The 66069-nt window shown below is 54.7% G+C and overlaps 5 protein-coding genes and 1 long non-coding RNA gene across 26 annotated transcripts in view; 3 read left to right on the top strand and 3 right to left on the bottom strand.

Annotated features, from left to right (window-relative positions):
- The window catches only part of ATXN2L (ataxin 2 like), a 12256-nt gene extending 5052 nt beyond the window's left edge, over window positions 1-7204 (top strand). Inside the window, exons 8-24 of one of the 14 annotated variants that reach the window (XM_055561416.1) lie at window positions 273-473; window positions 1295-1470; window positions 1637-1747; window positions 2286-2480; window positions 2569-2640; window positions 2878-2948; window positions 3136-3431; window positions 3513-3582; window positions 4074-4220; window positions 4346-4418; window positions 4512-4702; window positions 5046-5175; window positions 5265-5386; window positions 5538-5750; window positions 5896-6085; window positions 6289-6448; window positions 6715-7204. In XM_055561416.1, the coding sequence (XP_055417391.1) occupies window positions 273-473; window positions 1295-1470; window positions 1637-1747; window positions 2286-2480; window positions 2569-2640; window positions 2878-2948; window positions 3136-3431; window positions 3513-3582; window positions 4074-4220; window positions 4346-4418; window positions 4512-4702; window positions 5046-5175; window positions 5265-5386; window positions 5538-5750; window positions 5896-6085; window positions 6289-6443 (2413 nt within the window). In that variant the 3' untranslated portion in view covers window positions 6444-6448; window positions 6715-7204. Of the gene's footprint in view, window positions 1-272; window positions 474-1294; window positions 1471-1636; window positions 1748-2285; window positions 2481-2568; window positions 2641-2877; window positions 2949-3135; window positions 3432-3512; window positions 3583-4073; window positions 4221-4345; window positions 4419-4511; window positions 4703-5045; window positions 5176-5264; window positions 5387-5537; window positions 5751-5895 lie in introns of all 14 variants that reach the window. The other 13 variants (XM_055561417.1, XM_055561415.1, XM_055561425.1 and 10 more) reach the window with 13 other exon arrangements.
- Window positions 7205-9520: 2316 nt separating this feature from the next.
- Window positions 9521-13706, bottom strand: TUFM (Tu translation elongation factor, mitochondrial). The gene is made up of 11 exons (XM_055561872.1): window positions 13653-13706; window positions 13369-13552; window positions 13071-13265; window positions 12168-12334; window positions 11838-11942; window positions 11589-11753; window positions 11328-11460; window positions 11140-11244; window positions 10874-11025; window positions 10667-10786; window positions 9521-9891 (listed from the first exon to the last, which is right to left on the bottom strand). Exons 1-11 carry the CDS (start codon window positions 13704-13706, stop codon window positions 9718-9720), a joined length of 1554 nt encoding a protein of 517 aa, XP_055417847.1. The 3' UTR covers window positions 9521-9717.
- Window positions 13707-14626: 920 nt separating this feature from the next.
- On the bottom strand, window positions 14627-22265 carry LOC129637341 (uncharacterized). The gene is made up of 4 exons (XR_008707437.1): window positions 22168-22265; window positions 16895-17041; window positions 16498-16581; window positions 14627-14757 (listed from the first exon to the last, which is right to left on the bottom strand). It is a non-coding gene; the product is annotated as an uncharacterized LOC129637341 (long non-coding RNA).
- Window positions 22023-30076, top strand: SH2B1 (SH2B adaptor protein 1). Of its 5 annotated transcripts, none has more exons than XM_055561432.1 (10): window positions 22023-22208; window positions 24333-25357; window positions 25966-26067; window positions 26313-26404; window positions 26516-26691; window positions 28268-28471; window positions 28657-28868; window positions 28998-29225; window positions 29624-29723; window positions 29907-30046. In XM_055561432.1, coding segments are annotated over exons 2-10 (2052 nt in total). In that variant the 5' UTR covers window positions 22023-22208; window positions 24333-24421; the 3' UTR covers window positions 29909-30046. The 5 variants fall into 5 exon arrangements, with proteins under 5 accessions (XP_055417407.1, XP_055417406.1, XP_055417405.1 ...); XM_055561431.1 differs by lacking the exon at window positions 22023-22208 and adding an exon at window positions 22300-22390; XM_055561430.1 differs by lacking the exon at window positions 22023-22208 and adding an exon at window positions 22519-23975.
- Window positions 30077-34722: 4646 nt separating this feature from the next.
- ATP2A1 (ATPase sarcoplasmic/endoplasmic reticulum Ca2+ transporting 1) lies at window positions 34723-52229 on the top strand. Its single transcript, XM_055562739.1, has 23 exons — window positions 34723-35044; window positions 35451-35468; window positions 35855-35937; window positions 37366-37470; window positions 38365-38503; window positions 40878-40958; window positions 41828-41913; window positions 42071-42368; window positions 42800-42966; window positions 45523-45611; window positions 45896-45998; window positions 46231-46362; window positions 47864-47986; window positions 48111-48329; window positions 49140-49475; window positions 49674-49894; window positions 50003-50205; window positions 50380-50465; window positions 50556-50689; window positions 50814-50931; window positions 51072-51189; window positions 51500-51544; window positions 51928-52229. Exons 1-22 carry the CDS (start codon window positions 34927-34929, stop codon window positions 51502-51504), a joined length of 2982 nt encoding a protein of 993 aa, XP_055418714.1. The 5' UTR covers window positions 34723-34926; the 3' UTR covers window positions 51505-51544; window positions 51928-52229.
- On the bottom strand, window positions 52184-65840 carry RABEP2 (rabaptin, RAB GTPase binding effector protein 2). 4 transcript variants are annotated; one of them, XM_055562742.1, is made up of 14 exons: window positions 64362-65840; window positions 63653-63862; window positions 61298-61455; window positions 58560-58670; window positions 58125-58472; window positions 56899-56994; window positions 56711-56809; window positions 55434-55589; window positions 53894-54071; window positions 53733-53744; window positions 53586-53641; window positions 53436-53489; window positions 53236-53352; window positions 52184-52835 (listed from the first exon to the last, which is right to left on the bottom strand). In XM_055562742.1, the coding sequence occupies exons 1-14, from the start codon at window positions 64420-64422 to the stop codon at window positions 52734-52736; spliced, it is 1758 nt and encodes a 585-aa protein (XP_055418717.1). In that variant the 5' UTR covers window positions 64423-65840; the 3' UTR covers window positions 52184-52733. The 4 variants fall into 4 exon arrangements, with proteins under 4 accessions (XP_055418717.1, XP_055418715.1, XP_055418716.1 ...); XM_055562740.1 differs by lacking the exon at window positions 52184-52835 and having other exon boundaries at window positions 52952-53352; XM_055562741.1 differs by lacking the exons at window positions 52184-52835; window positions 53733-53744 and having other exon boundaries at window positions 52953-53352.
- Window positions 65841-66069: the final 229 nt, after the last annotated feature.

Here is a 66069-nt window from a genome sequence, read left to right as displayed (position 1 = left end):
TAATCTTGATTCCGTGGGTAGAATTAACTGCTTTTTTAGTCCATACTTTTCCTGTAAAATCTTAACAAATTTATATGTGTGTCTCTGTGTCCCTCAGATTCAGAGATGCCTTTGTGCTCTGCCTAGGACCCTGCTACATGCCAGATCAGTGTATGCTGAGTTGTTGAGGATTTAAACACCCACATGTCTAAGCTGGTGATAGGACTGATAGAAATGTCTTCCTTTTTCTTCCCTCTTGTCCCATGGCTCTGGGGTGGTGACGGTCCTCACAGGGTGCCCTTAGAGAAGGACAATTCAGAAGAATTCCGTCAGCGGGAGCTGCGTGCTGCCCAGTTGGCCCGAGAGATTGAATCGAGCCCCCAGTACCGCCTGCGGATCGCCATGGAGAATGATGATGGGCGCACGGAGGAGGAGAAGCACAGTGCAGTTCAGCGACAGGGCTCAGGGCGTGAGAGCCCCAGCTTGGCAGCCAGGTGATTGCTGGGGGCGGCTGGTCCTGGTGGGGCCCAGTGTTTGCGCCAGGAGTTTGGTGTATACTTTTGTTGAAGCCTCACAATGGCATAGGTTAATATGTAGTTACTCCGAATTTTTCGGTTTAGGTTAGGGCCAAGGGCTTGTTAAATACTCTTGTTGAAGCCTCACAATCATATAGATTAAAACATAGTTATTCCGAATTTGGGGATTTAGGACACTGAAGCCTAGAACTATTAATTTGTCTGAAGTAACAAGGCTAAAGATTAGGGATTAAGACAGGTTCCCCACCCCCCCCCACCCCCCACCCCCTCCCCTGGCCCAGATTTTTCATACTTTTTTTTTTTTCCTTTTCGTTTTTTTGCTTTCTGCTGCACTCTGCAACTTGTAGGATTTTAGTTCCCCAACCAGGAACCTAGGCCCTCAGCATTGAAAGCCCAGAGTCCTACCCCTAGGGAATTCCCCATATTTTTTTTTTTTCTGCGTTTCATGCTTATGTATGTCTTAACTTCTCCTTTTATGAAAGTGAAACCGAAGTGTATTGTACCTTAATCCACAGTGTGATACTACCTGTCTTGTAGGTCAGGAGGAAGGTAGGAGTATGGAGCACTGGCTGCTTTGGTCTGGTCAGGGGTAGTTGCAATGTAGGGTCATAATCCTGGAACCACAGGACAGTTTCTCAAGGGAAATAGTGCAGAAAGCTGAAGTCAGGCATATTTGTGTGTGTGCATTGAGGCAGGAGGTGGACTTTATAAGGAAGGCTTCATTCTTGGGAAATGTGTGTTTTGTGGCTACTTAATGTTATTTGAACTCTCTCCCCCAGGGAGGGAAAGTATATCCCTCTGCCCCAGCGAGTTCGGGAAGGTCCCCGGGGAGGCGTTCGCTGCAGTAGTTCTCGGGGTGGCCGGCCTGGCCTTAGCTCTTTGCCGCCTCGTGGCCCTCACCATCTTGACAATAGCAGCCCTGGCCCAGGTTCTGAGGCACGTGGTATCAATGGAGGTGAGTTAGGAAGCCGACTTGGTGGTGGTGGGGAAGGGGATGGTGGTAGGTGGCAAGGAAAAGGATTTAGGTGGGTTGGATGGAGGTTGCATTGATGGTCATGTAATAGCAGGAACTCTGCCTCTTTTTTCCCCATCTTTAAAAAAAAAAAAAAAAAAAAAAATAGGCCCTTCCCGCATGTCCCCTAAGGCCCAGCGACCTCTGAGAGGTGCCAAGACTCTGTCTTCCCCCAGCAGCAGGCCTTCTGGAGAAGCCTCTGTTCCACCTCCTCCTGCAGGTAAGATTCCAGCAGTGTTACATGAAGAAATGGTTAGGGGTGTGAATAGTCAGTTGTTAGAATGCTGGGCTGGGAGAGTTCCAAGATAAAGGTGTTTTGGAGGCTAGGATTTATGCTTTTTAGGAAAGAATTTTTCAGTTTCCCTCAGGGAGAAATTCTAGCATGGCAATCGATGCATTGTGTCTGGCTGGCAGGTGCCTTTTGTTTAAATTAGTTAGCAACTAATTTTAAGGGAGGAGAAATCATAGAAAATGTTTTAATATCTTTTGAAATACAGAAAGTTCTGCCAACACAGAACCTGTCTTGCTGTATAGCTCTGGTTGGCTGGAACTGAGTCATGACTGCCCTTTGGAGCGTTCCAGTCTTTCATGGTACCCATGAGGCCATTTTATCTGCTTACCTTACCTGCCTTGCCCTTCTAAACATTTAGTTTGTGATCTTGTAGATAAACTTTCCTTGGTGTTTCTAATGAGTCCCTAGTACTCACTGCTCAATGTCCAGCAGTGACCAACACAAATCACTCTCCCTTTTGTTCCAGTGGGCCGGATGTACCCGCCGCGCTCTCCCAAATCAGCTGCCCCCGCCCCAATCTCAGCTTCCTGTCCTGAGCCTCCCATGGGCTCAGCAGTACCAACCTCTTCAGCTTCCATCCCAGTGACATCAGCAGTTGGGGATCCTGGAGTAGGCTCCGTTTCCCCAGCTTCTCCAAAGATCTCACTGGCCCCCACAGATGGTAAGAGCCACCTGGTGGGGGAATGCGGACAGTGGAAAGTGTGCTTCTGGACAGAAGGGCCTTCATGTGTCTGTTCTTTCTTGCTCAGTAAAAGAACTCCCGGCCAAGGAACCTGGAAGGACGCTGGAGTCCCAGGAGTTGTCCCGGATTGCAGGGAAAGGTGAGGATTGTTGTTTTTCCTGCCAGAGTCTTGTGCCCTTTTGATTAGGGGAGCATTTCAGTTAGGGAAGTGTTGCAATTCAGAAACAGATGACGTTGGATCAGCCCTTTGATCCTAACTTAAAGGGTTCTAATAAGCTCAGCTTTTTTCCCTTAGTTTCTTTGTTCTTTGGGTTGCTGTGTAGCCACCTTCAAGAAAAGAAACGTGTGTTTTCTCCTTTTTTTCTCTTTCTCATAGTCCCTGGCCTTCAGAATGAACAGAAGCGTTTTCAGCTGGAAGAACTGAGAAAGTTTGGGGCCCAGTTTAAGGTGAGTGAAGTGTGGGAATGACTAGGATGTTGACAGGAAGGAGATGCAGGTTGGGGGGTCGGGGGAGAGGTTCATGGAATAGGCACTGGGTGGCATTGAGAGATTAGACGCAAAATGAAGGAAGGAAGGTGAGTCTGGGGTTGAGATAAGAGAGTACTCTCTATGTTGTGTGTTTCTGTCCTTCTAGCTTCAGCCCAGTAGCTCCCCCGAGACCAGCTTGGATCCTTTTCCTCCACGGATCCTGAAAGAGGAGGCCAAAGGGAAGGAGAAGGAGGTGGATGGTCTTTTGGCTTCAGAGCCCCTGGGGTCTCCTGTTTCCTCGAAGGCCGAATCAGTATCGGACAAGGAGGACAAACCGCCCCTGCCAGCAGCAGGGGGTGCCGAGGGGCCGGAACAGCCTCCGGCACCTTGCCCAAGCCAAACTGGCAGCCCCCCAGTGGGCCTCATCAAGGGAGATGACAAGGATGAGGGCCCAGTTGCCGAGTGAGTGGGGTGGGGAGCTGGGGCAGGTGTCTGGTGACGAGAGGCAGGCCGTGAGAATTTACTCCCATTTTTCTCTCATAGACAAGTGAAGAAGTCAACATTGAACCCCAATGCCAAGGAGTTCAATCCCACTAAGCCTCTGCTCTCTGTGGTGAGAGATGGGACAGGGGAATGTGGGCTGGGGTTTCCATGAGGAGTGGGAGCTGGGTGTGAGGGGAATGAGGAGCAGTTATACAAGTTTATCAGGACCGCAGCAGTTGTGGAAGCAGGTCTTAGCAGTGGCTGGCCGGGGATCGTGAAGTATCTGACAGATATTTATGGGTTCCTCACTGGGACTTGGCATTTGGTTCGGGGGGAGTCAGAGTGTGGCAGTTAGGAGCATGGGCTTCATTTGGGCCCACTGACTGCGCTTGAACCTCTTGCAAGCTCTGTGATCTTGGATGAACCGCTGAACCTCTCTGCCTTAGTTGCCTTGCCTGTAATTTAAGATTGCTCATCTCCTGGGGGTTGATGTGAGGTTTAACCAAGATAAAGTGTAGGAAATGTTTGGTGCACAGCACTCTGGATGCCCTTGACTGGGAGAGGAGGGTGGTATAGAAGTCATTAAGATATCTTGTGCATGTCCTCCTTTGCCTCTTACAGAATAAATCCACCAGTACTCCGACTTCTCCTGGGCCCCGGACTCATTCAACTCCCTCCATCCCGGTGCTGACAGCAGGCCAGAGTGGGCTCTATAGCCCCCAGTACATTTCCTACATACCTCAGATCCACATGGGACCAGCTGTTCAGGTGAGAGGGGAGACGGGGTGGGCCCAGGGTAAGAGGTATGACTGGGCTGACTGAGGGACCGAGGCCCACCTGTCGTGGGCGTGTACAAGCGGGTCGTTCAGCCTCACCTGTGTTCTGGTTCCCAGGCACCACAGATGTATCCGTATCCTGTGTCCAACTCAGTGCCTGGACAGCAGGGCAAGTACCGGGGCGCCAAAGGTGAGCAGGGTCAGGAGGGGCCCCACGCGGCGCCGCCCGCTGCCTGCTGGCAGATGGAGCTTGAGCTCTGCACTGTCTTCCCCCCACCCGCAGGCTCCCTGCCCCCCCAGCGCTCGGACCAACACCAGCCAGCCTCCGCCCCTCCCATGATGCAGGCTGCCGCCGCCGCTGCCGGTCCACCTCTGGTGGCCGCCACCCCTTACTCTTCCTACATCCCCTACAACCCACAGCAGTTCCCAGGCCAGCCTGCCATGATGCAGCCCATGGCCCACTACCCCTCGCAGGTGACTGAGGCAGGGAGGAAGGTGGGGTACAGAGTCCTGGCATCTTAGCAAGCCTCCTTCACCTCCCACACTTAGGAGCTGACAGGAGAAGCCAGCAAGAGTTCTGGGTGGTGGGGTCCAACTTGGGCTTCAGTCTTGGCTGTAGTAGGACCCCGGGGAGGCAGTGGATTCTGGGGCCTTTGTTTTTTCCTTCTGTTAAGTGTAGCATCTACTCGATAAGGTTATTGTGAATGTGAAGTAAGGTGGTCATGATGAGAGCAGAGTAGTACTATGTCCGGGTTGTCTGGCAGCAGGGTACTCGCCCAGGCCCTCTGCCGGGCCAACCGCTTCTCTCCTCCTCCAGCCGGTGTTTGCCCCCATGCTTCAAAGCAACCCACGCATGCTGACATCGGGGAGCCATCCCCAGGCCATCGTGTCATCCTCCACCCCTCAGTACCCTTCTGCAGAGCAGCCCACCCCCCAGGCCCTTTATGGTGAGTTCTGTCCTGTCCCCCCACCCGGGCCATGCTGCTCAGCCCCTCTGGGGTGCCTGTCACTGATTGTCTTCCCTTTCCTGCTGTAGCCACCGTTCACCAGTCCTATCCACACCATGCCACGCAGCTCCATGCCCACCAGCCGCAGCCGGCCACCACGCCTACTGGGAGCCAGCCGCCGTCCCAGCATGCGGCCCCCAGTCCTGTCCAGGTGCCTGCTGTGGGGCATCCATGTGGGTGGGGCAGGGATGGGTGGCTGAAAGAGAGGACTAGGACTTGGGGTCATTCACTAGTGGGGAGAACCTGGGGGTCAGAGGTGGTACCGGAAGTGGCACTCACTGGTCACCTTGCCCTGATGACAGCACCAGGCGGGGCAGGCCCCACACCTGGGCAGTGGACAGCCGCAGCAGAACCTGTACCACCCAGGGGCCCTGACAGGCACGCCGCCTTCTCTGCCACCGGGACCTTCTGCCCAGTCCCCTCAGAGCAGCTTCCCCCAACCAGCCGCTGTATATGCCATCCATGCCCACCAGCAGCTGCCCCACGGCTTCACCAACATGGCCCATGTTACCCAGGTAAGAGCCCACGCCACCTGCCCTGAGCCGTGGGGCGCCCCTCCCGGAGTCAGCAGTGCGCCTGTTCCCTCTGTGCCGCTGCCTGGGGTTCTCCGACCCTGTGGAGCTGCCGTGGTGCTCACAGCCCCTTTCCTGTTCTCCACAGGCCCATGTCCAAACTGGAATCACAGCAGCCCCGCCCCCTCACCCTGGGGCTCCCCACCCGCCCCAGGTGATGCTGCTGCACCCACCCCAGAGCCATGGGGGCCCCCCCCAAGGCGCGGTGCCCCAGAGTGGGGTGCCTGCACTCTCAGCTTCCACACCCTCACCCTACCCCTACATCGGACACCCCCAAGGTGAGCAGCCTGGCCAGGCGCCTGGATTTCCAGGAGGAGCCGATGACAGGATTCGTGAGTTCTCGTTAGCTGGGGGTATTTGGCATGGAAGAGCTGATGGGCTGCAGGTGGGGCAGGATGCACGGGTTCTGGGCGGGGAGTGAGGGGTCTTGGAGGCAGGGCTGTCCCACAGGGCGCCTGCCGACCTGCACCTGTCTGTGAAGTATGTAGGGTGGGCAGAAGCCACAGTCGCCGCCGCCAGGGGCTTGCTCCTGGCTCTGTCCTTTGCTTCCCTCCGTCCTCGCTCAGTTGTGATCCAGCAGCCCCCCTCCCCACTGCCTCCCCAGCTCTCAGTGACCCCGACTGTCTCCTGACTTAGCCGAGGTAAGGTCAGCGCAGTAGACAGGGCCAGGCTGGGGTGTGGGGGGCTGAGCTGGGCACGTGAGGAAGGGCTCTGGCTCACGGGGAAACGGCGATTGATCTGTGCTTCTGACAGCCCCATGAGACACCTCGAGGCGGCCGCTCCTACCAACACTCCCCCCACACCCCACACTGGACGGCATTGGATGAAGGGACAGCTGCTTGGGTTCTAATGCTCCTGCTCTCTTCTCTTTCCCCTCCAACCAGTTCAATCTCATCCCTCCCAGCAGCTCCCCTTCCACCCCCCGGGGAACTGAAGATTGTCCTGGCCGCGACCTGAGACCTCCATGAGTGGAGGGAAGAGTGATCTATGTCTCTTCCCCCAGCAGCTCGGACCAGTCCCAGCCCCCCACCCCCTTTCCCTGCCCCGGGGGAGCTGGGGAATTTCTGCCAAGCACCTTGAATGGGAAGGGCCTCAAAGTGGGCAGGGCCAGGGTCCAGCGGGGGTGGGGGAGGGGGTTCCTGCTCTGCCCCTGCCCATCCCCACCCCATCTTGCCCTCCCGTCCTCATCTATCCCCCCCCTCCCCGCTGGAGACGGAAGATCTTTTATTTTCTATTATTTATAACCTTGGGCCCCCTGTTCTTTCTTCCCCATTAACTTGAGTCACCTGCGTAAGAGAAACAGACACGCCCCACAAGGATGGTTGGACAAGGACTTTTACTTTTTATTACATAAAAATATTTAAAAAAATTAAAAAAAAATAAAATTTTAAACTAACTTAACCAGCCTGTGGGTTTCTGTTTGAATAGTAAGACGGTAGCGGTTGGTTTTATGAGGTTTCTAAGGTGGGGCACTGTAGGTGCCCGCCCAGAGTATCCAGAGATGCCCTTTCTGGCTCTGCCGTGCAGGCCCACTATTGTCTCAAAAGCTGTTTTATCACCCCAAAACTGGCCTCATTGTGAGGTGTGACTTGAGGTTTTCATTTCTAAGGAAAGTATTTTGTGAATGATGTCTCTCTGCACTAAAAAGTACAGTTGTGTTTTGGGCCACCTGAAATAAGGGTGGAGTGCACAGCTGAGAGGTCCTGGTTGTGGGTGAGCTATAGGATGAAGCTGCTGGTGAAAGTGGCGGAGGGCTGGGTTGAGCCAGGCTGAGGGAAGCAGGGGCTGGATTAGATAGATGGGGGCCAGGTATGGGATGGAGAAACAATAGGCTCCAGGAGGAGTTGGGAATTCTTTACTAATAGGACCTGGTATTTGTTTCTTACCTGTAAAGTGCAGATTTTACCAGTAGAGGATAGAGAATGGGACTGATCTGTAGCCTCTAATTGGTTGTTAAAAAGGGGCGGGTGTGGGACTTCCCTGGTGGTCCAGTGGCTAAGACTGTGTTCCCAATGCGGAAGGCCCCGGGTTTGATCCCTGGTCAGGGAACTAGATCCCACATGCTGCAACTAAGACTCGGTGCAGCCAGATGTCTTTTAAAGACGCAGATGTGCGGTCCCAAGTGACAGAGCTCTCCAACTGGGGTTGGGAGGCCTCGATGGAAGTAGCAGCAGGAAAGCCTTCAGGTGGGCTCCGGATGTCTGCAGTGCAGATGGAGACCTGGTTTCTGTAGTGCTGGAGACGTACGTGATTGCAGGTGTTCCTGGGTAGCCCTCTTAATAATTTATTCCTAAGAGCAGAAATCTGATGAGCTATAAGGAACTTCGCCTCCACCCTGACTGAATCTGCCTGAAAACTCTCAGCTTCTCATTGCACACTGAAGTAAAACAAGTAATTGTGCTTTCCTGGTGGACAGTACTTTTCATGAAATTGCTTTATCTGAAGTTTGCTTCTGTTTGCCTCGTTCTGGGCCTAAGAGCGTCCATTCTCTTGAGCTATTTGTGAGTAGGTTGCCTGTCCTGAGTATATTCATTTGTCAGAATACAAGTTTGAAAGGGTGCCATTAATCCCTGCTGAATGCCACCTGTGTTACTGGGGGTCATCCCCAAATCTCAGCATTTTATCCCATGTGATTTGATAAACAGACCTTGTTAATTTTAAATCTCAGTAATTAACTTTAAAAATGAAACTTTCATTCTACAATGTCTCACTCCTGTTTGGACTTAAGTGATATGGTGGGGATAACCCATCAAACCTACAAATTATTTACCAAGTATAATATTCTATGTGCTGGGTCTAGAGGCAGGATAGAACACCCAGTATCAAGTTTAAATAAGGATAGGTAGACATGAACAGGCTGGTGACTACTCAGAGACCAGGCACCTGACCTGGGCCCAAGCTATAACCGTTTGACCAGTGTCTCTAGGAATATCCAACATTTAGCCTGTTTTATGTAGCTCCTTAGAAGAAAGGAGCATCTAGGACAAACCTAGACAGCATAATAAAAAGCAGACTTCACAGGTCTGTCTAGTCAAAGCTGTGGTTTTTCCAGTGATCATGTATGGATGTGAGAGTTGGACCACAAAGAAAGCTGAGCACCAAAGAATTGATGCTTTTGAACTGTGGTGTTGGAGAAGACTCTTGAGTCCCTTGGACAGCAAGATCAAACCAGTCAATCCTCAAGGACATCAGTCCTGAATATTCATTAGAAGGACTGATGGTGAAGCTGAAGCTCCAATATTTTGGCTACCTGATGGGAAGGGCTGACAAACTGGAAAAGACCCTGATGCTGTGAAAGACTGAAGGCAGGAGGAGAAGGGGACGACAGGATGAGAAGGTTGGATGGCATCACCAACTCGATGCACATGAGTTTGAGCAAACTCTGGGAGTTGGTGATGGACAGGGAAGCCTGGTGTACTGCAGTCCACGGGGTCGCAGTCAGATACCATTGAGCAACTGAACTGAACTGAAGCAATCATACAAGGCTCACTAGGATAGCTTTCAGTCCTTTAGTTTCTCTACCTTCCTCATGTTGCCACAGCAGTGCTTTAAGAGCTCTTCCACCATGCACCAGAGATGAACTCTTGAGGCCAGAGTAGTACTCTCAGTTCCAATGACTCAGGGATCACTCCCAAGCTCATGTATCCTGGGCTTCAGCTCCATTTCTATATCCCCCACCCTCCCAGAGTACAGATGACACAAGACACACAGGCTGTCTTTCTATTCACAGAATGGTTTATTGACCTACCTCACCTGGCCGGCCTCACGGCCCCTGGGCCAGGGGAAGTATCAGTCTAGCTGCAATCCGGCTGGGCCACAGCCTCTGCCCTGCAAAGAGGGCCACAGAGGCAGGAGAGAACGCTGGCCAGTGCAGCCCTGAGCACAAGAGAGCCCCAGCAGAGGTCCAGACTCAACTCCACTTAATGTTCTTGTCCTCCTCGGTCATGGCCGGCGTGTCAATGACGAGGCCGGTGCCGATGGTCCGGTTGCCATCCCGCAGGGTGAAACGCTGGCCTTTCTCTAAGATCATGGGCTGCCGCAAGATGAGAGTGAGCTTCAGGTCCTCCCCGGGCATGGCCAGCTCCTGAAAGGCAGAGACAGACCATGCGTGTTTCAGGGCACCTTCACTTCCTGTTGGTTACCAAGGTTAAAGGTTATGGGAAAATGCAGCAGGGTGATTCTTTCTGGGGAAACTTCTGTCCCAGCTGCTAGGCATATGCAAAGGCAGAAAAGGACTGATGGGACTTCCTTGGTGGTCCAGTGGTTAGGATGGTTAGGAATCTGCCTGTCAATGTAGGGGACATGGATTCGATCCCTGATGTGGGAAACAAGATCCCACATGCCGCGGGGCAACTAAGCCCCTGTGCCACAACTACTGAAGCCCACGTGCCCTAGAGCCTGTGCTCTGCAACAGGAGAAGCCACCGAAATGAGAAGCCCATGCCCTGCAACTAGAGGAGAGCCCCTGCTCTCCCAACAGGGAAGCCTGTGCAGCGCAACGAAGACCAGGGCAGCCAACAAACAAACTATAAAGATAAAAATTTAAAAGGACTAGCGATTAGCGTCTCTGAAGTTTTTCTTGGGAAAAAAAAAAAAGTTTATAAAGTTTTGGGTTATGCAGGTCTTGGGCTCAAGACTTCTTTTGAGCCTTTATGTAAAATACAGTGGGACTCTCTTCTATAGGAAATCTGCTGGGGAATCTTTGTGGGTCAGGGCTAACACAGCTAAGAAACCCTGGATGAGGATTCGTTCTGCCTGAATCCACTGATCTGACCCTTCCATCACCAGTTCTCCCCTTGCATCATCAGTCAGGCTTTCTTTACCAGGGAAAAGTCACCCCCGCTGCCATATACATCATACCTTCCCTGGAGGCAAGATGATCCGACAGGCCATGTCCCAAGTCAGGGAGAACATGACAGGCATGAAGTGGGATACAAAAGGCTTGTGGCGGCCACCCTCTTCCTTGCTGAGGATGTACACCTGTGAGAGGGAGCATGGGTGGAGCCGGGCCTGGCTGGAAGCACCGGCCCTCCACAGCGCCTGCCCACCATCACCCGGAGCCCTCACCTGTGCCTCCACCTTCTGGTGGGGCTGGATGGAACCTGGCTTGGCCATGACCAGGCCACGTCTCAGGTCCTCCCGCTTCAAGCCTCGGACCAGGGCCCCAAGGTTGTCGCCCGCCTCTGCCCTATCCAGGCTCTTGTGGAACATCTCAATGCCTAAGAGAGCGGAAACATGCGGGAGAAGGGTGTGGGGGCAGAGGGAAGGCACGGGGGGGTCTGCGGGGTAGATGTCATCCTGGAGGCTCTGGGTCCCAAGGCCGCCTCCTGTACCTGTCACCACAGTGCGAATATTCTTGCTGTGTCCCAGGAATTCACACTCGTCTCCTTTCTTCAAAATGCCACGTTCGAGCGTGCCTGTCACCACTGTGCCCCGGCCTGGGAGGGAACAGGACAGGGCATCAGGGACACCGGATGAAGCAGCAGAGAGGGGAAGGGAATGCGGTGAGCCAGGTCCTCACCGGGGATCGAGTACACTGACTCCACGGGCAGCAGAAAAGGCTTCTCCAGGTCCCGGGTGGGCACTGGGATGTATGTGTCCACAGCATCCAGTAGCTTCTGCACGGACTTCAGGCCTAGCTCAGGGTCACGTTGCTATGAGCGGGAGGTGACAGGACTCTGAAACTTTCATTCTGCTCCTTTTACTTGCCCAGAGCCAGGCCCCACAGAGCAGAGCTCTGGGTGCCCATCCAGCCCCATCCCCAGCCTGACCCCGCCTTCACCTCAAGGGCACAGAGGGCAGAACCGACAATGATGGGAGTCTCCTCCCCTTTGTAGCCAAACTCAGTCAGCAGTTCCCTGATCTCCAGCTCCACCAGCTCTACCATCTCAGAGTCCTGCACAGCGTCCGCCTTATTCACATACACCACCACATGCTCGACGCCAATCTGCAGGTAAGACAGACACACAGATGGTGTCCTGATGGCCCACCACCCCACCCTCCTTCCACCCTTTCCCAGGCTCTTGAGTACCTGTCTGGCTAGCAGTAAGTGTTCTCGGGTCTGGGGCATGGGGCCATCATTGGCTGCCACCACCAGGATGCAGCCGTCGAGGGGGGCAGTGCCTGTGATCATATTCTGGGGAGAGAGAGGAGAGAAAGTAGTGCGATTCCACGACCTCTCCCGCTCCCCAGCCACCTAGCTAAGCACAGACACTTCTTTACCACCTGGTGTGACTGGCCAGGCCCACAGATCCAGGATCTCCAACCCATACATCTCAAATATCTTAACCTCCTCCCCACAATCCTAACGTTTTTCCTGAGGGGGGCAGTTCCCAAGCCCTGTCCCCAGTGGCTCTCTCACCTTAACGTAATCTGCATGACCGGGGCAGTCAGTGTGGGCATAGTGGCGGGCGGCTGTGCTATACTCCACATGAGCCGCATTGATTGTGATACCTCGGGCTCGCTCCTCTGGGGCGTTGTCAATCTCTTCGTACTTCTTAAACTTGGCCCCACCTCCCTCCGCTAAAACTAAGGAAAGGAAGGGAACACACTTTTCAGCAAGGCCCTTTCCACTTTAGAAAAGGACTGTCTAGGAGAAGCAACCTTCCAAGATACCCTCCCTCAACTCCTGGGGCCAGTAACTTCAGGTCAGAAAGAAAGGTTATAGAGCCTCAAGGGCTAGTCCTGTGACTTCTCTAGGCTAACAGTTCTGCTTACAGGGCACCTTCCCAGGGCTGGAGGGAGGCCACTGGGGGGTCCCCCAACTTATGCATCAAAAACTTCGTGTTCACGGGAGATGTCTTCTGCATCCTGCAGTGTACTGTCCGCCCAATTTCTGGCGCCTTGTGCCCTGCTAAGTCACTTCAGTCGTGTCCGACTCTGTGCGACCCTACGGACTGTAGCCTGCTAAAACTAAGGGAAGGAAGAGAACACACTTTTCAGCAAGGCCCTTTCCACTTTAGAAAAGGACAGTCTATGGACAGGCTCCTCTGTCCATAGGATTCTCCAGGCAAGAATACTGGAGTAAATTGCCATGCCTTTCTCCAGGGGATCTCCCCGACCCCAGGGATCGAACCGGCGTCTCTTACGCCTAACCTGTATTGGTGAGCGGGTTCTTTACCACTAGCGCCACCTGGGAAGCCACCTGGCGCCTTGGGGCCGCACTAAACATCTAGGCAGTTGCTCCGCGGGCCCCGCCCCCCGGCTCCAAGTCCCACCTGCAGAGCAGGCGCTGCTGGAAGCCCCCCACCCCAACCCCACTTACTTTTCGTGATGGCCGCGGTCAGGGTGGTCTTGCCATGGTCTACATGGCCGATGGTACCCACGTTCACATGGGGTTTGTCACGCACATAGGTCTTCTTGGCCTCCACAGCCAGGCCACGGCACAAGATGGGCAGTGCCTGAGCCTTCAGCGGCCGCAAAAGACCCTGCAATAGTGGTGCTGGGCCGGCGCCGAGACCTGCCGGGGCAGATGCCTGGAGTCACTGCGCAGGTCTGAGCCCGGCCGCTCCCGACGACCCCCACGTGAACCCGGGCTGCCATGGCCCTCCCCGCCCCCTCACCGCTGAAAAGGGGCGTCGCGCGCAGCAGGGTAGCGGCCGCCATTGTGGTCGTACTGGCGCCGTAGAGTGTACCGAGCACGGGCGCCGGCGCGTGCAGCAGGGAAAGGGCAATTGCGGATGGAAGTCGCTTCCGGCGGAAGTTAGGGCCGAGAGGGCACGTCTGGGCCCCTCTAGCCTCCAATCTCTATGGCCCTGTCAACTTCCGGGCGCGCGACAGAACTCGTCCAGGAAAGTGCTGATGGTGTAAGAGTGGGGAAGCTTTCCAAGGCGCCCTCCGACCTCGCGGGCTCAGGAGCCAACAGTTCTCTCTGGTGGCGCCGGGCGGCGATGTGGAGCATCTCATAGCGCGCCTACGCCCCGGAGGCTCATGGGCGTTGTAGTTCCCAGGGCCGTGAGCTGTGCTGGCAAGTATCGTGGGAGGGCGAGGCCAGGTCCGGAGGGACGATCCAGGCCTTCTTGAAGCAGAGGCAGCGGCCCCGGCGTGGGTGACTCCGGAACGTCTTGGCCCTGAACCACTTGGAGTCCAGTCCGACCCGCCGCGCGGGTCTGACGACAGATCTGGCGGCCTTGTGTCGCAGCTGGAGGTAGGACCAGCCGCTGCGGCCAGGATGAGGGAAGACTCCCGGGAACCTGTTGGGCGTGGGTCTCTAGTGTGACCCACCTCTCTCCTAAGCCTTTGTTTTCTTATCTGTAAAGTGGGAATAGTATCTATTTCACAGGAAGACCCTGACATCTAGCTCTGAGAGGAAATGAGCTGGGCAAGAGACAGAAAAGGGGTCCAAAAGCCTCCGGGTCCCACAGTCTTTGAGACACCCCCCCACCCCGGCTCACAGCCTGCGGGGACAGAGTTTCCTGCCCACCCCTGTCGCCCCTCAGCAGGCCAGAGAGTAATTCTCTCGATCGTCGGTCAACCCACCTAAGTTTTACAGATGACCAGGTGAGAGACCAACCTCTTGTGCCTTTAAGGGCAGCCTGAGTCTTTCTGGTTCCCGCTGTGTCCCTGGCACCTACCACAGGGCGGGGCACTCAGTGAGTGCTCACTTAATGTCTGTTGACTGAATGAATGAGTGCAAGGATAGTAAATGACCTTTAACTTTCACATCCATCATCTCATCACCGTGGGATGATAATAGCAGCTGCTTAACCTTGATTAATGTTTCTGAAACTCATCAGCTCCTAAGACTCAGTTGATGGTGTCTGTTTCAAATAGATTCCTTAATTCCTCCCTTGGAGATTATGATTCAATAGTGTCTGGGTACAGACAAGAAAACCATATTTATTTTTAACACTCTTCTTAAACTCAGAGGAGTTTGGGGGACTCAGAGCTTTTCATGGTTCAGGCGTTGTGCTTCATATTGCTTCACATTCAATATTACATTCAATGTTATCCTGTGTGAAAGGACCCCATTTTATTAGTGAGAAAACTGAGCATCAAGGTAATTAAGGAACCCAACACAGCTAAACTCCGAAAAAGTGTGCACTTAGCCACTTCACCATACTATAATTTAACTGTCATTTTACAGTGAGAAACTTGCTAAGACTTCTGTCTTCCTGGCCCTCTAAACCCATCAGCTTTGATGAGGAAGGGCTTGTACAATATGAAAGGGTTCTCCTTGTCCCCAACCTGAACCTCAGTCATTCCACTTCTAGAAATTTATCCTAAGACACTATCTGCCACTACCAGGATATGAAATATTGGGGGCTGGTACTTAAATTAATGCTTTCTTTTTTTAGTGGTGCTATATTTATTTTAATGTGTATTAGTTTGAAAGAAAGGCTGGCATTGTAAATGTTTAAAAAAATGTTGAATCAATTTAAAAAAACAACACTTGGTAGATAAAATGGGTGATATGAATATATGGCAAATCTGGGGAGAGGTGTATGTGAATGACTGAAATTTGCAAAACACAGTGCTCAGAAAAGAGTCCAGAGGGAGAGAGTTTTTGTAGAGCTGTTGACTGTTGCACACTATGTCACAGGAGTCTTGATTTGCAGATAACAGAATTTAAATGGGCTGGTTGGAAAATTGTGTCAAGATGGTAGGCGTCCTACAGAATTGTAGGGTGGGCTGGAGAAATGGATCCTAAGCCATAGGTCTGATCTGACCTGATAAGAAAACCGCTTCTACCGCCACTGCCACCAGACACTAAATGCCAGGACTTGGACTTGTCTGCAACAGCTGCTGCTCATGGTCCTGCAACCACTTCCACATCAAGACAGTGACCTTTGGGACTTCCTGGTGGTCCAGTGGTTAAGAGTCTGACTTCCAGTGCAGGGGACTTGAGTTCAAGTCCAGATGGGGAACTAAGATCTACATGCTGCAGGGCAACTGGGCCCATGTGCCACAACTACTGAGCCGGTGGAGTGCTCTGGAGCCTGTAAGCCACAACAAGGATCCCACATGCCACAACTAAGACCCGACACAGCCATAAATGAATAAACATTTTAAAAAGAAGAAGGAGACACCGAGGAGACAGACCACCTTCTGAGGAGACACCGAGGAGACAGACCACCTTCTGACTCTGGGAGTTGTTGCATCAGGATGGGAAGCCTGGAACTATCATGCCCATCATGCTCCCATCCATGGTGAAGCCAAAAATCCAGAAGGGGGCAAAGCAAAGAGGATCTTAGAAGCCTGGACTCTACATGGTGTGAGATGACAAGTATCTTTATTGTTTAAGGCAGATGGTGTTACAGTTGTCTGTTACTTGAAGCCAAATACACCCAAACAGTTAAGTCTGCCTTACAGCACTTGGACGTATTTCTTGGTGTCACTTGTCTGAGACTAAGTGACTTTAGTAGGGTGAGGACTGGGCTTCCTGTGTGCCTGGCCACAGCAGGCCTCTGTGCATATTTGCACTTGAACTGTTCATGAGCCTTCCAAATCAAAGGGTGCTACCACTGTGATGCTATGAACCTAACATACCCCAAACAGGACACTTTGTTTCTCCCATACTCTCCTTACATATCTGAAAAAATGGCACCACCTTTGTCCTTTCCCCCACCCCTACATCTATCCATTACCTGGTCCCACTGGTTTTCTCTCCAAAATAAATCTCAAGTGTGACCGCTTCTTTCTCCCCTGTCAACACTGGGGTTCAAACTGGGATCATCTCTCGCCTAAGTTACCTCATGAGGTCTCCAGTGGGTCCTCCAGCTTCTGTCCTTATTCTCAATATCTGTCAAATCCATTTTCCACACGACCAGATCAGTCTTTAAAATGTGAATCAGAAAAGAATTCTCCCTCAATGACTCCTTAGTACACGTGGAATAAAATCCAAACTCCTACTTTAAATGGGTGAATTGTATGGCAGGTAAATTATATTTCAGTAAACATATATTTTTTTGTTAGTAAACATATTATTAAGGAAAAAAAGTCCGACATCCTCCCTGCGGCCTGTGATCTGGCATGGGCATGATCTAGCCCCTGTCCACCCCTCTGATCCCCATCTGGTACTTTCCTCTCATTCTCTCCAGCCACACTGGGCATCCTTCTGTTCCACAAACTCCCCACGATTGCTTTTACCTCAGGGTCTTTGCAAATGTGCTTCCATCTTCCTGGAATGTTCTTCCCCGGAGCTTTCCCCACGGCTTGTTCCTTCTCATCTTCCAACCACATGTCACCTCTTCTGACACCCTCTTACCAATGGTCCTCTTATTTTCTTCATAGCACCTAAGTATCCAAAATTATCTTAGTAGTTTGCTTGTTTCTTGGGTTTTGTTTTTTGTTATTTTTTCTCTCTCACCAGCTCATGATACTAATAACTTATTTTTTATTTTAGGAATAGTGTCTAACACTTAGGTCAAGAAACATTTGTTGAAGGAAGAATTTGTTGAATCATTTCAGTTGATCATTCAGTGAAGCATTGTGTTGGGCTTAAGTTTCTCAGTGTTTTCAGTGGAAAGCAAATTTTGTATTCACATTTAAAAAATACAAGTGAATCACTATCACTTCTGAGGCCTTTGCTTTATAAAATGGGGGTGAGTGAAGAGGCTAAACTTTATGATCTGTAAGGATTTTTTGTAGCTATTTAACTTCTAAAAGGAGGTGGGGTCTGCTGTAATTGAAATGGGTTCTGGGCTGACCTATAACTTAGTGGCAAATTGGGGACTAGGACTTAGAGCCTTGTCCTTGGTACCACTCAGCAGACTTATTGGAAACTCAGGGGCTCACAAGTTACAGACACTTCTGTCACTCAGGATATTCCAGCCAGCCTGGCAGTGTCTCCTCAGAAATCCCTCTGGACATTCTCCTTGGAATTAACCCCACTGCACTGCCTTGGCCGGGTCAGCATCACCCCACTCCTGGACCACTGCACCCATCTCCTCTCTATGTCCAGTCTCAACGCTCCCATACTGGCCCTGAATATCCTTCCAAACACAGAACTCCGATCACACTCATGTCACTCAGATGTGAGTGGAGACATTCCAGTTGGAAACACTCTGTGAAGTTCACACAAAAGCTGCTAAATAAAAGGCACTTGAGAGGCTGCCTCGGTGCGTTGGCCTTGTGTAGCTTCATAGAGGGGGCTACACTTTGGAGCCTGAAACCAGAGGAGGAAGACTGGCAGAAGTGGGGGAATGGCATGTGTAATACCTACATGTAATATTACGTAGAGACAAGCCTACATGGAGTGTGTTAGCTGTCAGATGTTCTGATTGAGCAAAGCATGATTTGCTTGGAGGGGCAGGAAGTTCTGGCCAAAACACCAAGGCTGAATTCTACGTCTCCATCTCTTGGGGTGGGGGAGGGTCCAGATGACCTCCAGAAGAAGCCGGTAAGCAGCCACTTACCCCTCAGTGAGAGACTCTGGTTTTCCTTTGAAGAATCACCCTCTGCTGTGCTCACCCCATGGAGTTTGATTGGAGCTCAGCCCATCCCTACCTCAGGTGATTGATCGGCCCATGATCCAGTGTTTACCAATCAACCTAATCTATCCTTCACCGTCACAACTGTCCATTCAGGGTTAGTATTGTGTTTCAGCCCCCACTGATGACCTGAAGTTCAGTTCCGGCACTTACTGCCCAGAGTTAGCAGAGACCCCACAAGGTAAGGGCTCACTCCACAAGACTGCCCCCACTTCAGATGCCAGCTGCAAGTGGGGTCCCCTGGCCATCTATCCTTCTTGCCAAGCACCTACAGATCTGGGAGTGTCCATGAGCCCCCTCAGGTTTGATAATTTGCTAGAACAATTCACAGGGTACAGAAAAGCACTATACTTACATTTTAGTACAATTACGATTATATTTTATAATTAAGGATACGTCAGGAACAGCTAAATGAGGAGCTACATAGGGAGAAGTCCTGGAGGGTCCACATAGACTTGGGGCATATCACTCTCCCCACACATCAGTGTCTTCACCAACAAGAAGCCCCACCAAGCTTCAGTGTCCAAAGTGTTTATTAGGGGTTTCATTACTTAGGCACAGTGGAGTAAATAACTGCGTGACTGAACTCAATCTTCAAGTCCCCTTCCCTCTGGAGATGAAACTGGCTCAAAATCCCAACCCTCTAATCATAAAGTTGGGGCTTCTGCTGACCAGCCCCCATCTTGAAGCTATGTAGAGGCTTGCCATTAGTCATTTCATCAGCAAAAACTCAGGTGTGATCGAAGGGGTTCACAAGTAACACACTTCTGTCACTCAGGAAATTCCAAGAATTTTAAAAGCTCTGTGCTAGGAACCTGCAACAAAGACCAGACAAATTCCTTATTATACAAAAGATGGGCACTGGGTGACCCAAGCTGAGCTGATGAGGTGCAGCCCTACTGCACTTGAGCTAGAATTATTGGAAAAGCTATGATCTACCTCTGCTGGGACCAAAGCTAGTAGAATGTAAGCTTGGAACTCTGGTGGCCATCTTGTTCCCTAGGAGGGGGCAATCTGCTTGAGAAGAAAGATAACCCAGAGGAAAGCAGAGCTAAGAGAGCAAGTTCACATGGACCCTGTTTGAGCCTCTGGCTCCTGCCATGCCTCGTGTCATTCTATCTCTGATTTTTTTTTTTTTTTTTTGGCCATGCCACATGGGATCTTCTATGCCACATGGGGTCTTCCTAGACCAGGGATGGAACCGTGCCCCCTGCAGTGGAAGCATGGAGTCTTAACCGCTGGACTGCCAGGGAAGTCCATACCTCTTACTTTTTAATTCTGTGAACCAACAAACTCCCCCTCTTTTAGGACCTTAAATGGAATAGGGGAAGCAGTGGTCCTATTACTTGTAGCTGAAAGCATCCTGAATATTACATCCCCTGTTCCTAAGGAGGAAGAAGTGTTTTGCTTTTCACATTAACAGCTTGCTTAACCTGGGCTCTGGACCCATCCTTCCCCTGGGATGGTAATTGAAACTTCACTCCTTCAATTACCATCCCTTCTACTGGCTCCCTTCTCCTAAGACTTCAGACATAAAAATCCAGCTTCCCTCAGGATATAAACAAACAAGCATACCTTTCCGTCCTCTACAACTCTCCATATCTTCTTCCCTTTTTGGCCAAACTGTGTAGGACAACTCTTCACATTCCTACCCTCACTTGTTCACCTCCATTCATCCCTCAGTCTGCCACCATTGGCTTCTGCTTCCTTCACTTCCCTAAAAATGCCTCTCGACAAAATCACTAAGCAATCTAAGTCAGTGTTTTCTATAGGAGACGAGAGCAATGCCCAGTCCCATGGATCCCTTATCATTTGTGTATAAAGTGTTTGCCCAACCACCCCACCCCACCCAATTATGTGCATACACATGCTCTTATTACCACACCCCCTGGTCTTTGGTGTGTGGTGTTTTTCATACAGTTAGACCTTCTAGATGTTTTTTCTTTTTCTTGAGAACTGTCCTGTCCTCAGGCTACTGGAAGCTTTGCCTTGATGAAGTGCCTGAGAATTGACATCTCCCAGGGGAAGCCCTAGTTAACCGCTGAAGAATGCTGGTACAGGAAAGGCCCAGCTCCCTTGTTTCTGGATAAATCTGAGTCACAACTTACATCCAGAACTTCCCTGAGGAATCAAGCTGAACTACTCTCACACGTTCTCTGAGATCACACGTTCTCTTGGTTTCCTCTCCTGCCCCTGCCACTCTTTCACTAGTTTCTCCTGGTAGCACTCTAAAAAAAAATCATTGGCACACAAATTCTCATCTCTGGGTGTGCTTCTGGAAAACCTGATCCAAGACATCATCTCGGCACTTTCTACTTTTTTTTTTTTTTTTTGCCTGCCCGTTAAATGTGGTTTGTTTCCCAAAATTAAGTTCTAGGCCCCATTCTCTTTACAGGTAATACCAGGACAATCTAATTCATGTCCATGCCTTTAACCACTACTTGTGTCTGATCATGGATCACACTGCTGAGACTGTAGATCTGTCTCTGGTGGACAGCTCCACCTAGTCGTCCTCAGACATCTCTTACACCAATACAGTAAGTCATTAGGCACATGTGACTATTTTAATTAACTAAAAAAAACCTTCAGTTCCTTAGTCACACTAGCCACATTACAAGTGCTCAAAACCCACATGTGGCTGGTGGCTACCATACTAGGCAGTCCTGATAGAGAACATTTGTCATTGCACAGTTTATTGGACAGCTTAGACAATATTTCCAAACCTAATTCATCATCACCAGCCCGTTTCTGTATTCCTCACCTTGTCTCTCTTCTGGACAACAATGGGCCAACTACAGAGAAAGGGAGTGTGAACCTGTCAGGGAGGAGGGGGGTGATCACAGAACTAGCGTCCTTTCCACTGACATCTTCTGAATTGGAAAGACGGATGGACAAAAATGGTGACGAAGACCTTAACAAAGGCCATCTGGTGAGCTGATGCTAATTCGGCTAGAGCTGGGGGGGAGATGGGGACTAAGACTGGCTAGGCCAAGACTTTGTGTTTCAGGAATATCAAGTGATCCAAGCCAATCAGCTAAAGTCAGTTCTGGAAATTTTACTGCAAATCTCAGAGCAAAAACATGCCCCTGCAAGAGTTGCTAGGCTATTAGGACTTAAGTTTGGAGCTATAGAAATCTATTTTGCCACTAAGAGAGGCATGGGGAGAGCTCAGTCTAGAGGTGAACCACAGGTTCCTGATATCTTTTGGCCCTTTTATTCAGCTGTTCCTGAATAAACTTGATCCATTCTTTTCAATGGCTTGAGTCCAAAGAGTCCCTTATTGCTTAGGCCAGTGGAGCTGGGTCAATGAGAGATCTGAGTGACTAGGATCTCATCGTGCTCATGATTTCAACTGCCCTCTACTACACCTTAATACCGTCTCAATTTCTGTATTTGGCCTTGATGTCTCTCCTGAGCTCCAGACTGTGTCCAACTGTCTCCTGACGTCCCACAAACACGCCCAAAACTGACCTCATTATTCCTACCGCCCCCACTTCCATTTCCCAAGCTCAGAGATGGAATCTCCTGGAACATCCAGTACTTTCGTCAAAGAAACCACCAAGGTCGTAAGTTCAGGCTCCGCCTCCTCTCAGGGCCTCACCAAGGTCACCCGCATCTTCCCTCCCCCAGCTCCTTGGGGGCGGTGTCCTCGAACCCCTCAGCGGCCCAGGACGGCGCTCTAGGCTGCGGCGGGCCCTTCAAACAGCCTTCCCAACTCGCTGGTTTCCGGTACCTGGCTCCTCTAGCCTCCGTCAGGCCCCCGAGACTATACTCCACTCAAGTCCCTTCTCTATGGTTGACAGCTCCCCTTTGTCCCGACTTTCCTCCAGGAGGATGCTCTGGTAGGACCCAACCCCTTCCTATGGCTGTTCCTGCCGATCCTGGTAGGCGCAACTGGAGAAGTCACTGAGCCCTCCTAGACTCACATACTCTGCTCTGGAAGGGCTGCACGGAGTGGGAGGATGGCGGAAGTGAGTGTGAAGGTGCCCTTCCTTCTCCCTGTTCTTCTCTATGGTCGCTTCCTACGGTGACGGGAAAAAGGGGGTCCCGGCGCCTGCGCAGAACCGGGCTGGGAGCTAGTCGCGGAGGGGGGGTGGGGCAGGAGCGGGAGCTGCCGCCGCCGCCGGAGCTAACCGCGGGGACCGAGATGCAGGTGGGACCGGAACCGGAACCCCCCTCTTCAAGTCCCTCTTCCCTCTCCGCGACCCGGCCCCGGCGCTTGCGAGGAGCCCTGGGTGGGGGCGGGCGTGGGGGGCGGGGGCTAGAGGCAGGAGGGGCGCTCGGCCCCGGAGAGTGCAGCAGAGAGGGCTGCTTCCTTGGGGGCTGCGGCCCCGGGGAATGGGCGGGTAGAGGGTGTCCGGGGAGGAGGGTCGGGTCGGAGTGGATTGACCACCGGGTACGGAGGGTCCGAGCCAGGAGCGGAGCCTGCACCCTCCACCACCCGCCCTTCGGGAAATATCAGAACTGAGCCAAGAGGCAGGTGCAGTGGGAAAACGTATCTGAGTCCCGCTTGACGAAAGAGAAACTGACTCACCAGCTTACGGCCCGCAGGGTCAGCGGGCCTGAAGGGGGGCTGGGTCTGCCTGTGGTGCAGAGGGTTGGGTGGGCCGGTGTGAGCTGAGGTGGCCTCTGCCTGGAGATTGGGCTCTGCTGTGTCTACACCTCTTGGCTCGGTTCCCCCGTGCTCCATGACTCTTTCATCTCCTGGCGTCTTCTCGTTGGTTTGGAATTGCCCCTATGGTTGGAGCCATCTGACTGTGTAGGGTCCAAGCCAAAGAGAAAGGGGAGGGGGCGCTAACCTGGGTCTGAACAGGAGTCTGGGGTTTGGGGAGATTTGCCTGAACTGCCTTCCCCCTCTTCTTGGTGCCAGTCATCTTCAAGTATAACATGGGGGAGGAACCCTAACAGAAGAGCCATGGGTTTGTAAATTCCCTGTCCAGCTTTGCCACTTGCTAGTTGTAAGACCTTGGGAAGGCTCTTCCTTTTGCTGATTTCTCTTTGAGAAAATCAGAACCCCATAAAGATAGTAATAATGACTGTCATTTGTTGTGTGCTTACTTTGTGTCAAGCCGGGACACGTCCTGTTTAATTCTCCCAACAGTTCTAGGGGTTAGGGATCATTAGTTCTGTTTTATAAATACGAAAACCAAAGCTGAGAGAGGACGTGTAATTTGTTCAAGATCACCCAGCTAATAAGTGGCAGTGATGGAATTTCATCCTAAGTCTAACTCCAGAACCTATGGCCTTAACCACCAAGCTAACCAGCCTTTAGGGCACACTCCTCTGTGAGAGAAGAGGAAGGTGGGAAACCCAAGGCCCCAGCTCCCTGTTTTGTTTTACTTTGTGGCCAGCAAAGACTCACCCAGACCCAGCCCACACTGCTGCTGCCTCTGGGCCCCAGGCTGGAGGGCCACCCAAGAAGTGGGCTCTGGCCATTCCAAGCCTTCCAAGTACAGTCTTGGTTACTGGGCCCTGGGGTTGGCTTTCATCGGTCTGTCCTTAATGAGCAACCTCCGTCCTCAGTGATGGACCGTGGGAGGCAGGGTCTCTTAAGCTCTGCAGGCCTGGCTCCCTTGCAACCTGGGGCAGTGAGGGGCAGTGACTTGAGACTGGCACAGTCAGTGCCTGGGGACGAGGACTATGCGGTGGGAAAGACAGGAGACTTGGAGTTCTGAAATTTTCTGAGCTCCGGGTTCCTCTTCTGTTACAGAGGTTGTTAAAACCTCTCACAGGGAAAGGTAAGAATGGCAACTGGGAAGCAGGTGATAAATATCAAAGGATCATTTTAGAGAAGGGAGGGAACGTGGAACAGATTCCTGTTTAGAGGAAGGCGCTGTCCAGCCGTCCATCACACCTGGAGCTGAAGCCAGGGAATGTGGATTGGGGAGGCAGCAGGGGGAGGGGTGCAGGCTAGACATTGGAGTAGGGGGGCGGTTGATTGGCTGGGGCTTGTGGGGCTCAAGGACCTGGGGAAGGGCAGGGAGGCAGTGTGGTGTGTGTTCCAGTTGCACTCTAAGAAGTCTAGACCAGAGGAGGGGGTCTGGCCCCGTCCCACCTCAGCAGTGACTCCATATATGTGCCTCTTCCTTCTGCAGCTGCTGCCGCTCACCCCGTGTCTTCTGGCCGCTTCTCTCTTTGCCGCCCCTCCCCACAGGCTCCCCCTCTCCACCTCCTGGGGGCCATCATGAATGGTGCCCCTTCCCCAGAGGATGGGGCCTCGCCCTCCCCTCCCCCGTTGCCCCCGCCGCCTCCCCCGAGTTGGCGGGAGTTCTGCGAGTCTCACGCCCGGGCAGCCGCCCTGGAATTTGCCCGCCGTTTTCGCCTCTACCTGGCCTCTCACCCCCAGTACGCGGGGCCAGGGGCCGAGGCTGCCTTCTCCCGCCGTTTTGCCGAGCTCTTCCTGCAGCACTTTGAAGCGGAGGTGGCCCGGGCCTCTGGCTCCCTGTCGCCACCCCTCCTGGCTCCTCTGAGTCCTGGTGTGGAGGTCCCGCCACACGACCTGTCCCTTGAGAGCTGCAGGGCGGGCGGGCCCCTGGCTGTGCTGGGCCCTTCTCGCTCATCTGAGGACCTGGCCGGCCCCCTCCCTTCCTCGGTCTCTTCCTCTTCTACAACCTCCTCGAAGCCGAAGCTCAAGAAGCGCTTCTCTCTCCGCTCAGTGGGTCGCTCGGTCCGCGGTTCAGTCCGCGGCATCCTGCAGTGGCGGGGGACCGTTGACCCACCCTCTCCAGCGGGGCCCCTAGAGACGGCTTCGGGGCCCCCGGCATTAGGTGGGAACAGCAACTCCAACTCCTCTGGCGGGGCTGGGACTGTCAGCAGGGGACTGGTCAGTGACGGGACGTCCCCCGGGGACAGATGGACTCACCGTTTTGAGAGGCTGAGACTCAGTCGGGGAGGGGGGGCCTTGAAGGATGGTGCAGGCGTGGTGCAGCGGGAAGAGCTGCTGAGTTTCATGGGGGCTGAAGAGGCTGCCCCTGACCCCTCCGGAGTGGGCCGGGGAGGAGGGGCAGCGGGGCCTACCTCAGGGGGAGGGGGGCAGCCTCAGTGGCAGAAGTGTCGCTTGCTGCTTCGAAGTGAAGGAGAAGGAGGAGGAAGTCGGCTAGAGTTCTTCGTACCCCCCAAGGTGAGGCCCAGTGGAGGTGGGGTGGCTGGGAGCAAGGGGTTGAGCAACCAGGGTGGTGGCTTGGCCCACATACCAAGCTATGCTTATTTGTTTTGTTGTTTGTTTGTTTTTTTAAATAATTTGTATTTATTTATTTGGCTGTGCTGGGTCTTTGTTGCTGCGTGGACTTTTCTCTAGTTGCAGCAAATGGGGGCTACTTTCGTGGTTTGCAGGCTTCTCACCGCGGTGGCTTTTCTCGTTGCGGAGCATGTGGCTCTCGAGCGCTCCGGCTTCCATAGTGTCAGCTCGCGGGCTCTATAGAGCACAGACTCAGTAGTTGTGGCGCACAGGCTTAGTTGTCCCGTAGCACGTGAGGTCTTCCCGGACTAGGGATCAAACCTGTGTCTCCTGCACTGGCAGGCAGATTCTTTACCACTGAGCCACCTGGGAGGGCCTGGGATTTTTAAAGCTAGCTCCTGACTCTGGGTTAGTCGCTGTGGGCACGACAGAGAAAGCAGTGTTACTTGTCTAACTCCCTTTGGGTGTGGAAGGAAGGCCGAATCTCTGGAGGGAGGGGAACGATTGTCTCCGCACCAACAGTCTGGGTCTTGTTCTTTCTCGCGACCTAGGCGTCTCGGCCTCGACTGAGCATTCCCTGCTCCACCATCACCGACGTGCGGACGACTACAGCCCTGGAGATGCCTGACCGGGAGAACACCTTTGTGGTTAAGGTAGGAGGCCTGGGCTCCCTGCCCTCTTGGAGCACTCACGTTAGAGAGAAAGCTCTTTTCGGACATTGAAGCAAGGGATACACATGCAAGGAAGGGCACAGATGCCAGGTGCCTTGAGAATGTGTCCCCAGGGCGGCGGCTTTTCTGGGAGGGGGGTGAGCAGGAGGATGTCCTTGCTCCTGTTAGGGGTGCATTAGGGCCTTGAGACCTGGACGTGGCCTGTGGGCCTCCTCTCGTCCCCATAGGTGGAAGGCCCCTCGGAGTACATCCTGGAGACAGCTGATGCGCTACATGTGAAGGCCTGGGTGTCTGACATCCAAGAATGCCTGAGCCCGGGGTGAGGAGCCCAACTTCTGTCACTGAGAGGCCCAGGGGTGGGGGTGGGGGGCAGCTGTCTGCCTCTCTGCGGTGACTTGTCCTCCCAGCACCGTTTTCCCTGTCTCTGCAGACCCTACCCTGCTACCAGTCCCCGCCCCATGACCCTCCCCCTGGCCCCTGGGACCTCCTTCCTGACAAGGGAGAACACAGACAGCCTGGAGCCGCCCTGCCTGAACCACTCGGAGAGTCTGCCCAGCCAGGGCCTGCTGCTGGGACCCAGTGAGAGCAGCGACCGCCTTTCGCAGGGTAAGGGTGGGACCTCAGAGAGCCGAGGACCCTGGGACCTGCCATGCAAGCCCCCCAGCCGGGAGGCCCGGGCCCTGGCCCTCTCTCCAGGCTCCGCTGTGCACCTCAGCTGCCACCCACCAAACATTTGCCTTTTGTCCCTGAACAGGCCCAGCCACGGTTTACCAGTTAGAACCGTCATCATCACTGCCCCGACCCAAGCCCCAAGCCAGCCCTTCTCCAGCGTTCTGTCCCCGCCCCGTCACCTTCTCCATAAGCCTTGTGCTGGCCACCACTCTGGCCGGAGATAATGGTTCTCTTCTCAAGCTCGCAGAACGCTGTGTACATCTTTGTTGTGTTCTTACTCTGATCTCCATGTATATGTTGATGGTACTAGGATTTCTTTTGAGTCCCAACTTTTAAACACACGTATGCTGCCCGCACACATAAATACAAAAAGACGTGTCTACCTGGCCCCAGCTCACCTTTCTGGACTCCACTACACTCTTCTGATCCTCCATTCCGAGCTCCAGTTTCACTGTGCCTTGCACACAGCCTGAATAAAGAAATGTATTAAAGAATTTAGGGGCCAGAATGGGCTTTACCAGGTCTTCAGTTCTGATCGCCTCATTTCTCAGGCAGCTAAGAGCAGAGAGGAGAAATGGCTTTTCTGAGGTCATTCGAGGATCACTGACAAAGACAAAGGCTATGCCAGCTTGTCCCTGAGCCGCAGCGCCCTGCACCCCGCATATTCGTGTTCTCTGAGCACTGATATGTAGGACGCGCCTGTAGGCTCCTGCCTGCTGCTCAGCAGACACTCAGGAACTCCTAGTACATCCTCGACCCTGTGCTAGGCTCTGGGCAGGATGAGGAGCTCAGAGCTGCCCTGTGGGCTCACAGTCTAGCTGAGTTGACATCCCTCCTAAAAAGCAGGGCTTCGACCTGGTGAGCCTGAACAGCACCAGCAGGAGGCCTTGGGAACTTGGGAGGAAGAGAATCAGGGAACGTGGGCTAGATGAGGAATTCCACACAGGGGAGGAGAAAAGAACATGGTTTGGAGAAAGGAGATGGTGCGAGCCAAGACCTGAGATGGGGAGAGCCCTGGACATCTGAAAAAGTTAGGTGGGATAATTGGGCTAAATCAGAAGACACAGGAATACAGGATAACATGAAGATCAGGTTGGTTAGGTTGACAGAATTCACAGGAGAATCTTTGATGCCACTGAGAGTTGAGGGCTTTGTCCTGTAGACAAAGTACCTATTTTTAATGTGAAAATACTTGAGGGGTTCTACCCCCCAATTCTGCAACTATAGAGTTGCTGTAATTTCAACTGTTGACTCAGAAGAGATGTGGGCACATTTGGATTCTAAGACCTTGTTGGAATCATTGCAGCCCTTTCAGCAGTGTATGAAGCATAAGTTAGGAGCCACCGATGAGAACCATCAGGCTCAGTGCCTGAAGAAGGAGCCAGCATTTCAGCCAGCTGATGCCAGTGCCCACAGGGTAGCCTGGCCGTTGGGGAAGTGGGTCCGGCAGACCAGTCCTCCCAAAAAGAAGCTTCAAGTTCTCAGTTTTGCTCTCCGCTTTTTCTTCCAGGGGCCTACGGAGGCCTGTCAGACCGCCCCTCAGCATCCATCTCCCCCAGTTCCACCTCCATCGCCGCCTCCCATTTTGACTCAATGGAACTGCTTCCCCCAGAGTTGCCCCCCCGGATCCCCATTGAAGAGGGACCCCCAGCAGGGACCGTTCATCCCCTCGCAGCCCCTTACCCACCCCTGGACACTCCGGAAACAGCCACAGGTACCAGAGGTGTGAGTGTGTGTCTGCTTCCAGGCCTGGTGCCCAGCTGCCTGAAACTCTTGTCTTGGGATCCTCAGGGGTCTGACCTGGGGGGCTTGGGAGTGACCCATGAGGGAAGAGCAAGGCTTCTCTTTGGGATCGGGATGGCTTCCCTGACACCTGGTTTCCTTCCCTCTTTCCTGAAGGGTCCTTACTGTTCCAAGGAGAGCCAGAGGGAGGCGAGGGGGACCAGCCCCTCTCAGGGTATCCTTGGTTCCACGGGATGCTGTCTCGACTCAAGGCCGCCCAGCTAGTGCTGGCTGGAGGCACTGGCTCCCATGGGGTTTTCCTGGTACGTCAGAGTGAGACGAGGCGAGGTGAATATGTCCTCACTTTCAACTTCCAGGGCAAGGCCAAGGTGAGTGCCTGAGGAGGAGGCTCCATTGCAGGCAGCGGGTCGAGTGGGGGAGTGCTGCCATCAGGGGAGGAGGGTTCTATGACTGGTAGGGCTCAGGCTCCTGTTTCATCCCGCTCGTCCCACCCTCAGCACCTGCGTCTGTCGCTGAATGAGGAAGGTCAGTGCCGGGTCCAGCACCTGTGGTTCCAGTCCATCTTTGATATGCTCGAGCATTTCCGGATGCACCCCATCCCCCTGGAGTCTGGAGGCTCCAGTGACGTTGTCCTTGTCAGCTATGTCGTGTCCTCCCAGCGACAGCAGGGTGAGCAGAGCAGGTCTGCAGGGGAGGAGGTGCCCGTGCACCCAAGAAGTGAGGAGGTGTGTGTGCCAGCGAGACGGGGTGGGGGGCCCGAGGAGGAGAGCGGGGGCAGAGGAGATGCCTGTGTGTTGGGTCTCTCGGGGGAAAGGAGCCCATGGGGACGTAGGAAGGCAGTAGGCTCCATGCTGGAGCCGGGAGGAGGTGGAGAGCTGGGTTTCGCGCATTCCCATTCCATCGGCCCGTCTGTTCCATCGTCTGTCTGTCTCCTAGACGCGTCCTCCCTGGCCTTGTCTTTGCCCTCCATCACAGCCTTGCCTTGGGCCTGCCCTTCTTGGGGGTGCTCGGTCTGATCCCCCTCCCTCCTCCCTTGATGTCTGATGTCCCTGTCTGATCTCTCCCTTTTCCCCACCCCCAATGTCCCATCTGTCCCCACGTTGCCCCTCCCCTACCCCCCCAGGCCGGGAGCAGGCCGGGAGCCATGCAGGGGTGTGCGAGGGAGATCGATGCTACCCCGATGCCTCCTCCACCCTCATGCCCTTCGGAGCGAGTGACTGTGTGTAAGTGTGGTCTTCCTCTCACCGCCGCCCATGATCCATCTTCCATGGATGGGGGGATTGCTCAGGAGACGGGATCCGGGGGAGATAGCACATGGCTCCGGGGAGGGGATGAGTGAAGGGGAGGCTGCTCCAAGACCTTGCCTCCCTCCACCATCAGTCTGTCTTCTTACCGTTCCTATCCAGAACCGAGCACCTCCCATGACCCACCCCAGCCCCCTGAACCCCCTTCATGGACAGATCCCCCACATCCTGGGGCAGAAGAGGCGTCGGGGGCGCCAGAAGTGGCGGCAGCAGCAGCCGCAGCAGCCAAAGAGAGGCAAGAGAAAGAGAAAGCGGGCAGTGGAGGGATCCAGGAAGAGCTGGTCCCCGTGGTTGAGCTGGTCCCCGTGGTTGAATTGGAAGAGGCCGTAGCCCCAGGCATGGAGGCCCAGGGAGGCGCTGGATCTGCTGGGGCCCCGGGGGTGACCCTGATGGTGCAGCTCCAGCAGTTACCACCAGGGGGCGACGGAGAAGAAGGGGGCCATCCCAGAGCCATAAATAACCAGTACTCCTTTGTGTGAGACACCCTACCCCACCCTCTCTCTTCTTGCTCCCCAGCCCACAGTTGGTGAGATTGGGGCTGGGCCGAGACACAGAGGAGCGGTGGGAATCCCCTCCCCACATGCTTCCTGACCCTTGACGGCCAAGGGCATGTATGTTGGTACAAAAAGTTTCAAAAGCCCTAACTCCCCAGTTCATACACTACAGGTGCCCCATCCCCTGGGCAGGGGATTCAGGCTCCATTACCTCCCTACGGGGCTCTTATGGCCAGCCCCATCCCTGGGGGCCATTTCCCCATTAACCACCCCTCAGCCCAAGGAAGGGTTGAGGGGGAAGGGCTGTCAGTTATATTAAGGTGGTTGTTCTTGTTGTTTTAAACAAAATGGAGAAGCATAACTAAATAAAAAGGTTTATCTCAGTTCCATTGTGATGGCTGTGGCCAGTGTTTTCAGTGGGGGCTGGGACAGGCTGGTCAGGAAGGTAGCCCACTCAATGTTGCCAACTTCAGAGCTGAGAGGCCAGAGGTATGGGTCAGCTTGAGTCCCTGTTGCTCCCAGACCTGAGCTTTTGGCCCATTGCTCCCCGGGGGGCTGTCCTGTTTCTTGAGGGTTAAGTGTGGAGCCAAATGGTGCTTCTCGGGGTCTCCAGCCAAGTTTGCTTGATGGGACGGGACCGTGAACAGCAGGATCAATGATCTCCAATCAGTTCAGACCTTCCTGCTCTGAATTCTTCAGTTAAGGCTTCTTACCCTGGGGAGAAAGCAGGCCAGGAGAGATTGTGAGGGGCTGGCCTAGGGGCATGGTGGCTGTGTTGGGAGAGATTGAATGTGGCCACCGCAGCCTAGCTGCAGAGAGCCCCAGGGGCAGGCTGACCCGCCTCTCTTCTCAGAGCCAAGCTGGAAAGCTGAAGGCTGGATGATAAAGAGCGCTGGCTTCACTCTTGCCTTTGCTTCTCATTTGCGGTGTGTCCTGGGCAAGGTGTAACCTCTCTAGGCCTCAGTAGCCTCATCGGTAAAATGGGAAGGTTCATCTAGGTTGAAGCCGCTGACATGATTTACTTGGCCTGGATGATGTTTCCATTGGAATTTCACATAAAAGTTCAGATCACTGGTTCCTCCCCAAAGTCAGAAGATCCAGCCTCATGTGGTATCCACCTTCCACATCTGCTCCATGCCCACCAGCCCACTTTACTCACAGGAGGCGCCTAGCTGGGCCTGTGAGTGTTTGAATTTGTGACATCTCCCTCTTCTCCCTGTACCCCTCCCTCCATAGCACCCAGGCTCTGCTCTCTGGACTGAATTGCGGCTGTGCCCTCCTCCAACTGAGGGCACCCCTGGGCTTCCCAGCTCTGCAGGTGCCAACAAGGAGGAGCTGGGTTCTGAAGAATCCCACCTGTTCTGTTGGCCCTCTCCCACCTCCATCTGGCTGGGCCCCTTCCCATTCTGCCTCCCACTTCCCCTCCCGGGCAGTGTGGAGGCTCCACGCTCACGCCCCTCAGCCTCTGCCCCCACCTCCAGGAGGCCCTACCCATGCTCATGACCTTGCTATTCTGGGCCTTGCGTCCTGTTGGGAGATGGACAGGAGACAGCTGGGCCCACAGGCCACCCAGCCTGGGGGCTCGCTGGGGGAAGCTCTCCTGGTTTGGTCTCATCCCCGGGGCTCCCCCAAACCTGGGCCTCGGGAGCCTGGGGATAGAATTGGCCTTGTAGAGGGAGGGGGATGGATTGGGGATCTGGATGCTGTGTTCTCAGAGTGAGGTGGCGAGAGAAGGCTGTGGCGCCCCAGGGTAAGCAGGAGCTCATCGTCTCCTAATCTAGCAGCAACTGGTGCTGCGAGGCTCCCCCTCCCCCCCACCCCAACCCTACCAGCCTTCAGGGCCTCGCCTTCTGAAGGTGGGTAGGCGAAGGGTACCAGGACCCCCTCATTCCCCCTCCCCCACCCCCCAAGATGTGCATGTCTTGGCTGGAGGAGCCTAAGAGACTGTTTCCCTCTAAGCCTGTCTACAGATGTTTTGGCCGAAGTTCCGAACTGATGGGGAATGGCCAGGCTGTGCCTCAGTGGTCCCTCAGAAGTCCACTGCTCCCATTCTCAGCTCCAGCCCTCAGGATGGGATGAACACCTTCCAACTCTGGGCCTGGAGACCCTGGCATAGTGGTGTGTGTGTGTGTGTGCGCGCGGGGGGTGCTCCAAAAGAGCATGCGCCTCCATCCCAGTTCACACCCAGCCTCCCTGACGGTGATCCTTTTGCAGCTCTTGGCTGGTGGCTTTCCCTTCCTGGCTGCCATTTCCCCTCTGGGAAGTTGGGGGAGGCAGAAATGAATCACCTTAAAGGGCCTCGTTGGCAGCGGTGCCCTGCAAAGCCTGCGTCCTTCCCTCAGCCTCATGGTCTGAGGCCCTTGAAGCCACAATCTGTCCAGTCTTCTCCCCCTTCTCCTTGTTTGGGCATTCCTGTTGCTTTAAGACAGTGCCCCTGTCACTCCTTCAGGTGGTGGCGGGGACAGGCCAGCCAGCACTGAAAGGCTTGATACTGGCCTAAGAAGGTGGGTGCTCGCCCAGGTGGGGGTGCCTGGCGATGTGACCCCCAACACGCATACCCCCTTGTCTGAGCCCCCCAAACTCCCCCAGGTCACCGCAGGATTCTGCTTCAGGGAGGGTTATTGGACCCATGAAATGGGGGAGGCAAGGAGCACCGTGTCCTTAAGTCACCCGAGAGGCCACCCTCACCCCAAGTGCAGGCAGAAGAAAGGATGAGCTGGTGGGGGGAGCTAGATCCTGCAGTGCCATCCACCCCTGCTGGCCTACCCACCCCCAAAAGTGGGGCTCCCCTTTCCTTTGCCCCACTGTCTGCTTGGGAACTTGGGCGCCAGACAGGGAAGCAACCGTGAGAAGCCTTGCAGCGGTCCATGTGCCTCACTGTGCACGTAGGGAACTGAGCCCCAGACAGAAGGACTTGAGGCCAGGGCTGCTTCCACGAGGCTGCTGCTTCACCTCACTGACCTCGCACCATTCTCTCACGGAACCTTCCTCGCCTCTGCCCCCGTTTCCTCCCCTGCCCACGCCCCACGCCACCCTCTGTCTGCTCCTCCCGCCGCTGCCCTAGTACTGACCAACAGACGCCCCTATCCCAGAGCAGGGGTGGGGGTGGGGGGTTCGGAGCAGCTGCTTCTCTGAGGAAGCTGACACCGAGGCCAGCCGCTCAGCAACAACTTGTGGCTTTGCACCCAGCTCTGGGCCCCCACCCACCTGGCTGCCGCCTGCCAGCTCCCTGCTGTCCGTTTTCCCCACTGCTCCTCAGACTTCCCTCTGACCCTGGAAGCCTGGTCTCTAGTCCCCCAGCTCTGTCTGTCCTTATTTCCCCTAGACCTGTCCCCATCAATCTGCCTGCGTCCATTCCCTGCATCTGGAGCCTCTGCTTCCCCAGCCCCTGCCTTTGATGCCCCTTCCCTCACGCCTCTGCCCACGGGGTATGCCCAGCGCCTGAGCACACAGTTCCATCTTCACTCCCCTTGAGCACAGCTCCTTCGGGGCCAGGGTGGGGTGCAGACCACATGCCATCCAGGGTCTGCCATGTAAATCCTGTGGATTGAAGAGAACACAGCGTGGGATGAGGTGACCCTCATTCCATGACTTGGGGTGACCCCTGCCCCCATTCTGAAACTTTGATCCCTCTCTGTCTGCCATCAGCACATTCTGTAGGCTCTTGGGTTTCCCGGCTGCCTGGGTATCCCATTTTCTTGGGGGGGGGATTCCCTCTCAAGGATGGGGGGGCCTTGAAGGCTCTGTTCCCAGAGGCTGAGTTAGAGCCATGGTGGGGGGGCGGTTTAGGGGAGAGACAAGCAGTCCTGGCTCTGCTCACCAGGGCCTGGACACTAAATCCCTTGTTGATGGCTGCAGCAACCCCTCCCTAGGGTAGGGTTACCATCTTCTGCCCTGTCCCCTTGACCCTCTCCCCTCCCTGCTTCCCCTTGTCCCTCTAGAGCCACTTCCTCTTGCCCCCAAAGGATGTTCTCCCCCTTTTCAGCCCCGAGGGCTGGGTATCTCTGCTGCCATTTCAACAAACTCAGTAAGGAAGGATGAGGCTGCAGCAGTAGTAGGTTCAGGGGGGATGAGATGGGAAGGGGGTTCGAGGAAACGGAATAGAGAGAAGGGGGCTGAAGGGAAGAACTGGAAGGGGTGACTCTGGAATAAGAAATTCAGTGCAGCTCAAGAAGTTGGGGCAATTGGGGAAGGGCTCAGCAGCAGAAGACAGAAATTGAGGTCTGTCCCTGCCCCCCTTCCCTAGGGCTGGGGCCACCTTAGCTTCCCTCATGAGTGACATCTCAGGCTGCAGCCCCACTGTTCCCCCTCGTCAGCAGAAATATCTCTCTCTTCTGACCCCTCCTGCTAGAGTCCCGGCCAGCCAATCCCTGGTCTGAGGGAGGGGGGAGCCTGGCCCCCCCCACTGCCTCATAAGGACCAGCTGGGGGCTGGGGGGGTGGCCGGCTGCTGTAAGTGGAACGGGGGTCAGAGCTTCGTGGAGGGAAGAATAACCTGGGGGGGGGAAGGAAAGAAAAAGGAAGAAACCCAGACAAACAGGCAGGTGGACACACTGAGGAAGGCCCCCGACGTGTGAGAACCCCCCCAGAAGGAACACACCGCCCCCTGGCCCCCAGGAAGGGAGCACCATGGAGTCTGCGCACTCCAAGACCACAGAAGAATGTTTGGCCTATTTTGGGGTGAGCGAAACTACAGGCCTCACCCCGGACCAAGTTAAGCGGCATCTGGAGAAATATGGCCATAATGGTAAGTGTTCCCTGGAGGAAAAGGCTGGTAATGCCCTCCTACATCCCCACAACATACACACACAGACACACACACACACAGACTCACTTACACACACTGACACACACACACACACACACACACACACACACACACACACACACACACACACACACTGAAGCCTCTCCCTCCAGGGTATCTTAGGGAAGAGGCAAGACCTGGTCACTTGAGGGCAAGGGAGGGGAAGATACTGAGAAAGCAGGATCCCTGAGTCCCTGAGTTTTGGGAAGCTTTTTGGGACAACCTCAGTGAACCTCAGTTTTTTCGTGGCCTGATTCTCTTACCTTAGCCACAAAGTCCTGGTTGTGGGTGGCATTAGACTGAGTGCCAAATGAATAATGTCCTTTTCTTCTTTTTCCCCGGGCAGAGCTCCCTGCTGAGGAGGGTAAGTTACTGGAAGCCCTGAGCTCTCATAAAAGACACCTCCTTCCCTCTGGGCCCCACTCCCTTCTCCCTGTCCTCTCCTTCCAATTCCCGGGGGAAATGTTCCTCCTCAAAGGTTAGAGTCTGGCTGGGGCAGAAGTTTCCAGGCACGTTCTCCTTGAGGCATCCAATCCTTGAACAACTGCCCACCACTTTGAGGAGCCTGTTTTTGGACTTCGGGCCAGCTCCCTCAGCCCTTTTCTCAGTACCAAATGGCCTCGCCGTCACCCTAGACCCTTCCTGCTCCAGGCTGGACCCCAGCCTGCACCTGGAGTCCCTGCATTCATCCGTTAGACCTTAACACCGCCCCCTCCCACCTCCCTACCCTCCCCTTGCCTCTGCCCTCAGGGAAGTCCCTGTGGGAGCTGGTGTTAGAGCAGTTTGAAGACCTCCTGGTGCGGATCCTTCTCCTGGCCGCCTGCATTTCCTTTGTAAGTGTGTTGCGCGGTGGTGGTGGTGGTGGTGGTGGGGGGGGAGTGCATCTAGGGGTTAGCCTGGGCTGTGGATTGGGGGGATCTGGAGTATCTGCTCGTGGGCAACCCCAAATCAGCGGCTCCTTTGGTCCAAGCCCTCAGCATCCTGTCCTACAGACTAGAACTGAGGGAGTGGGATGACGCTGACTTGCATACTCCTCTGTCCTCCCCCACACCCCGCAGGCAGGTTTTATTTTAAGCTTTAAGGATGTTCTCAGCCAAAACACTGAAGCTAAGCCGCCCCCGGAGCTTCAAGGGCTCCGAGAGCTCGGGTTACCCCCCCAGCGCCGGGCTCCGGGGCTCAGATGCTACTGCTGTTCCCAGGCCACTGCGGCTCCCAGCATGCCCCGGGGCTCACACAGGGCTCCGCCAATCCCCGAGCGTCCCGGAGCTCCTGCCCCTCCCTCCTGGCGCTGATTGGTCGAGACAGAGACTCCCTCCTAGAGGCGGGAAAGAGCTGCTGGTGCGAGGGGGACTCCAAAGGCTCCCAAAGGTCCAGACCCCTCACCTGTCCCTGGGCCTCGCCTCCCCGCTCCCCCTATCAGCGCTGAAACTCCCAGGACCCCCTTCCTCGTCCACTTGACCTGACCCTCCCCTCAACCCTCAACCTCAGGGCTGCCCCCATTCCCTCTCAAGGGCCTGCCTCCGCTCCTGCCCTGGAGCTCCCTTGCGCACACACCAGCCTAGCAGTCCCGCCTGCATTTTGGACTTCCTTCCTTAACATCGTAGTCCTCCTGGAAGACAGGACTCTGGAGGCAAAAGCGTCTCCTTGTCCCCTGGTCTCTGTAGTAGAGGCCTCGCGGGCCCTTGAGTACTAGCTGGCAGAACCTCACTTCTCCCTTCTCAGATTTGCTCCTTGACATTTGCCTGTGGCTGTTGCCTGGAGGTGGCAACAGCTGGGGTGGGGTGTGTACAGGAGGCCCCGTAACACTATCCCCTCCTCCTGCTCCCTCATGAAATTGGAGCTTCCCTGCCTCGGGCTGTGGGGGAGGGCTGTGGGTGGGCAGGGCGCCTGCGAGGACCACAGGGTTTTTTCTATCGGGTTTTGGCTCCTGTGGGATGGATGTGGCTTGGGGGTAGTTGGCCTGGGTGTCCCCTGAGCTTCGTTTGCAAGCCAGCAACTTGGTCAGGGAAACCTGAAAGCATTCCCAGTTAATCCCTGAGCTGTGCATGTCTGTGCCCGCCTGTTCTCGCTGAGGAACAGCCGTGGCTGCGCTTGTGTGAGTTAAAGGAGTGGACCGTGTAGGCACTTAAAGGGATGTGGGGCTGCAGTGCCTCCGTGATGCCCCGCCCCCTGTGCTCCTGCACGTGTTCTCATCTCTGTCTGCTCCCCTTAACCACCTGAGGGGCTTTATTATCTGTTGATCTCCTTCCCTTGCTCCCCAGGTGCTGGCCTGGTTTGAGGAAGGCGAAGAGACTGTCACCGCCTTTGTTGAACCCTTTGTCATCCTCTTGATCCTCATTGCCAATGCCATCGTGGGGGTTTGGCAGGTTAGCTTTGACTCCACCCCCCATTCTTTCACATCCTGACACTGGACCTGAGGCCAGCCTCCCTCCCTGTCTCCTCCTCCTCCATCACTTACCCTGGGCTTGCCTAGTATCTGGTCCTTTTGCCCAGTTCAGGAGACTTGGTATTCCCACTTTCACTTGCTGGTTGTTCAACCCTGGGCAGGTGCCTTCATCTCTTTGAGTCTCAATTTCCTCATCCATAAAATGGGACTCATAATCCTGTCCCTTGAGTTGTGGTGAAATTTAACAAGATGATGAGTGTGAAAGTACCCAGCCCTGTATCTGGCATGTAGGAAGATTTCAGTAAATGCTCATTTGATATCCTTCTTCCTCTTGCTTTCTCCCACCCTCTGCCTTTCCTATCCCCTGCTTCCTGATTTTCTTTGATTCTCCTTCTTTCTCTTCCCAAAACCCCTGTAGTAGTAGTAGCAGTGTTAGTTGCTTAGTTGTGTCCAACTCTTTGTGACCCTATGGACTGTAGCCCATCAGGCTCCTCTGTCCATGGAATTCTCCAGGCAAGAATACCAGAGTAGGTAGCCATTCCCTTCTCCAGGGGATCTTCCCAACCAGGGATCAAAACCACATTGCAGGCAGATTCTTTATTGTCTGAGCCACCAGGAAAGCCCCTAAACCCCCTCGCCTATTCTCAGCTATGGGTGACAGTATCCTCACTCATCATGTGAAGTTTGTCTGCTTCCCTGGGCCAGGAGCCAGGACCACATAACCTGCCTCCTCTGTGATGCTCCAACTTCCCCCACGACTCTGGCCCCTGCTCCTCCATCTCTACCCCACCCCATCCTCCTTGATCGGTCCCTTCTCACTCCACTACCTTCCTTTCTCTGCTGACTCTCCTCTCCTCAACCCTATTCCCCCCAGGAGCGGAATGCAGAGAATGCCATCGAGGCTCTGAAGGAATATGAACCCGAGATGGGGAAGGTCTACCGGGCTGACCGCAAGACAGTACAGAGGATCAAAGCTCGGGATATTGTTCCTGGAGACATCGTGGAGGTGGCTGGTGAGTGATGGGAACGAGTGGTCCAGGATGGGTTTTGAGGCCAAAAAGATGTGTGTGTGTCAGGGGGGTGGGGGCTGCTCAGCCCCGATCCCGTGTCCAGGAGGTAGCCACTATGGTGTCTGGTAGTCTCGGCTTCTCCTTCTCAGACTCCTCGGGGGTCACTCCAGGGCACTGTGGCCACGGCACATCCTCTCCACCAGAGTCTGAGCAGGAACAGCCAGTCCTGTCCCTGAAGCTGCAGGCAGACCCCTTGTTCCCCCTCCTCTCAGCCAGCCCTTGCGAGCGACAGGTGGAACCCAGGCCCTGCCAAGGGCCCTGTCTCCACCCCCTCCTGAGGCCTGGCTTCCCTCTCCTTCCACCCACCCCCAAGCTTGGTCAGCTTTAAATCTTGACCTCTCAGTGCCCTTGAGGCCTCTCAAAGGGGAAGGAGCGACGGTAGAAGGGAAGGGGGGGCCAGAGGCTCGAGCCCCCGACCATGTAAGGGAAACTCAGGCCCCAGCAGAGAGCACGGGACCTGGAGGAGGGGAGCTCAAGGAGGGCCCCGCCTCTCCGGTGAGGGACACTTAATGCCTGACCAGGGAGGGGTGGGGGCCGGGAGGCTAAGATTACTGGGATTCTGCCCCCTTCAGCGGTTTTTATATTTGCCCCATGCTGGCCTTCCCACATCTCCAGGCCCCTGGCATAGGGAGTCGTGTCTTTCTAGGGCCTGCTTCCCTCCACCAGACACCCAAGTTGCTACCCTGGGAAGCTTGGCAAAAGGGAGGGCGGGCTGAAGACCCCAGTGCCGCATCCCAGGGCGCATCTTCCACCATGACGCTTTGGAGTCAGCGCCATGAATGTCTATAAATATCCCTTTGGCTTGGGTGACAGGGTGTCCCGCCCAACTCCATTGCTGACCTCCTCCCTCCTCCGTCAGCTTCCTCTGGCACGGGAGGAGGAACCTTGGGAGCAGGAAAAGGAGAGCAGTCAAACCCCATCCCCAGGACCAGCCTTGGGACCAGGCGGGATGAGGCTGGGGGGCGGTTCTCTTCCGTGGAGAGGTCTCCAAGTCTGGTGGGGCATCTGCCGTGTCTCCCAGGCGGTTTCCTAGGCTGACCCCCTCTTTCTGTGCACATCCCTTGGCCTCCCCCCACTTTTATCAGCTCTTTGCTGTCTATGGCTCCCCCCTGCCCCCACCCCACTGAAGCCACCACCCCTGCCTTATTCCTTGCAGATGCCCTTTCTCCCCAGCCCATCTCCTCAGCTCACTCACACTGGCTTCCTGCCTTCCCCTGATGCTCAGACCACGGCCCAGCAGGCTTCTGATGTGCATCCATCCCTTCCATGTGGACCTGGCAGGCCTGCACCCTCTGCCTCCACCGCTGCCCCCTCTCCTCCTGCATCTTCTCTTCTCACACTTCCCTCTCCTGTCTTCTTACTCCACCTTTTGTCTGGGTTGACACTGATTTTCTCAATTCCCCATTTTTTTTTTCCTGTTTCTTGTACCTTCTCCAGCTGTTCCACTTTGTTCTCGTCCATGGATACACGTCTGTCCAACTTACCCTATTTTTGGGGGGTTGGGGCTGCCTCTTGTGGCATGTGGGGTCTTCTTTCCCAACCAGGGATTGAGCCCGCAACCCCTGCATTGGAAGCATGGAGTCTTAACCACTGAGCTGCCAGGGAGGTCCCTGACTCACCCTATTACTCTAATTCTTTTCATGCCTGTCCCTCCTCACCTTTCTCCCTCTTGTTTCCCTCTCTGTTTTGCTGTCTGCCATGGCACCCCACTCCAGTACTCTTACCTGGAAAATCCCATGGATGGAGGAGCCTGGTAGGCTGCAGTCCATGGTGTCACGAAGAGTCAGATATGACTGAGCGACTTCACTTTCACTTTTCACTTTCATGCATTGGAGAAGGAAATGGCAACCCACTCCAGCGTTCTTGCCTGGAGAGTTCCAGGGACGGGGAGCCTGGTGGGCTGCTGTCTATGGGGTCACAGAGTCGGACATGACTGAAGTGACTTAGCATCCTCACTTTTAGGGCTTCCCTGGTGACTCAGTGGTAAAGGACCTGCCTGCCAATGCAGGAGACTCAAGAGTCATGGCTTTGATCCCCGAGTCGGGAAGACTCCCTGGAGGAGGGCACAGCAACCCACTCTAGTATTCTTGCCTAGGGAATCCCCATGGACAGCAGAGCCTGGTGGGCTACAGTCCGTGTGGTTGCCTAATAGGGAGAAGAACATTTGGCAGGGAGACAGTGGGAGTGAGGGTTAGAGGGAGAGCCTTGCTGGGATGACAGGACGACCCCCTGAGACCTGAAGGAGGAGGGGTCTTCAGACAAAGATGGGGTTTTCTCCCTTCTCTGCTGACTTCATGCCCCTCTTCTCTCTCCACAGTGGGGGACAAGGTCCCGGCAGATATCCGCATCCTCACCATCAAGTCCACCACCCTCCGGGTCGACCAGTCCATCCTGACAGGTCTACTGGCCAGGGGGCGGGGCGGGGGATGCATCACAGGAGGATTTCATGTGGGAGGAACTGAGTGGACAGAGAGAAAGGGGACCCCTGGCCATAGGGCCCCTGTCCTGGCCCCATCGTGGCAGTGATGTCTGCCCTGGTCAGCTTTGCTCACAGCCTGAGCCTGGAACACAGGGGGTCACGGAAGACAGTGGGATGTTTATGCCCATCTCCAGATCGCCCATAACTCATCCCTTCCACACAGATACGTGGGCACGGTCACCCAGAGAACCATCTTGCCTTTTCAAAAGCCCCCAAGTGAGGAAGCATAGGTTCTAGGATCAGATACAGGGTTCAGATCCACTTAAAACCTCAGCTGCTTCCGTTTCTGCCCTGGGAGAGAGAGGAGAGAGCCAGTGAGCTTGCTCTGTGGTCCAAGGAGGCCAGCTGGGCTGGCTCAGGGTGATTGCCTGAGCTCCTGCCCTTCTGGTGAGGGATACAAGGTCCCCAGGGTGGGAGCCTCTCCCTTCCACGAAAGCGCTCTCCAATTGAGAGCGCACTTTCAGGTACATCTGCTTATTTGATTTTCACCAAGACTGTGTTCTGAAATGTACACATCATTGTCCCCGTTTCACAGCAGAGCAAACCGAGGTTAAGTCATCCAAAGCCATGCAGCTTGTGAGTAGTCAGGCGGGGATTGGGGTCAAGGCCCTTTTACTCTAAGGGCAATGAGTTTCCCATCTACCTCCAGGGACTTCTTTTCAGAGTCCAGACTTCCTCCAGGATTGTTGCTTGGTCCTTCCTAGGCTGAGAAGGGAGAGAGTTAGGGGCAGGAAATCTGAGTGAAGGACATGACGTCATCTGAAAACCCCTCCGGCCCTTCTCCACAGGCGAGTCTGTCTCTGTCATCAAGCACACAGAACCTGTTCCCGACCCCCGAGCTGTCAACCAGGATAAGAAGAACATGCTTTTCTCGGTGAGCCCTTCAGGGCCAGCTGTCCTGTGCTCCAGCCAGGGGGCCCTGGTCTGGGAGAGATGTGACGGCAAGGGAAGAGATGAGGCCCACAGCTAGGGGGGTGCGTTGCAGCTTGAGGGCCGTCGCCTGACTCCCTGCCTCTTCTTCCCCTTCCCAGGGCACCAACATCGCAGCCGGCAAGGCCATTGGCATTGTGGCCACCACCGGTGTGAGCACCGAGATTGGGAAGATCCGTGACCAAATGGCCGCCACAGAGCAGGACAAGACCCCTCTGCAGCAAAAGCTGGATGAGTTTGGGGAGCAGCTCTCCAAGGTCATCTCCCTCATCTGCGTGGCCGTCTGGCTCATCAACATTGGCCACTTCAACGACCCCGTGCATGGGGGCTCCTGGATCCGTGGTGCCATCTACTACTTTAAGATCGCCGTGGCCCTGGCTGTGGCTGCCATCCCCGAGGGTAGGGCGACCTCTCTGTCTCCTCCCATTTGCTCCTCTCAGCTGCAAAGACCCTTTATCTGAATAAGATAACATTTACCAGTCCCAAGGATTAGGACCCGATATCTTTGGGGGCTGCTCTTCAGCCAGGTGGCACAGTTGGTAAAAGAATCCATCTGTCAGTGGAGGAGACGTGATGGGTTCAATCCCTGAGTCAGGAAGATTCCCCCTGGAGAAGGAAATGGCAACCTGCTCCAATATTCTTGCCTGGGAGATTGCATGGACAGAAAGGCCTAGTGGGCTACACAGTCCATGGAGTCCCAAAGAGTTGGATACAACTGAGCACACACTGTACACACACAACGCGCGCACACGCACACGCATTCAGCCTACCCCACTAGGTCTCCCTCTGTGCCCCGGTTTAGCTCCCTCACCCCCTCTACTTCCCCACAGGCCTTCCTGCAGTCATCACCACCTGCCTGGCCTTGGGCACCCGCCGGATGGCAAAGAAGAATGCTATCGTGAGGAGCCTGCCCTCCGTGGAGACTCTGGGCTGCACCTCTGTCATCTGTTCCGACAAGACGGGCACCCTCACCACCAACCAGATGTCTGTCTGCAAGGTCAGGGCAGGGTGGCAACTCCCACTCAGATGGGAGGTGAAATGGTGGGGGTGACCCCTTCATCACAGGCAGCTTCTCATTTGGGCCTGAGAAAGAAATGCTCTGAGGGCACAGGGCGCCATCCTGCCAGCTATGAGAGGGGGCAGAGAAGCCCGCCTGTCCTCGTCGGACAGCTCTCTGTGGCCCGCATCCATGTGCCAGACACTGCTGTGTGTTAGCTCTAATCCCTCACAGCTGCCCCACCAGGGGAAGGTTTTGTTACCTAGTTTTCCAGAGGAGGAAACTGAGGCTCTGGGAAATTCCATGCACAGTTAATAAGGAGCAGAATTGAGTTTCAAACCCAAGTCTATTTGGCCCTAGAGTATCTGCTTGTGCAGCAGACTACCCTCCAGAGTGGTCCTTTGTGACAGGGCAAGAGGAACCTGGTCACATGAATCCCAAATGGCATTTCCTAAACCAGGGCCCTTGATCTTTTCTGTGCCCTGGACCCTTTGACCGTCTGGACCTCTACATTTAATATTTTCAGTCTATAAAATAAAACACACAAGATCCTGTTTTTAAAATACACTGGATTGGGAATTCCTGCAGGTCTGATGGTTAGGACTTGATACTTTCACTGCCATGGCCCAGGTTCCATCCCTGGTCAGGCAACTAAGATCCTGTCAAGCCGGGCAGCGTAGGCAAAAACAGAAATAAAATGCGCTGGATTACAGAGGAAACCACTGATTGAAATACAGCAATCAAAATATTTTAAAAACAGATTCGTGGTTTGGTAACACATATGCTCCTTTAATAATGTATTAAGTAGCAAGTCCAGCAGTAGTTCTCATAAGCGCCGTAACGCTGAGGCAGGGATGAGTATAAATGCTATTTTGAGAGCCCTGAAACAGTGCAACGTGATAGGAGAGTGTTTATGATTTTATTGGTGGCCAAGTCACAGCTTTTGCTAATGCTAATGTGGTGCATTGCCCACATTCATAACTGGACGGAAATGTTAAATATCAGAGAAAAAATGAAATGTAATTTTAAAATTTTTATTCATTTTTAATTGAAGGATAATTGCTTTACAGTATTGTGTTGGTTTCTGCCAAACATTAACATGAATCAGCCATGGGTATACCTGAAAAAGATGTTGGTTTTGTTTTGCCATCAAAGTTCACAGATCCCTTGGTCTGCGGGGTCATCCATGGACCCCAGGCAGAGAACCCCTGACCTAAAAACAATTCTCTGGACTAGCATGTCTGTGAAATAGAAATTACTGTCCGAAGAATCAAGGCCTCTCAGACCAGGCACAGAAAGGCTGTACTACAGGCCTGCTGGCGTTTGAAAGCCTCAGAGAAGGCTGACTGTAGAGAGGGTGGATTACACTCTTTTTAACCCAGATTTTCCCAGACTTTGCTGGCCGCAGAACCATTTTATCTTGGAACGTGTCTTAAGCCCCATCCCTTCCACACTTGCTCTGGTTCAGGGTGGGCTTCTCGCCTCTGTGCTGCGTGACCTACATTCCCTCTGAAGCACAGGCGTCAAAGCCAGGCCACTGGGCTCCTGTCATGTTTCGTAAAAATGAACTCATTGCCCACATTTGAAAAGTTAAGAGATTTCATAGAAAAATAACCTGAATTTCTAGTTCTTCCTGCAAAACTGGAAGATCTGGCTGCAAGAGGCTGGAGCTGTAGATGGGTCACGTGCTCACACATGGACCAGTGGCCACAGTCCCCAGAACACCTTGTGATGCACCTCTTATTTTACCAATTGGTCTGGAGGGACCTTCAGTGTGGCCTTCAATAACTTAAAAAAAATAATTTTTTTTATTTATTGGCTGTGCTGGGTCTCTAGTTGCACGAGGTTTTCTCTCGTTGTGGCGAGCAGGGTCTACTCTCTCATCGCAGCGTGCAGGCTTCTCCTTTTGGTGGCTTCTCTTGTTGCCGAGCTTGGGCTCCATGGCACGTGGGCTCAGTAGCTGCGGCTCCCGGGCTCTAGAGCACAGCTCGACAGTTGTGGCACACGGGCTTTGTTGATCCGTAGCATGTGGGATCTTCCCGGATCAGGGATCGAACCTGTGTCTCCTGCATTAGCAGGAGGCTTCTTTACCCCTGAGCCACCAGGAAAGCCCTGCAATAATTAAAAAATACATATATGTTCATTTTACTTATTTGTCTGCGCGGGGTCTTAGTCGTGGCACCTAGGGCCTTTGATCTTCACTGCGGCATGTGGGCTCTCAGTGGCAGCACGTGGGATCTAGTTCCCTGACCAGGGAGCCAGTCCAGGCCCGTTGCATTGCGAGTGTGGAGTCCTAACCACTGGACCACCAGAGAAGTCCCGTAACTTTTAAGGCCATGGACACAGAATAAGAAGAATGATTTGCAAGGGAGTGGTGGGAAAGGGGAGGATGCAGGAAGGAAAAAGGAAGAATGAGTGGGGGGATGGTGGGGGGAAGTTGGGTGAGTGTGTGCAGCTGGCCGGACAGGGATGCTCGTGGCCCGGGCCTTACCTTGGTGCAGACTGCCTTTAGACACAAGGAGAGTTGGCCATGTGTGCACACCCCCTTCTCTGCAGATGTTCATCATCGACAGGATAGATGGGGACCTCTGCCTGCTGAACGAGTTCTCTATCACTGGCTCCACTTACGCTCCTGAAGGAGAGGTGTAAGTCCCCCCAAAGGTTGTCTTCCATTTCCCTGTGCCCCTTCCCCACCACACACACAGACACACACACACCTCCTCTCTCCCCCGGGGCCCTCCCTCTAGTTTTGTCTTCCTGTTTCTTTCCTGTTCTTCCCTGGCCTCGTTCTCTCTCCCGCCGCCGCTCATCACCACGTTGGTGCCACCTGCCCCCGTCCCTCGCTGCTTTCCCCGTGCTCTCTCTGCATCTCATTCCCCATCTTCTCTACCTGTCTCTTTCCCTTCCTTCCTCCCCGCCCCACCGCCAGCTTGAAGAATGATAAGCCAGTCCGCTCAGGGCAGTATGACGGGCTGGTGGAGCTGGCCACCATTTGTGCCCTCTGCAATGACTCCTCCTTGGACTTCAATGAGGTAACCTCTCCTCTCCTGAAGCGGCCCCTCCTTGCCCCTCGAGCTGGCTGCGTCCAGGCCTCCCCCACAGGCCGCAAAGAAGGGGTCTGGGGGAGGGGGTCCCTCGTACCAAGCCTCTCCTGGGTGTAAGGGGAAGAGAGTAGTTTGCTCCCTTCCTGTTCTAGGTGGAAGGTGGGAGCGAGGGGCCAGGAGCCCAGGGCACCTACTTCCTCTTCCTTCTCTACCCTCTCAGACCAAAGGTATTTATGAGAAGGTGGGAGAGGCCACCGAGACAGCCCTCACCACCCTGGTGGAGAAGATGAATGTATTCAACACCGAAGTGAGAAACCTCTCGAAGGTAGAGAGGGCCAACGCCTGCAACTCAGTGAGTCTGGGCGCTCCCTCCCGTTTGTCTCCACCCTATACAGGCCAGGACCTAAGGAACCTCAGGAGATGGGGCCCCGTAGGGCCTTGTGCTGGGAGCCAGCCCCAACAAGCAGCTGGCCTGTCCACAGCTTTCCTTGGCGAGGCTGACTTGGGGTGGGGCCTCCCAAGTCACTTATACTGACCCTCACTTACACCGCTCTTTCTGGTGCCCAGCTGGAGCATCCCTGGATGCACCGACAGTCACCTTCCCCACCATGTTCCTAGTGGAAAGGGACTGAGCTGGTCCCAGAAACCATGAGTGACCTATCCTGGGACAGCCCATTGTCAACTGCTACCCACTGCCTCTAGGAACACACTCATTTTTTTTTTTATCAGATCTCAAGACTTGATTTGTGGCTTCCCTGGTGGTTCAGATGGTAAAGAATCTGCCTGCAATGTGGGAGACCCTGGGTTCAATTCCTGGGTCGTAAAGATCCCCTGGAGAAGGGAATGGCTACCCACTCCAGTATTCTGGCCTGGAGAATTCCATGAACAGAGGAGCCTGGTGGGCTACAGTCAAGGGGGCAGGCTACAGTCCATGGAGCCACAAAAAGTCGGACCCGACTGAATGACTAACACTTTAAAGACCTGATTTAGGATTTGTGTCTGCTTTAGTCATTTAAACACATTTAGTCATATGTGTCTGCTTCCCTGATACACAAGTCCAAATCTGAGATTATTACTCTAAGTTCCCAATGTTAATATTTACTAAAGGTCTATATTGATTTCCTCAGGGTTGTCTTATTATATTTCCCACACTGCTCATTCTTTTTTTTTTTTTTGGTAAAGGCAAGATGCTTATTGCTGTTTTAATATAACAAAAATATTGAAAGCCACCTAAGTATTAATAGAGGATTCATTTTTTAAAATTTACAAATGATAATATAAACATCAACATTTTAAAATTTTATTTACTGTTGCTATTATTGTTTTGTGGAGAAACATCCAGACTGCATTTGGCACATTCATTTTCATGAGGTGCTTGGTACTGCATGCCAGGCACCAGCTCCCCGCTGTCTCACAATACACAGACCCACACATGTGGTGGCTTACATTTAAATTCTTAAATAAAGTGAAAACTCAGTTCTTCAGATGCACTAAGCACATATCCTGGGCTCAGTAGCCACTGTTCAGTTGCACTGCATTCGGCCACCTAGATTATTAAACATACCCATCATTCTGGAAGGTTCTATTGGACAGTGCTGCACTACGTGATCTTGTTTCTATTGTGCTTTCAGTTGGACACTAAGACCATAGCACCACTAGCCTTGGAATTGTCTCCATTTCTGCTGTAGGTAGCAGACTCAGCTTTATCTCAGACTCAGCTTGCGGTCTGCTCTGACCTCCAGATCTTTTTTGGCTATGCTTTTAAGGGTCTGGGACCCTTCTAGCACAGCATCATTGCTCTTTCCCCATCCATCTCAAGTCTGGCCTCTCTCTCCCTGTCTCCTCTCTTTCAGGTGATCCGCCAGCTAATGAAGAAGGAATTCACCCTGGAGTTCTCCCGGGACCGAAAGTCCATGTCTGTCTATTGCTCTCCAGCAAAATCCCGGGCTGCTGTGGGCAATAAGATGTTTGTCAAGGTCAGGAATTTCCGAGTGTGCCTTGGCCCCCCTTCTTCCTAATCCTGAGCCCTTCTCTTTACCCGTGCCGCTCACCATGTGCTGGAAAGAACAGCCGTCTCTGAGTGTTGTTCTGCTCCACTAGGGTGCCCCCGAGGGGGTCATCGATCGCTGTAACTATGTGCGAGTCGGCACCACCCGGGTGCCCATGACAGGGCCGGTGAAGGAGAAGATTCTGTCAGTGATCAAAGAGTGGGGTACTGGCCGGGACACCCTGCGCTGCCTGGCGCTGGCCACCCGGGACACCCCCCCCAAGCGAGAGGAGATGGTCCTGGATGACTCTACCAAGTTCATGGAGTACGAGGTGAGTCACCTGCCTCACCCCCCTCTGCCACCCGTCATGTCCTGCCTCGTCACGGGGCCTGGAGTCACAGGATGTCAGAGTTTGAAAGAATCTTAGGAGTCTTCCAGTCCAGGCGGCTTGGCCTGTGGTCCGTGGACTCATCTGATACGAGGGTGAGGCACTTGTTCCAGAACAGAAGCCAGCCGGGTCACTGAGCACGCTTGGGTTCAGCTGACGTGCTTCCACAGTGAGGTTTTGTGGGGTTTTTTTGGGGTCATTATTGAATTTTGTTATGATATTACTTCTGTTTTATGTTTTGGGATTTTTTGGGCCCCGAGGCATGTGGGATTTAGCTCCCTGACCAGGGATCAAACCCACACCCCCTGCATTGGAAGGCAAAGTCTTAGCCACTGGGCTGCCAGGGAAGTCCCACAGTGAGGTTTTCTTAAGAGGTGCATGGACCTGTATCCTGGGACTGGCTCTTTATCTTGTAGCAGACCTGCTCTGAGTAGCACGGAAGTCCACTCCATTTTATAGAGAGAACAATGTGGTCTGGCAGGTAACACTCAAAGCTGGAGACCAAGCAAGTGGCCCTGCTGAAAGCAGAAAGCACTTCCCTCGCTTCCAGGTCGAGTTCTTTCTATGAAAGACAGGATCTGCCACCTAGGATGGGCCTGGCATCCCACAGGCCCTCATGGGAACAAGGAATGTTTCCTGCCCTTGAGCTTAGAGGCCTGGCTGAGGTTTGAGCACCAGGCGTAGACACAGCTCTCCCTCCCACCCCACAAACCTCCTCCCCTGAGTCCGGCACTCTCTGCTCTGTCCCCGTAGACGGACATGACGTTCGTTGGCGTGGTGGGCATGCTGGACCCGCCCCGCAAGGAGGTCATGGGCTCCATCCAACTATGCCGAGATGCCGGAATCCGAGTAATCATGATCACCGGGGACAACAAGGGCACGGCCATTGCCATCTGCCGACGGATTGGTATCTTCGGGGAGAACGAGGATGTGGCCGACCGGGCCTACACTGGCCGGGAGTTCGATGACCTGCCCCTGGCCGAGCAGCGGGAGGCCTGCCGACGCGCCTGCTGCTTCGCCCGCGTGGAGCCCTCCCACAAGTCGAAGATCGTGGAGTATCTGCAGTCCTACGATGAGATCACGGCAATGGTGCGGGGACCGGGGCACGCGGGGTCTGCTCAGTGTCTACTGAGATGTCGGTCTTGGGAAGCTGGGGGCCCAGGGAGGACATGGCTGACCGAGGGCCCTGCTGAGATGTGCAGAGGGGAGGAATTAGGGCCCAGATGGAAGGGTGTCAAGGAGGGTACGAGGAAGGGGCCAGCTCCCACCTTCTTTCTCTCCCTGCAGACAGGTGATGGCGTCAATGACGCCCCTGCACTGAAGAAGGCGGAGATCGGCATTGCCATGGGATCCGGCACTGCTGTGGCCAAGACAGCCTCCGAGATGGTGCTGGCCGATGACAACTTCTCCACCATTGTGGCTGCTGTGGAGGAGGGCCGGGCCATCTACAACAACATGAAGCAGTTTATCCGCTACCTCATCTCCTCCAACGTGGGCGAGGTGGTCTGGTGAGCAGCCGGAAGGGCTATCAGCGGGGAACCTGTGGCTGGTATGGGGGATGGGGTGACCACAGGCCTGGGAGGCAGGACAGACCTGTGACCGCCTCCTTCTGGCAGCATCTTCCTGACAGCTGCCCTGGGGCTGCCCGAGGCCCTGATCCCTGTGCAGCTGCTGTGGGTGAACCTGGTGACCGATGGGCTCCCAGCCACAGCCCTGGGCTTCAACCCCCCAGACCTGGACATCATGGACCGGCCCCCCCGGACCCCCAAGGAGCCCCTCATCAGTGGCTGGCTCTTCTTCCGCTACATGGCAATTGGAGGTGAGCAGGACGGAACCCCAAGCTTCTTCCCCACCCTCAGCTTCCCCATGGCAGCTACCCTGGCTGGTGGGCCCTCTGCCTGTACCACTGTTCATGGCCACCAGCCCTCTCAAGCCCTCCTATCTCCCCAGCCCTGGCACCGCCCCCCCCAGTGCCCATCTCCTCTCCACACAGGCTACGTGGGTGCAGCCACCGTGGGAGCAGCGGCCTGGTGGTTCCTGTATGCCGAGGACGGGCCTCAGGTCACCTACAGCCAGCTGGTAGGGCAGGACCGAGACGGGAGGAGGCGGCAGTGAAGGAGGGTGGCGGAGGCTTCTGGGGATCCCAGCTTCTCCCCTCGCCCTCGGCAGACTCACTTCATGAAGTGCTCAGAGCACAACCCCGACTTCGAGGGTGTGGACTGTGAGGTCTTCGAGGCCCCTGAGCCCATGACCATGGCCTTGTCTGTGCTGGTCACCATCGAGATGTGCAATGCTCTCAACAGGTGGGCCTACGCCCCCTCCCGCCACCTGTCTGGAGGCCACCGCCTTTGTCCTCCAGCCCTCCCGCTCATCACTTCTCTCCCCTGTGCGCCCCCCACCCTGGCTCCGCCTGCCGCCTGCTTGCAGCCTGTCTGAGAATCAGTCCCTCGTGCGGATGCCACCCTGGGTGAACATCTGGCTGGTGGGCTCCATCGGCCTCTCCATGTCCCTCCACTTCCTCATCCTCTACGTGGACCCTCTGCCGGTGAGCCTTCTTCTGGCCAAGAGCCACCTGCCACCTCACCCACAGGGGCCTCTTCAGGGATCCAGAGGGAGGGATAGTCAGGCTGGCGCAGTGGCAGCTCCGTGGGCTCCTTCTCACTGCCCTTCCCGCCTCCCCGCTAGATGATCTTCAAGCTCCAAGCCCTGGACCTGTACCATTGGCTCATGGTCCTCAAGATCTCATTACCAGTCATTGGGCTCGACGAAATCCTCAAGTTCGTTGCTCGAAACTACCTGGAGGGTAAGAGGCTCCCCTCCTCGGAGCCCCATCTGCCCCCCGAAGCCCCGGCACAGCCCCCTTCCTCCGCGCTGCGAAGGCGCCTGCCCCCCTTCCTCTTCCTTTTCAGGTGGGTGAGTTCCCGGGGTCTGCCGGCCTGTGCCCTTTGCCGAGCGGCCCACCCGGCCCCTTCCCTCCTTTCCCCCCACTCGCCCCTCTGAGCCCCATGCAGACATGGTCTCCTAGGCACCCTCACAACCTCCCCAGCCCTCTTGGCCCCTGTGCTTGCCTCCTTCCCTCGATAATGGTGTCTCTCTGTCCTCTTTGGCCATAGGATAACCCGTTTCCCCCTCCTCCATCTCTTTGAACCGTGTCACAGGTATCAGCCCTCTTCCTGCCCTCGCCCCAGCTGCTGTGCCCCTTGCCCGCCCCCCTCCCTTCAGGTGGCGCCGAGGTCACTTATCCTCGCAGCTCCACCGCCGCCACCGCCGCGCTTCCGAGTGGGGCCGGGTGTCGGGCACCACTGTCTGCTGGGCTGCGCTGCGTTGCGCTGGCTGGGCGCTGAGCTGTCTGCTGCTGGGGCTGCAGTGGTTGGGAGGAGGGGGGCTGGGGACACAGGTGAGTGGTTGGGTGGTGGGGGGGCCCTCCAGGTGAGTGTGCCGGGGGACAGGCAAGGAGCTGGGAGGAACTATTCTTCTCGGGTCCCACTCCACCCACCCCACCTAAGATGAGAAAGTCTCATCCTTCCCTTTCCCCTTCCAGATCCAGAAGATGAAAGAAGGAAGCAACCAGGCCTTTTGCCCTCCCTCCCCACCCCATAGTGACGCATCTTCGGCCAGAGCTGTGGCACAGACCCCACCCCCCACAACGTTCCCTATTCCTCCTGCCCGACATTCTTGTTTATAAACACTATGTCCTCTTCACGTCTCCTCCCCCCTCAGCAACCTGGCCCCCTTTTGCCCTTGTGAAACCTCCCCTCCCCGACCCCGTGGGGCTCGCAGGGACAAGGCGACTGATTGAGCTGAGCTGCTTATTTATTGAAAATAAATGACAGAAAAATCTGGCCTTGTCTCCATGCACACATCTTGGGGCCTGGCTCGGGCCCCTGGGGACAAGCATCTTAGTGTCAACGCAGTCTGGGAAGCAGCCACCTGGCCCAGGGCGCGGGTGCAGAGGGGCCTGGGGACGCACCCCAAGGCTCCCGGCCACCACTCGCAGCTGTCCCTGGGGGAAGGGGACGTGAGGTGACGGGTGTGGCTGTTAGTCTGGGTGGCGGTGGGCGCAGGAGGGTTGGAACCCAGGAGGCAGCATGGCAGCCAGAAAGCCACAGGGCCGAGCTGGCTCACAGAGGGGCTTGGGACCCTCGCCCGGGTGTCATCTTTGGAAGCAGAAGGCCCAGCTGTCTTTAGGAGGAGTGCTGCAGGGGCCAGGGCAGCAGTGGCCCTGTCACCTCGACCCCGGCCTTGGAGAGGGTGACGACTCCATCCTGAGACCACCCCCCTCAAGCCTCGGCCTCACGGTTCAGGAGTGAAGGGCGGTCTCCCCCAGGGTGGGCGGGCGCCGGGCCCTCAGGTGTCCTTGATGTCCCTGACGTCCCGAAGGGGCGCCTCGTCTATGATGCCGCGCACCTGCTCCAGGCTCCCTGCCTGGCGGATCCGTTCCAGGCGCACCTGTGGGGGCCGGCAAGGGAGGCAGAGGGCCCTCGGTGGGAAAATGCAGCCTCCACCCCGCCGGCCAGCTACTCCCCACCACGAGGGGCAAGGGCTCAGGACTCCTCCTCCCCCAACCCACAGTGAAACTGACTTCAAGGGAAGAAGTGGGTCCTCAGACAGCAGGCTGAGGAGGGGCGGGCAGGGGCAGGCGGGACTGACGAGATGAGCACGCGGCATGCCCACAAGCCCGGCCCTGGGCCACAGGCTTCTCGTAACAGGGAGCAACAGCTAAGAGGAAAGGACTGTGCCAGCCCCAGGGGGAGGAAGAAGACTCCTCTAGCTGGGGGCCTGTCCTTGCAAGACCTAGGACAAGTCGCCGGGAGTCACGCCAGCCCGGTGGGGAAGGGACATGCGGTACCTGCAGGGCCTGGGACAGTCGTACGAAATCCCGCTGCACCTGCTCACTAGTCTCCAGCTCCGCCTGCAGCCGCAGCATCTTTGCCCGCTGCTCCGAGAGCAGGTCTGTGAGCTGGGCCTGGGGGCACAGGACATAGAGCTGGGGTCTCGGATGGGATGTCTGGACAGGGTTACCCCTTCAGTACCACCCTTGATCCTGACCTCTTCTGTGCGGCCCGTGCCCTGTGATGGCCTGAGGACCTCCTGCCGCTTGGCCTGAGGGAGACATAAAGGGAAGCAGGGACGGGTGAGGGTCTTGTCCGCACTGCCAGCCTCCCCCATCACCCCGGCCTGGCCCGGGTCCTGCCTCACCTTGCTCTGTTCCTCCTGGATGCGCTCCATCTCCATCCTCAAGCTGCACAGGGAGGCTGGGGAGTCAGGCAGGGCCAAGACGTCAGGCCCACACCCTTGCTCCTTCCCCTCCCGGCCTGGCGGGGACAGGCTCCCGCCCATACTCACCCTCTAACACCTCTGTGCGGGAAGTAAAGAAAGATAGGTCAAGGCTCATCCTTCTCGCCCTGCACCTCTCACCCCTCCCAGAGCCCGGGGCGGGTGGTGGGGTCCTCGTGGGAGCTGGCCTCCTGGGGAGGGAGGGGGGCTGGCTGGCACCCTCTCCTCACCTGTCTCCTCCCGCTGCACCCTCAGCTGCCCCTCCAGGCTGGCCCTTGCCGCCGTCTCCTCGTCCAGCGCCTCCCGCAGAGTCACGATCTCAATCCGCAGCCTCTCGGCCTCGTGCTCCTGGGCCTGCTGGCGGGCCTGCGCCTCCTGTTGCGTGCGGCGCACCAGCTGCTGCAGCTCCTGGGAGGAAGCAAGTCACAGGCTGGTTGCAGGGTGGTGTGTGTGGGGGGGGGGGGGGGGGAGGGGCAGAGGCCCTGGGGGCCAGGGACTCAAGGGGGATGGTGGGGAGGGTGGACACACACACCCTTGGATGGCTGCTTCCTGCAGCACAAGCCCGGGGAGGAGGACCCTCGGGAGTGGAGTTGAGTGCAAGTTCCAGATTACCCAGAGCAAGACTTGGAGCTCTTGTAATGCTCAGAAACAACTAAAGTTATGAACACTCCACAGTTTAGGCAGACGTGTGTATGTGTTGGGTTGGCCAAAACATTCATTAGGGTTTTTCTGGGCGCTGTTATGGAAAAACCAGAACGACTCTTTAGGCCAACCCAATAATAAAAAAGACACCAAAGAAGGCAAAGGAATGACAAAGCTGGGGACGGCAGAAGCAGAGCCAAGGAATGTGGGGCGGGGTCGCACGTAAGGAGATGTCAGTCATAGTTCTCAGGGTGGGCAAGGGTTCCAGGTGATCTTCATATTCTTAATAAAGTCAATTGATGGACGGAGGCCATGCACGGATCAATGATGATAGCTTTCAACAAACCAAAGATTCCGATGAATTCAATTTTGTGGATCTCCTGTCACTTAAAAATAAGTCAGGGACTTCCCTTGGTGGTCCAGGGCTTCAGAAGTGGTACTTCCATCGCAGGAGGCGCAGGTTCAATCTCTGGGTGGGGAATTAAGATCCTGCATGCTGTGTGGTGGGCTTCCCAGGTGGCACTAGTGGTAAAGAACTCTCCTGCCAGGGCAGGAGACCTAAGAGACATCGGTTTGATCCCTGAGACGGGAAGATCCCTTGGAGGCGAGCATGGCAACCCACTCCAGTATTCTTGCCTGCAGAATCCCATGGACAGAAGGGCCTACTGAGTTACAGCCCATAGGGTCCTAAAGAGCTGGACGTGACTGAAGTGACTTAGCATACAGGCTTGCTCTGTGTGGCCAAAAGAATTGATAAAGTAAAAATAACAAGCCAAATGACTGCTTCCTTTGTGTCAAAGTGAAAGTGTTAGTCGCTCAGTCGTGTCCGACCTTTTGTGACGCCATGGACTGTAGCCTGCCTGCATTACAGGCAGATTCTTTACCTTCTGAGCCACAGGGGGAAGCCCCTCTTCATGTCAAGCGCTCCGTTAACTCATTTTCTCTCCGTGCCAATGCTGGGAAGGGGTGTGGCCCCATTTTGCAGAGGAGGAAACTGAGTCTTAGCAAAGCCGCATGAGTTGACCACAGTGACGCAGCTGATACAGCAGCCTGGGTCTGTCCCTGAGTCCCCTGGCCGCAAGCCAGTGCTTCGCTGCGCGTGGAGAGGAAGGGCCACACCCCCCTTACCGGCAGCGAGCTGGGCAGCGACTCCTCCCAGCCCTCATCCTGCTCCAGGACCCGGGGGGCTGAGGACGGCGGCTGCTCAGCGCGGAGCCCTTGGTTCTCCTCCGTCAGGCGCTTTACCTCGTGGCTCAGGCACTTGTGGGAGTTGGCCAGCTCTGCCTGGGGGTGGACAGTTAGGACGAGGTGATGAGGGGATCGGCATCTCCTGTGAGGCCAGACCCTGAGCCCTCCTCCCAGACACTGGAAGGAGAACCAGGAAGCCCACGCCCTCCTTCTCAGCCGAGAAAGGAAGAAACACCCTTCAGTAAGCGTCTTTGGCTCCCAAGCTCATTATTTTTTTTTTCCCTTGTTTGCTTGAGGGATCTTAGTTCCCCAAGCATGGATGGAACCCCTGGTTCCCCCTGCAGTGGAAGCATGGAGTCCTAACCACTGGACCACCTGGAAGACCCTCAAGCTCTTTCTGCAGCCTCCTCGATGATTTTGAGGTCACAGAGTGGCAGCCACAAGCCACACTGGTTGTTTTATGTGGTCCCTGGATATTCATTGGAAGGACTGATGATGAAGCTGAAGCTCCAATACTTTGGCCACCTGATGCAAAGAGCTGACTCATTAGAAAAGACCCTGATGCTGGGAAAGATTGAAGGCAGGAGGAGAAGGGGATGACAGAGGATGAGATGGTTGGATGGCATCACCGACTCGATGGATATGAGTTTGAGCAAACTCCAGGAGACAATGAAGGACAGGGAAGCCTGGTGTGCTGCAGTCTATGGGGTCGCAAAGAGTCGGACATGACTGAACGACTAAACAACAACTTTAAAACCTGGGAGACTACACACAAATATCCAGATCTGGCTTCTCTTGACAAATGAAGAGATCTTTACAGGGTCTCCGTTTGCCTGCTGCTCCTTCTGGCCGTACACCAGACCTGGTTCAATCATTTGCCTCTCTTGTCTCAAGAAGCATCCGATTTTGCAATCTCTGCTTTTCATCCTCATGACTCTGCAAGCTAGGACCCATTATCTCAATTTCAACGTGTCAACGCTGAGGCTCTGAGCTTGTGGGATTAGCTTAAAGATCACTGAGTGTGTGGTGGGCTCTGTCTAAATGAGGTACTGGGTGCCCTGGAAGCCCTCTTATCTGCCTGGTACCAACTCCAGGGCGAAGCCAGAGCGGATCGGGGTGGGGGAGGGCTGTAGGACAGGTGTCTTGACCTTCCACATGGGCCTCAACCAATTCCCCTCCCACTCCTCTTCTGGCCCCCCTGGTCCCGCAGCCCTCACCATCTGCAGCTGAACGCGCTCCTGCGCCTGGCTCACGGTTCCCTGCAGGGTCCGCAGCAGCTGCTCTGAGTTCTGGACCTGAGCCAGGAGGACTTGCATCTGTGGGTGGAGGTGGGGCGAGGGTGAGGCGGGGCCAGAAGGAAGCCGGGAGTAGAGGCCCCCGGGGCTGGAGCGGAGGCCAAACCCACCTGCTTGGCGCAGTCCTCATTGCTCCGTCTCAGGCCCTCTTGCAGCTCGTCCCGCTCTCGGCTGATGCTCTCCAGGTCCTTCTGCAGCTGCCGCCCCTGCCATAGATCCCGGCCTCAGGCTCGACGGCCAAGGGGAGGCCTCCCTCCTCTCCAGGCCTCTCACGCCTTGCCTCCTGCATCTCCCTGGGCAGCGCCAGCATCCGCCCAGTCATTCCAGCTGAAAGCTCAGGAACGGACATTGACTCTTCTCTGTCTTCCACTACCCGGGTCCAGACCACCAGCAGGCCCTGCCTGGCAGCCTCCAGAATGAATTCCAAATCCACTCACTTGTCTCCATCTCGGCCGCCACCTCCTGGGACCACGGTCCCAGTCACCACCTTCCTCTAAACTACATCAAGCATCACCCTTCCAAGCAGCCACCTTGCTTCTCCCCTTGCCCCTTCCCCCGATTATAATCCATTCTCACCCAGAGTGCCCAGTGACCCATGATGAGCCCAAAGTAGAGCAGGCCTTTCCCTGCCTTAAACCTCATAGACGCTTCCTACAGCTCCTGGTCTGAAACACAAACTTCATGGCTGGCCCCGAAGCCGAGGCCGACCTCCTGTGGCCCCTGCCTGCCTTTCTGACCTCATCTCTCTTCCCCTCCTTGGAAGCCTTCCAGCTCCTCAGACACACCACGGTATGTCCATCCTCTGGGCCTTGGAACCTGCAGATCCTTTGGTCTCTGATCTTCAGAAAGCACCTCTCTTGCCAGCTAGGAAGATCTCCTGTCCTGCCAGTCTCTACCTCATCATCCTAATTTTTTTTTAAGATTTTTTTTTGTATGTTGATCATTTTTAAAGTCTTTATTGAATTTTTATAATGTTACTTCAGTTATTTCCATGTTCTGGGTTTTTAGCTGCAAGGCATATGGAATCTTAGCTCCGTGACCAGGGATCGAACCTGTGGCCCCTGCATTGGAAGGTGGTATCTTAATCACTGGACAACCACGGAAGTCCCTCCACAACCCTGTTGAGTTTTGTGGTGGGAGTCTCACCCTGTGACGCTGTCTTCCTCATGGGCCCATGTGCATGTCTGGGCCTGGCTCCCTCACTAGAGGAGGCTCCAAGAGAGTAGTTTTCTTCTTCACTGCAGGATGCCCGGCTCTAGCTCAGTAAGGACTTGAAGGGAGAGATGGATGGATAGACGCATGTGTGTTGGCAGCCCGCCCTGCCCTCTCCACTCACCTCCAACTGCAGCTGCTCCCACTGGTTGTCTGGGACCAGCTGGTAACCAGGAGGGGGCAGGTAGATGCCTTCGGGGACCAGGGTGCCCGTGGACACCAGAGAGGCTGTCTCCTCCTGCTCGGCGCTCAAGCCCTGGCGGCTGCGGGGCAGGGAGGCGCTGCCGCTGGCCCCCCCGCCAAGGGAGAAGGAGGAGATGGAGGCGCTGTCGTCACAGTTGTGGGCAAAGGCCTCAGCCGCTGGGCCCCCGTCCTCACTCAGCTCCTCAAGAGGCTCCAGCGGGGGAGATGGGTCCCGGGACAGGAGCAACTCCGTGGAGCCGTGCAGGGAAGGGGGATGCCGGGGCCGTCTCTAGGGAGATGGGGCAGGGAAGAGGCTGAGGGGCTGGGGTCCTGCAGCGCCCCTGCCTCCCTCAGCGCCCCCTGGCCACCCCCTCACCTGGATCTCTTGGATCAGCTCCTCCGCCCTCAGCAGTTTCGCCTTCAGTTCCTCGATCTCCTGCTCCATGGGCAGCACGATCTCCCGCAGCTTCTCCGAGTCCTCGTGGGCCTGGGGAAGGGGAAGGGGCGTTGGGCAGTGACAGGCAGTCCTCCCGACTGCAGGAGCCTCAGGCCTGTCCAGAGTTTTCCCTCCAAGCACATCAGCTCTTCTAATCCTCCCAGGCACGTGCTATCACCCCCATTTTAGAGAGAGAAACACAGATGCTCAGAGCAGTTACAAGGCTTACCCCAGGTCACATGGTAGGTGGCTAAAGTCACAACCACCTTCCTGTTGCCCACTTGTAGAGTGACATACGTTTCTCCCCCAATATCATGTGTCCCTTTTTTAAATCATAGAACCTCACATTTTTAGCTGGGCTCGTGACCTGAATCCTAGAATACCATCTACATTTCTCAGCTTCCCTGTAACTAAGCATGATCATATGACTAAGTTTCAGCTAATGAGATGTAGGCAGACATGCTGGGTGTAACTTCCAGGTCAACCCCTCAGGGGGAAAGGCTGTATTTACTCCTCTTCCTCCTCCTTCTGGCTGGCTAAAATGCAGACGTGATGGCTGGCGCTCAAGCAGTCATCCTGGATCATGAGGCAGTATACTACCAATGGCATAACAGCAACATAGGAGGAGCCTGAGTTCCTAATGACTTGTTGAGCTGCCACATCAGTCCTAGAATGTCTACTTCTGAACTCTAATAAAAATAAAAGTGAAAAGTGAAAGTCATGTCTGACTCTTTGTGACCCCATGGACTATATAGTTCATGGAATTCTCCAGGCGAGAATACTGGAGTGGGTAGCCTATCCCTTCTCCAGCAGATCTTCCAGACATAGGAATCGAACCAGGGTCTCTGCATTGCAGGTGGATTCTTTACCAACTGAGCTATCAGGAAAGCCCAAGAAAAATAAATTTCTACCTCATTTAAGCCACTGTTGATTTGGGTTTTCAAACTTTGTCCTACCTGTTATGTCTTCCCACACTCCCGTCACCGCCATATTGCTGGCTGCTTCTTTTGCTCTCTTTTCAGGTTTGGCATTCTGTTGAACTTGTACAGTCAACAGCCTCTGGACACCTCAACTTGGGTGTTGGACAGGCTCTTCTGTCCTTGTACAGCCAATCTAAACCACCTCACACTGCCATTTCTCCTCTCGTTAGCACCAGGTCAACAATGACCCTGCTATCCAGCCAGCTGTCCAAGGCAGAAACTGGCCAGTCATCCATCCTCTTCCAATTCATACAATTTCTGCCTCTTGAGTAATTCAAAAACCCATCTCAGACAAGCTCAGTGTAAACCTCCAAATCTCTTATGTGAACACTGCCAGCAGGTAGGGTAAGCCTGTGTGGCCCAAACAAAACACCTCCGATCCCATCTGAAGCCCTGAAGTACATGCTCTGCAGATGCCCACACAGTGGATGAATGACGGCTGGATGCAGGGCCAGGATTGGAACTTCCTGACTCTGGGCCTGTGCTTCTTTCCACCGTACCTGGCAGATTTAATTTAGCAGAGCCTTCTCCTTCACCACCCTGCGTAACCACTCCCTGAGGAACACTCAGAATGCAAGTATAGTGGCAGCCTCTGCAGGCAAATTGTGGGTTGGAAGCCTTCCTTTCTTGGGCTCCTGTCTAGATCTTTGTCCTTCTCACCAGGAGATTAACTCCATCTCCCTGAGCCTCACATATAAGGTGAGCCTCACATTCCTCATGCATAATGTGAGGTAAGTACCTACCTCACAGGGCAGCTGTGAGGTTCAAATGAGGGAAGATGTGAACTTGCCCTGAAAGGTGAAGAGTTTGGTAATCTGTGTTTCCTATGATTGTTTATGACAGCAGGAATAAAAATGATGGTATGCCATAGAGATTAAGAATAAAGCTTTAGAACTAGGCTGCCTAGATTTTAAAGTCCTAGATCTGCTCCTTTGTTTTTTTGACTGTGCTGGGTCTTCCTTGCTGCGCATGGGCTTTCTCCAGTTGCAGCGAGCAGGGGCTACTCTCTAGTTGTGGTGCGTGGGCTTCCCATTGTGGTGGGTTCTCTCGTTGTGGAGCAAGGGCTCTAGGGCTCTTGGGTTTCAGTAACTGTAGCACACGGGCTTAGCTGCTCCGCAGCATACGGAATCTTCCGGGACCAGGGATCAAACCCGTGTCCCCTGCATTGGCAGGAGGAGGATTCTTAACCTCTGGACCACCAGGAAAGTCCCAGATCTGCTCCTTTTTATGCGCATAACCTGGCAAGAATGACTAAACGTCTTTGAGCCTCACCTTACTCATCTGTTAAATGGATCTAATGGACCTGTCTTTCACGGGAAAGACTGGGGACACTGAGTCTGTCCACAGTACCTAGTGCGTAAGAGGTATCCTTAAATGTTAGCCGCCCCCCACACATGACTTTTCTTAACTTTTCTGAGTTATGCCACACAGCACGCTGGATCTTAGTTCCCCAAGCAGGGAATGAATCTGTGGCCCCTGCAGTGAAAGCAAGGAGTCTTAACCACTGGACTACCAGAGAAGTCCCAATTTTCCCGTGCTGAGTATAGGCTTAGTACCTAGAATTATTGCTGAGTGCCTTGCTCCCAGTGACGTGGCAGTGGGACATCAACAAACCCTGTGCCCCAAGGTCACCTTTGGCTGCCTCAACATCTTCTCAAGTCCCCGGGGAGGGGGCAAGTAGACTATCCCAACCCCAACCTTTTCCATCTGCTTCTCCAAGGAGTCCAGGGGGTGAGCCCGAGACAGCAGCTGCTTCAGGCGCCCCAGCTCCCGCTCCTTCTCCTCACAGTCCTGCTGCTGCTGCTGCCGCTCCTGTTTCAGAGACGTGATCTGGGCTTCATAGCTGCTGATGGAGTCTGGCAGGGCAGGAAGGGCAGAGGAGAGGGAGGGTCAGTACGTCAGCCTTACCTGGGGGCAAACAGGGAGCTTTCCATCACTGCCGCTCTCTGCAAGGCAATTTACCAGAGTGGTGATGACAGGAGGCTTTGCGGTTGGACTGAGGAGATGGCAACCTACTCCAGTATTCGTGCCTGAAAAATCCCCATGGACAGAGGAGCCTGGCGGGCTACAGTGCATGGGGTCGCAAAGAGTTGGATATGACTGAGCAACTGAGCACAGCACAGCAAGGTCCTGGGCAATTTGCCTCTCTGCATAATGTCCTCAGCTAATGATAACCCTGCTGGCTTGTTATAGGATCAAATGACATGATATCGGGAAGGGCTTTAACCCTCTTCCTGGTGTATAATAAATGCTAAAGATAGGCTATCTGTTGCTATTAATACATAAGAACAATAAGCAATATCTAATAATAGTGATAAATATTCATTCTGGACCAGACTCTGAACTGGGCTCTGGAAATAGAGAAATTAATCAAACACAAACCCTGACACCAGGAGCCCACAGTCCAATGAGAAAGACAGCCATGGAAAGTTACAAAGCAGTCTGAGAAGAGCTTGTGAGAGGACCACTCCTGGGCTTGGGGGTCCCAGAAGGAGACCCTCGCTCTACCTGCCTGGCCCGGAGAGACACCAGCAAGCAGTGAAGACAGAAAGGACACATTAATTAAGTAACAGGCGCAAAGGCTCACGGGTGGGAAAGTGGATGGTGTGGCTGGGGCATAGTGGACACTGGAAGAACAGCAGTGAAGATGCAGAATGCCATGCTGGGATTTAGAATTCATCTTAACAGGTCAGTGGGAGTTAAAGGTGATGTTGAGTGGAACATGGTCATTTTTCATTTGCATAGTTACTTATTTTAACACGTACTAACATCAGAAGTAAAGGTTCTGTTGTCAGGCTGCCAGGGTTCAAATCTTCTCCTTTCCAGCTATATAATCTTAGGCAAGTTATCTAACCTATCTGAGCCTCAGAGCTTCCTCTGTAAAACGGAGATGGATAACAGTTCCTGCTGCTGCTGCTGCTACTGCTGCTGCTAAGTCACTTCAGTTGTGTCCGACTCTGTGTGACCCCATAGCTGATGAAGATTAAATATTCATCAAGTATTTAGTTCAGTGAAAGTGTCAGTCGCTCCGTTGTGGCCGACTATGCGAACCCACAGACTCTACCCCATCAGGCTTCTCTGTCCATGGAATTCTCCAGGCAAGAATACTGGAGTGGACTGCTATCCCATCCTCCAGGGGATCTTTCCAACCCAGGAATCAAACCCAGGTCTCCTGCATTGCAGGCAGACTCTCGACCATCTGAGCCACCAGTGAAGCCTGGCACTCAATAAATGTTGGTTATCATTATTATTTAGGACACAGTTTCTTAGACAGATAGGAAGTTCCCTTTAAAATAGATGTGTGTACGTTTTTAAAAAGTGGATCTATTTGAAGAACAAACATCAAGTAGATTGTATGACAAGTACCTTGTATGACAAGGTAAGTCATACAAGGAGACAACCACGTTGCACAGATGGGACACGGATGCCTAAAATGTAAGAAATATGGGCCCAGAGAAGTCTGGAGCTAGGAGTGGTCATTAGAAAGGGGAATGGCATGGTGGGATGGGAATTGTAAGAAGTTTAATCTGGAAGCCAAGGTCAAGGCCAGACTATAGAGGGAGACTTTTAAGAAGGCTGAGGCAACAATATGCAGGAGCAGACAGAGAGCTTTGCTACAGCGGTGGCCATGGAAGCAGAGGATGTAGGGCTGCTTGGGGAAGCAAGGAAATCAGATAATGAGATTTACAGAGATGAGGCCCAGGGCTGAGTCTGAAGGCCAAAGACTCAAACGAGTTCTCAGGGAACTGAGAAACTGCTCACTTTCAGGGTTGATCAGTCATTAGTGAGGGACCAGAAATGACATGAGGCCAGGGAAGAGGTAGCCTTCTGAGCTAAACTTAGCTGGAACTGACAGAGGTGCTGCTGGAGCCCAGGCTGGGGTTCTATGCAAATTAAAAAAGCACGCTTCTTCTGCTTCTTCCTCGGAGTCCCGAGCCTGCCTGTGCTAGGCAGTCCTGCCAAACTACCCCATGGGTGTAGGTCATGACCCCTTTCTTGTCATGCACTCCCCCTTATGGGGCCGAGGGAGGCTGGGAGGACCACCTGCCTCACCTTTCAGGATGGCTTGCAGCGAGGCCACCTCCTCTTGGCATTGCCGCTGCACCGCCGCCACAGCCTCGGCCTTCGTGCTCTCGCTCACCTCGGCCACAGCCTTCATGGTTTCCATTTCTGCCAGGGCGCCTGCTAACTCAGCCCGAAGCCGCTCGAGCTCCCCGGACTCAGCCTCAACTTTTGCCCCCTCCTGGGGCTGGATGTCCAGCGCTGTGGAGCACAGGGATCAGCCTCTTTTCTCATCACTCTGATTCCCAATATTCCCAAGGTATCAAATCCTCAAGTGCAACTTAGTACTACAGCCAAGGTCCCTGCACCTTTACCTAACCCCGCCCTGCTCACCTGGCCCCGCCCCTTCCCCGCCTCCTTCTCACCTAGCTCTGCCTCGTGTTGTCTAGAGCCCCGCCTCTTCCTCCCTCGGTTCACCCAGTCCCCTTTTCTCTGACACGCCCCCTCCCTTCCAGTGGCCCCGCCCCTTGCCCACCTGGCCCCGCCTCGCCCCTCCCACACTGGGCCCCACCTCTAACCTGCCACTGGCCCTCCACCTTGCATCGCTAGGCCACGCCCCCCCCACCTTTTTTCCCGGCGGCGTGGTCCCGCCCCTTTCTCCAGGCTCCCCCCACTCCCCCCCCCCACATCCAGCGACGCCGAACTCGGCCCCGCCTCCGGCTTCACCGCCCCTCGCGTGCACGGACGAGCCCTCACGTACCGGCCCCTGGCAGCCGCCGCCGGCCATCCTCGCCCGCGGCCGCCGGCGCAGCTGCCGCCATTGCCTCCGCGCAAACGGCGGGTTCCCGCACTCCCTGGTGACGGCGCTCACCGCTTCCGGGTCTTCTCGGCTGTTTCCGGATCCGCTCGGCTGTTTCCGGATCGGCTCTGAGCTCGAGGCTGAGGCCGGAGTTGGGGGGGCGGTGGCCGAGCCTCAGCCGAAGATTGCCGAGTGGACGCCCGGCCGCGGTCCGGGGTCCCGCCGCTCCCCGCCTTCTTTCTTGAGTTCCACTGTTGGACAAGGACGCCTACCCTTCAAATCCCAAAGTAGCTCTTACATCAAAGGCCTCGCGCGTCTCCGCGTGACCTTGGAAGCTCTGCTCAAATTACACGTCCTCCGGGACGCCCGCCGGCTTCAGCCTAAGGAGGACAAAGCTCTCGCGGTCTCGCCCAGTCCCCGGAGCTGACCCCTTTGATCGGTCCCTGGCCGCCCTTCCGCCGGAGCTTGGCTCAGGTTACAACGGATTGTAGTCGAGCCTCCCTGCACCTCCGCTTTCATGGAGCGTCCCTCGGAGCAGGGCTGCTGGGTCGACTTCACTTTTCTGGGCGCCTGGGCCCCCGTGTCGTCAGTCGTGGAAGTCTGAAACTTCCATGTCCCAACCCCAGTTTGATATTCAGCCAGTCACCGCTTCCTGCTAATCTTCCCCTCCCAGTGCCGCTCAAATCCCTCCTTTCCTCTGTCGGCCACTGCCCTAGGTCAAGCCCTCATTATCTGTGACCTCTCCCTCCAACAGCCGACCTGAGATCTCCCCTAGTCAGTGACAGGCAACTCAGACTTAAGTCTAGAGTCGTGATTCCCCTTCTCCCAAACCCGCTTCTCCTTCTGTAAAGTAACATTCCAGGAGCCTGCAAGTCTTGCAAGCTCTACCTCCAAAGGACTGAATGATCCAGAATGGGTCCCTATTTCTGCATCTTCAGCGCTGACACCCAGCCCCAGTCCCCATCATCTGTCTCCTGAACTTCCACACTGCCTCCTGCTCCGCCTGTGTCACCGTTTGGGCCCGTTAATTAATTCTCAAAGCAGTTAGACTGATCTTTGTAAAACAGATCATGTCTCATCCCCAATTAAAATCTGGTCCAATCCAATTTGAAAATGGGCAAAGGACACGAGTTTCAATGATGTAGGTGGCAAATTGAGCATGAAAAAGGGTACTCAACCTCATTAGCCATTAGAGAAGTTCAAATTTCCTATTTGCACACCTACCAGGATGGCTAAAATTTAAAAAGTAATAATACCAAATGCTGGTGAATAGATGGAGAAACAGTTTCTCAAGTACTCCTGATGGGAATGTAAAATGGTATAGCCGCTTTGTGGAAGGGTATGACAGTTTTTTTAGAGACTAAACATGACCTTACTTGAACACACCAAGCTTTCTCCACCCCAGGTCTTGGCTCAGAAGTCACCTCCTTGGACCTCCCTGGTGGTGCAGTGGATAAGAGTCCGTCTGCCAATGGCAGGGGACACAGGTTTGATTCCTGGTCCTGGAGGATACCACAGAGCAGAGAAACTACACCCATGAGCCACAACTACTGAGCCCAGATGCTGCAGCTGCTGAAGCCCAACTGCCTAGAGCCTGTGCTCCACAACGGAAGCCACCTTAATGAGAAGCCCACACACTGCAACTAGAGAGTAGCCCTCACTCTTCACA

Source organism: Bubalus kerabau, chromosome 23 (assembly GCF_029407905.1).
Source record: "Bubalus kerabau isolate K-KA32 ecotype Philippines breed swamp buffalo chromosome 23, PCC_UOA_SB_1v2, whole genome shotgun sequence".
Lineage (NCBI taxonomy): Eukaryota > Metazoa > Chordata > Mammalia > Artiodactyla > Bovidae > Bubalus > Bubalus kerabau.
Note: the sequence above shows the minus strand (reverse complement) of the source record. Positions and strands in the feature narration are given on the sequence as shown.

What these genes read in the sequence shown, in the direction of transcription:
- TUFM (XM_055561872.1), bottom strand. Translation starts at nt 13,706, where the DNA reads ATGCTCCACATCGCCGCCCGGCGCCACCAGAGAGAACTGTTGGCTCCT. An exon ending in GTCATGCAGATTACGTTAAG is followed by an intron (nt 11,943 to 12,167) that starts GTGAGAGAGCCA and finishes CTCTCTCCCCAG; the next exon opens with AATATGATCACAGGCACTGC. An exon ending in GTCAGTGTACTCGATCCCCG is followed by an intron (nt 11,245 to 11,327) that starts GTGAGGACCTGG and finishes GTTCCCTCCCAG; the next exon opens with GCCGGGGCACAGTGGTGACA.
- SH2B1 (XM_055561432.1), top strand. Translation starts at nt 24,422, where the DNA reads ATGAATGGTGCCCCTTCCCCAGAGGATGGGGCCTCGCCCTCCCCTCCC. An exon ending in AGAACACCTTTGTGGTTAAG is followed by an intron (nt 26,068 to 26,312) that starts GTAGGAGGCCTG and finishes TCGTCCCCATAG; the next exon opens with GTGGAAGGCCCCTCGGAGTA. An exon ending in ACTTCCAGGGCAAGGCCAAG is followed by an intron (nt 28,869 to 28,997) that starts GTGAGTGCCTGA and finishes TCCCACCCTCAG; the next exon opens with CACCTGCGTCTGTCGCTGAA.
- ATP2A1 (XM_055562739.1), top strand. Translation starts at nt 34,927, where the DNA reads ATGGAGTCTGCGCACTCCAAGACCACAGAAGAATGTTTGGCCTATTTT. An exon ending in GCAATAAGATGTTTGTCAAG is followed by an intron (nt 47,987 to 48,110) that starts GTCAGGAATTTC and finishes CTGCTCCACTAG; the next exon opens with GGTGCCCCCGAGGGGGTCAT. An exon ending in AGGTCACCTACAGCCAGCTG is followed by an intron (nt 50,466 to 50,555) that starts GTAGGGCAGGAC and finishes CGCCCTCGGCAG; the next exon opens with ACTCACTTCATGAAGTGCTC.
- RABEP2 (XM_055562740.1), bottom strand. Translation starts at nt 64,422, where the DNA reads ATGGCGGCAGCTGCGCCGGCGGCCGCGGGCGAGGATGGCCGGCGGCGG. An exon ending in CGCTGCCCAGCTCGCTGCCG is followed by an intron (nt 54,072 to 55,433) that starts GTAAGGGGGGTG and finishes GCTTCCTCCCAG; the next exon opens with GAGCTGCAGCAGCTGGTGCG. An exon ending in GCACGGGCCGCACAGAAGAG is followed by an intron (nt 53,353 to 53,435) that starts GTCAGGATCAAG and finishes CTGTGCCCCCAG; the next exon opens with GCCCAGCTCACAGACCTGCT.